The sequence below is a fragment of the Mytilus edulis genome, chromosome 8, assembly GCF_963676685.1.
Source record: "Mytilus edulis chromosome 8, xbMytEdul2.2, whole genome shotgun sequence".
Taxonomy (NCBI): Eukaryota; Metazoa; Mollusca; class Bivalvia; order Mytilida; family Mytilidae; genus Mytilus; species Mytilus edulis.
In genome coordinates, this window is record NC_092351.1 from 67,779,677 (window position 1) to 67,851,765 (window position 72,089).

Genomic DNA, 72,089 nt, shown 5'->3' on the forward strand with positions numbered 1-72,089 from the left:
ATTATTTGTACCGTTAACTTCTGTCAAACGCTAGATTTAAACTGTCAATATTCCTAAAATATCGCAAATAATAGGCTATTCGATATAGACATGCAAAAATTGTTCAAAATCTATTAAATTATTTCATTTCAATTTTTATAATTTCGAGCACTATTATCCTTCCCATAATTTAAGTTCGTTCTTTTCCGTATAGTCCGTTAATGACCCGTTATTGCACCGATGCGTCATTGTAGTCCAATCAGGAGTGTTAAAATGGTGTCACGTGGTTATTTTCGTCAAGAAAATTCTACTTCGGTTATGTTCGTTGTGCTCTGTGACAAGCGTAAAACTTTTCATCAACAGCCGCCATCTTAAGTTGGTGAAATTAGAATTTTCCGTCGAATTTTGGGACTCTTTATTAGTAATAGAGAACCAATTTTTCATCGTAGAAACTATGATTGGATTATCATTTTCTTCAAAATAGTATTTTTATTGGAATTTATCAGTTTGTTCTAGATTGTAAATATGTGAAGCGATAATCACCGGAATATATCGGCTTTGTGAAAAAACCAAAATGGAAAACTGGTAAATTCTGTGATGTAAAACGATTTACATTGACCCTTCAGACATCATGGCTTCATTTGCATTACATAAATTGAATTTATTTGCATTTTATCACATATTGGATTGTGGATCATAACATATTTTGAATATTTTTGCGTTGTCTGCACCAGGACCAAAGACTGAACAAGCAAATTACCATCATGGCCGACCAGTTCTCTTCCCTAGAAAATGTCGATGGGCCACCAGCAGCAAAGCGACAGAAAACAGCATTAAGCGCATCTTCAGATGGAGGTAGTATGTGTTCATTTGATTTGAAAGTTTGTTTTATTTTGAATATTGGTTAGCAATGGTCTAAGGTTAATGTAAAGAGTAATATTTAACATGGTGTTTCTGAAATGAAATATTGCACCTTGTGCTATGCTATGTTTCAGGTCAGGGAATGTTAAATATAGTGACTTTGATTATTTAAACAGTGACAGTTATTAGCAATTGAAAAGAAACAAACATATTTGTTAATTTTAAAGTGAAAGTAGAAATGTTTACAAAAGGGTCCATACAATTCTGAGTCTGATGTTGATATATGTTTTGAAATGGCAAACCTTGTACATTTAACTCTTCTGTTCTGCAAAAAGCGAATGAATAGATTAATTTGAATGTTGATTACTCTAATGAATGAGTTTGTTATATGTCTTGATAGCCTGCAACCGGTAAATTTTGATATTTTTATGTATTAATTATGTGGTTAGTCTAACCCATGGTAAATCAGCTTAAATCACAGATTGATAAATCAACTCTTGCTGCCATATAATGGTGAACATAACATTAGTAGATTGAAGGTGTATGCGATTGGAATGATGCACGTTCAATTTATATACTCCTTATTGCTAGTTGTCCGCAATTACTGGACATCATTTTGACGTCATAATACAACATGTCTGAAGCCACAAAGGAAAAGTGATTGTTGTATGATGTCAATAGTTCAAGCAGGACAGATTTTTCGGGTCGACCGGGTACAGCGATATTAAGGTGTATTTTATCCTTATGAAATGCATGCTAAGGTGAGTCCATGGGTCCTGGACTTGAAAGATTTTATATGAACTGAACAAATAATAGCAAAAGAAAGATTTTATATGAACTGAACAAATAATAGCAAAAGTATCATCAAAAAGTCATTTCATTGCTCTACATAACTGTATTAAGTCATGGAGAATAGAATGATATTTTATATTGCAACATCTTCTTACTGTTGGACTCGCCATGGTAAAAAAATATGAGTCCCTTGACTCGCCATGGCCAAAAATCCTTTGTGAGAACCCTGATGCTTTGAAGTGCATTCTCAGCTTAATGTATTTGTTATTGACATTTCGATTTCCGAAGTCAGCATCCTTTCAGTTTAAATTTAAAACCATTTCTAAATTGGTCCTTTATGAACAAATCATGCATGTATTTCAAACGGCTCCCTTTCCACATTCAGGGATCTCCATGGATGAAAAATGAACGATGGAGGAACTTTCACCATTACAAACCGTGTCTATGCTGTACAGTAGAGCGCGATCAGAAGTATTTTATCCCTCCATACAAGGAATGGTGAACATGCTCATTCATTGCTTATTTAAATTATATTAATTTGAATTTTCATTATAGAATTAGAAGTATCAATATTTTCATTTATTGCCGTTTTTAACCATTCAAATGCCAAGTCTTCATGGTTCCCCTTTAAGTTGAGAATGACCAAAAGCTGTCATGAAGGGTCCCATGTAGATTTCTTGTATTTTTGGTAATTGTTATGGGGGTTAAAAATCATATGATGTGGAGCTTATTTTTCATGGACACTGTCAAATTTAGAACACATTACCGGTATGGCTGATTTGCAGCAACAACAAAACAATTTGTACAGGTTATGTAAATCGTTAAAGAGATTTGTAAAGCAAATGTTGACAAATGAAAAGGTTTTTAATGACTTTATTTGGCAAAGTGATGCTGTGCAACATGCATCTTTCGAGTCTGAATAGAAACCGGAAACACGGATGTATCAATTTGATTGTAATATACGAAATGACAATTTAACGATGACGCGAGTCATTTGACGATGGCGCAAGACATTTGAATGATGGCGGGCGCCATTGTTAAACAGGCCATGGAGATCCCTGACATTTTATTTTCTAGATGTTGATTGAGAATCGACAGGATGCTGCTACTGCACATTTTAACTTGAATATAATGTAGCAGGAAGCTGAATTGATACGTTTCTACATACATTTGTGTAACTCATAGATTTGAGCATCAAAGTCTGCAGTAAAATCACCTCTGGTCTTTGATGTCAATTGTATTGTACTGTATTCATAGTAATGCAGCTTTCTCTGCCAATATTGAACATCACAGATATTCATGAGAAAAAAATGTTCCCTCGCCATAAAAGATAAGTTTTTGTATGGCTTCCTTGATGCCAGATTTATTGATAGTGGTCACACATCATTAGAAACAAAACAATAGATACTGTACTAGAACCTTGATTTATTTCCATTTATGTCAGAAATTCTAATTTGGTTCCATTTATTTCGGAATGCTGTCTATTAAAGAGTGGTGGGGTTTTGTATATTGTCATCCAGGAGTCGCTTGTTAGACGCGGGCAAGCTACCGCGGGTCTCTCAGCCAACTATACCCTTGGTAACATTGCAAACTGACAAAAATTGATGTTGGATCACCAAATCAAATTTTACCTACTATTAGGTTGCCATGTTTTAGTTGCATCTATCAGCAGTCTTTGAATATTTACAGTATTCCAAAGCTTAAGACCTGTAAAATTCTTACAGCCTGAAAATCTCAAATTATATGCACCTGTTAGGCCTGTCAAAATTTTATAGTAGTCACTCACTGTCACTGACTTAGAACTTTGGTAGGGATCAAGAAATGCATTTAGAAGTAGTCAGTGTTGAACCTGCATAAAGTTTAGTGTGTTTCTACTGTTGCACAATTGGGCCTCAAACATGTCAGGAGACCCCCGGGTTCATGTTGATAATATGAATGAAAAAAGCTGCCAGTGAAATCAGATTTATGGGCTTGTGCATTGAGTTGAATAAGCCAATCCAGAAACTCAAATTATTATGCTTAAACAGACAAAGCTCATTCATGACATTTCATGTCAAAAATGTCATTGGAATATAAATAAAGTATTTTTGTGTCACTCTTAAATTTTTTAGCATTGAATAGATAGATATATATACATGTATATAAAAAATCTTTACTTACCTTTTCGCTCTCCTCTTTTATTTTTTCTTTGGGATTTGTAGATCATGTGTTGTCGATTTATGACTATTGAACAGCAGTATACAATGTTCAATATATACAATACTATTGACCTTATTTATGTTTCATGTTTGTTTGTTTTCTTACTATTTTCAGATTTCAGTTACAATAGTCAGAGCTTATTTGATATGGTGAATGATCTCCCAGATGAACTTTTGGGACCTAGTGAAAGCTATCAGAACAGTGGAAATGACAATGATACTCAGAACCACATTGGTAAACAGGACTCGTCACAGAACAAACATGTTCAGCTTTCAGCTCTTTTACAGAATAATCCATCTCAGTCAAGTCCAGTTCCAAGCAGAAGTCCAAATGTGATGAATAATCCGGTTAATAGTATCAGAAGCCCATTATCGAATAGTTTGTCTTCACCTCCACACAATAGTATGATGGGTAAAGCTGTATCAGCAGGCAGTGAGTTAAACTTTGCTTCAAGTAGTGCTAGCTACATGATGTCAAACACCAACACAGTCAATAGTATGGGAACAATGGCAAGCAATAATGTCATGAGTTCTCTGGGATCTCACGCAAGTTCTATACCAAGTGGCATGACAGGTTATTCCATGGCTCAGAGAAACCCAATGATGCATAATGGGCCTCAGTATGCAGTAAGTGGTCAAGGACGTGGGACAGGGATAGGCCAGCAACTGACCAATTTACCACAGTCAGGGATGTTGAATAACATTAATAACCCGAATTTGCAAGCTCGTATGAACATGGTTCATCCTGGATTACAGCCAAATGCTTCAAATCAGTCACAGCTTATGAACGTAAGTGATGATATTTATTTATGTACAGTTGTAGTGATCTCCAAAGGACTCTGGAAAGGGCAGGGGGAAAATATGACAAACCCAGAGAGTAGAACTGTGAATTGACAAAAGGATTTAAATTGTGTTGGGTGCATGGTAAAGGCAGAGGTAGCTAAAAAAAGCTGAATGATAGTTCCTAGGGGAATTATTATGTTGACAGTACTTGACATCAAAGATATTTATAGAACTTAAGTATTGTCTATGTTATGGTACATGTAAAAGAAAGTTATTTTAAGTTTATTGTAGCACAAATAGTTATTTATATTGAGAATTTATTTTGTACATATATAGTTATATGTATATAAAAAAAAATCCTATGCAAATTACATGTAGATGTATTCTAAAATCTAATCATAATCATTTGTTTTTAGCAAAACGGTCCTGTTGGGAGTAGTCCTTTTGGTTTTACACAGAACAAAATGAACATGGGACAACCAGCATCAACTGGGAGTTTCAGTAGTCCATCAATGGCATCGATCATGACAACACATTCACCTATGCCAGGCAACAACTTAGTTTCAGTGAGTAGTTCAATCTTCATATGAAGGTCTCTGACATGTATAGGAGATACAAGTTCCACATAACTAATCAATGAATACCATACAAAAGAAAAGAAAACACACCAATATACAAATTTTGATTTGAAAAGGAGGATGCAAGACTTGATTCCCCATTAACCACAGCCAAAACTCTTGGTGATCTCAAGTTGCAAATATTTCAATGTAAAATGTACTACATATTTTTATCTGTTTCAAAAGTTTATTTCTGTGCAATGTTACCAGTAACAGTACTTTTTGTCTACTAAAGGAGTAGGTTTGATAAGGCCCCAAAATGGTTCCTAATTCTAGCTGCAATTTGACATTAGGATTTACTGACCACCATCACAAGGTAACTAGCTAATGTAATGACTAGATTGGAAAAAACTCTTTATGATGAAAATTTATGTGTTCTATTCATGACGTTACAAAAAACTCATTTTGCATATGTCAGACTTGAATATTACGTTAGCGGAATCCATGTTTCCTAGGTCTTGATTTGGTTGATATCTGAATGATTGTGTCCAATGTCACAATAATCTCCATTTTGACCTATTTGGGATGTAAAAATCAATGCTTGGAAATAAAATTTTGGCAAAAAATGTTTTATTAACTTTTCACATGTCTTTTCATCAACTCAAGACACTTTTTTAACCCAAAACATTGATCTGAATAATCAGGGCCAAATGTTGGCCCAAACCAAACTTTTTCATTTTTATAGTGCTTGAAAGGTTTGAGTTGTCTTGATGGAAAAACTATGTTATTCAGTTCTATTTCTTACTCTTACTTTTTGTTTATTTCAGCAAAATTCACCACAAGCTACACTTGGAGGAATTAGTGGACAATTAAGTGCTGGTTTAAATGCTGGATTACCAGGACCAACTGGTGGAGATCGTCAGCCTCCTACAGCAGACCCAGACAAGAGGAAACTTATTCAGCAACAATTAGTGCTCTTGTTACATGCTCACAAGTGCCAACGAAGACAACAGAATAATGGAGAAACATGTGGACTTCCACATTGTAAAACCATGAAAAATGTTCTTAATCACATGACAACTTGTAATGCTGGCAAATCATGCCAAGGTTTGTAATCTCACCTTTTTAGCTCACCTGGCCCAAAGGGCCAAGTGAGCTTTTCCCATCACTTTGCATCCGTCGTCCGTCGTCGTTAACTTTTACAAAAATCTTCTCCTCTGAAACTACTGGACCAAACTTAGCCACAATCATCATTGGGGTATCTAGTTTAAAAAATGTATCCGGTGACCCGGCCAACTAACCAAGATGGCTGCCACGTCTAAAAATAGAACATAGGGGTAAAATGCAGTTTTTGGCTTATAACTCAAAAACCAAAGCATTAAGACCAAATCTGACATGGGGTAAAATTGTTTATTAGGTCAAGATCTATCTGCCCTGAAATTTTCAGATGAATCGGACAACCTGTTGTTGGGTTGCTGCCCCTGAATTGGTAATTTTAAGGAAATTTTGCTGTTTTTGGTGATCTTGAACATTATTATAGATAGAGATAAACTGTAAACAGCAATAATGTTCAGCAAAGTAAGATTTACAAATAAGTCAACATGACCGATATGGTCAGTTGACCCCTTTAGGAGTTCTTGGCCTTTATAGTCAATTTTAACCATGTTTCGTAAATCTTAGTAATCTTTTACAAAAATCTTCTTCTCTGAAACTACTGGGCCAAATTAATTCAAACTTGGCCACAAGCATCTTTGGGGTATCTTGTTTAAAAAATGTGTCAGGTGATTCGGTCTTCCAACCAAGATGGCCGCCACGGCTAAAATAGAACGTAAAATGCAGTTTTTGGGTTATAACTCAAAAACCAAAGCATTTAGAGCAAATCTGACAGGTGTAAAATTGTTAATCAGGTCAAGATCTATCTGCCCTGAAATTTACAGATCAATTGGACAACCCTTTGTTGGGTTGCTGCCCCTGAATTGGTAATTTTAAGGACATTTTGCTGTTTTTGGTTATTATCTTGAATATTATTATAGATAGAGATAAACTGTAAACAGCAATAATGTACAGCAAAGTAAGACCTGAAAAGAAGTCAACATGACCAAAATGGTCAATTGACCCCCCAAGGAGTAATTGCCCTTTATATAGTCATTTTTTAACAATTTTCACATAATTTGTAAAATTTTACTAAGATTTTCCACTGTAACTACTGGGCCAAGTTCATTATAGATAGAGATGATTGTAAGCAGCAAGAATGTTCAGTAAAGTAAGATCTACAAACACATCACCATCACCAAACCACAATTTTGTCTTGAATCCATCTGTGTCCTTTGTTTAATATTCACATAGACCAAGGTGAGCAACACAGGCTCGTTAGAGCCTCTAGTTAAGATTGAAGATAATCATTTTATCATTTTGGTGTAAGAATCCAACACTTTTCTAGGAATACTCAGAAAATACCTGTATAATCTGTTAGACATGATGCAGTAGAACTTCATTGTTGTATTAGAGATTAATATTTTTATGGCTGTCCTAAGGAATTTCCTTCATTAAAACACTATAAGACATGGCTTATGAGTTATTGACACAATATTTGTGAACCTGAAGTCTGACTTTCATAAATAATTTTTTAGAGAATTATCTCAAGATTTTCTTTTTTCTGCTTACTAAAAAATGATCTTATATTTTTAGTTGCTCACTGTGCATCATCACGTCAGATAATTACACATTGGAAAAACTGTACAAGGAGTGATTGTCCAGTTTGTCTTCCACTGAAGAATGCCTCAGACCAGAAAAGACCAGGTGGGGCAGCAGGGGCTTCAAATGTCCGTAAGTATATAATTTTGTTATTAGGCAAGACCTAAGATCGCATGTTCACTCTTATTATTTTTTGGTCAGTTATGTCAACAAAATATAAAAGACTGAAATACAATAATGATAACATTTGATAATAGTCACGTTAAATTTTCCCTTTTGTTGTAGCGGGTAGTGTTTTAACAGCTCCACAAGGAAGTTCTACTGCTGCTGCTGCTGCTGTTGCTGCTTCCCCAAGTCAACCAGTTACCACCACACAGAGTCTTCCAAATGTATCAGACATTCAGATGCAGAGGGCATATGCTGCTCTTGGATTACCTTACACTGGGTCACCAAGTCAGCAACCTGGAGGCCAACAAAGTCTTAACATGAGGCCTGCTGGTTCACATTCACCAGGTAAATTTTGACAATTTATAGTTTAATGTATGATTTAGTTAAACAGTTTGTAATACATGCCTAAATATTTTATATGCTAACCTTTATGTAACAGTTATATTTAGTGTTTGCCTTATTGTACAGTGGAACCTTGGAAGACTTAAGTCTTATGTAACTGACATAACCATTATGCTCATCCAAGGTTTGAGTCAACTGAACTCTTCATTTCACCATTGTGTACCTTTTCAATATTGTAACTTTTTATATTGAACATATTTTATATGCCAATCCTTATGCTATGACATTCATTCAGCACATCACTTCATAAGAACAAGACAGTATAAATCAGTCTGATGTTAACTAAGAAAAAGAAATATAAGATTTGAAATGAAAGCAATCTTTACAGAACTTAGTATAATTTTGTTTACTCCCTACATGCTATCTGCTGATGTCAAATCTTAATCTTTTAGACAAATGATTAAAGTAACCATGGTAACATGCTATAAAAAAATTGTGTACAGCAAAATGCATTGAGAGTGTGGGTCAAGGTAATATCTTTGACTAGCTGATCCGGATGTCATTATTAGGTTAGGTATATGACCCTCCTTTAAGAGTAAACTAGTCAAGACAGATAACCAATCTATATATCAGTAGGACTAGACTACTCCAAAAGGAGGTTAGTATAGTTAATCTTTTAATGACTTCACAGTTGAGTTCGGCTAACGAGTAAGCTAGCCAAAGATATTACCTTTACCTACACACTCAATGCATTTTGCTGTAACTAATTAGGGAACTTATTTTGGTTAAATAGTTCTTATAGGATGTAGACACTCCTCAACTAAGGACCCAAAATAAATATTGTGTATGCTGCCTTTTTCCATTCTGTCAGCTCAAACAAACAAATGAATTTTAATTGTTGGCCTTTTCTAATGTAACTTACGACAAACTGGTAAGAATTGGCCATTGAAAGTTTATAATCACATTAACAGTTATCCCCTTATGTAATGTATTCACTTCCCTTAATGTGGAATGAAATAATCAAGTTATGATGAGCTGTATTTCACAAATGCTGTAAACTTTGGGAAAATGGTGTAAATGTACAGTAATTGATTCTGTGATTCCATTGACTTTCTATTCATTGGATTTGAAAGTAGTAGTGTTGTATCAATTATGCTAAAATGCTGTAAATTTGATGACTGATTTATGTACAACTGTTTTAGGACTCAACTCAATAGCTGTAGGAAACCAGTCAAACAGTTTATCAAGCATATCAAGTTCTAACAATCCGTTAGGAAATTTAGCAAGCATTGAAAGTTCAAGTCCTGCTCCAAATATGGCACAGGCAGCACGGGGAACAAAGGAATGGCACCAAAGTGTAACTCAAGACCTAAGAAATCATTTGGTTCACAAATTGTAAGTAACCAGCAACTCCTAATATAAGAACAGTGAAGAAAAATATTCCCCAAAAATACTTTTTACTTAGAACAATCTTTGTGAAAGAATAACAACTTTTACTAACATCCCTAAATGCTAAGCAGGCAACAATCGATAAAAAATACTAGCAAGATCAGAAGGGAGACAAATTGAAATGAATAGGTGCAGTCTTGTAGATCTTGTCAGTGTTTTTTTTTTTTGTAAAGTGCAGGAGTTCAAATTTGCTTTGAATAATGAAGATTTTAGGACTTTTTAAACACTGTCAAACTTTCTGTATAAATCATAAGGGTAAAGAATGGTCTGACATAAGAAAATTCACCAACCAGAGGGGGGGAACGGAATACAAATCTAATTCAGAGAATTCTAAGGTATGGCAAATAAGCAGTACTTATAGAATATAACCATGTCCTTCTCAATATCCATCTTGTATCATCAAGTAACTCCAATATGGAAAATGACATGTTATAATCTATCACTTATTAAACATATCATGCTTTAAAAAGAAGAATTTTGTGAATGTGCATCATTGTTGTTACATACCCTTATTGCATCATAATAGGGCACAATAATCATTTTTTTGTTCCAGGGAGGAATGTGCAAATCTATGGTTATTGCACTTGGAAAACATACACGAAAAAAGTTGTTGTCTCTTTGACACGTTTGGATGGATTCCCTTTTCGATTCTCAATGTTGTTCTCTCTTTGACATATTCGGATTGATTCCTGATTTCCATTTTCCATTTAATTTATAAAGTCTGACAATGATAAATAATACCAACACCCAGTGCAAAATTCCACGACTTTTACTGGTACTTTTAGATAGGATAGCCTTAATATTGTTTAAAAATGAGTATACTTAAGAAGAAGTTAGTTAGTTGCATTCAAGATCACCATAATCTTAACACTTAATTGAGTCATATTTTGAACAAAGAGATGTTAATTATGGATTAAATAAAAGAAAAAAGGTTGATGTCTGATAAATTTCTATGTAACAAAATTTTTCAAATATCTTTCTTTTGAGAGGATAATTTAAAAAAATTCTATCAAAAATTAAATGGTTTCTTTAAATATGGTGATCTAAGTGCTAACAAAGCTTCTGTTTATTTCATAAAGATTATCAACATTTGACAGGGTCCAAGCCATATTTCCAACACCAGATCCTGCCGCATTGAAGGACAGAAGAATGACCAATCTTGTTGCATATGCCAGGAAAGTCGAAGGTGACATGTATGATACTGCCAACAGTAGGGTATGTAGGAGTACAGTATGAAGTAATCACAATACATTGCTATACTCTCATTTGTAAGCAGGGTGTACTAAACAATGTCCTTCTGTTGGTCATTAATCCTCCTTAAATGCAAAACATCCCAATATATATCCTGATCATCTCTCTTACGGAATGATGTAACATATTGTACAAGAGGTGTACAATGTATTGAACCAATTCAAGTTTCCTATAAAGTCTGAAATTCTCGCATACCAATAAAATTGTTTCTTTTAACTTTCATGGTTTGCATGTTTGATATCGGCTACCTAATTATTGATTTGTTTTATGTCTTTGTCAATAGTTTGATATTTTAAAGTATCCATGTTCTAAATTTTGTTGTGTAAGAAGAAATAAATTTTTTGGATAGATGCAGGATATTTTTGAGCTGTAACAAATTTTATGGATACAGGATAATATTTTTTGGCTTATTATTTTAACTTGAAAACATTTTTGATGATTATTGATTAACCCTGCATTAAATTCCACTTGGTAAGGAGTTGTTAGACATGTTAGATAAAAGAACAGGAGTATGCGATATGATATTAATTGATAATACATATAGATAGTAAAAAGGGTCCCCAGAACTGAAGATTACCTTTGTAACATTATGAACTTTAGCCAAAGATACTAGATGAGTGATCCAGTTTGTTAAAAACAATTATGAGCCTTAATTTTCAAAATGTTTTTAATGTTAGAACAACTGTGAATATTGGATACGGCAGTTGATCGTGTGAACCTTTTGTGTAGTTTGACCATTTCCAGACAAACTTTCAGCTAATTATTTTCTAGTAACAATAATGATGCAGGTGAGATGTTAACTTTTATTGTAAACATTGATTTAAATTAAGTTGTGATTTCTTATTTACAGGAGGAGTATTACCACCTGTTGGCTGAAAAAATTTATAAAATTCAGAAGGAACTTGAAGAGAAAAGATTACAGAGAATGAAAACTGCACCTACAAGACCTCCTGGTCCAAGTTAGTATCTGTCATATTTTGTAATTTGTCTGTTTTCCCTCTTTGTTTGAAAATATTTTATACAAGGGTGGGTAACAGACAGTTATAATAAGATATAATGCAAATAATTAAATATTCAGTTTTCAACACTTTTGTTTGTCAGTCTTGAAGATATTGACTTGATATTTGTTATATAGTTTACACCATGGCAAATTATAGATCAAATTTTCGAATTTTGTTCCAATACAATTAATTTTTAACTGGTAGGGGACTATGTATTGCAATGCAATACTCACAGAATATTTGTTTACATTAAAAAGTCCATTCTTCTAAAATTTAAAAAATAATATACATGTGCTATTTCAAATCTGTGACTGTCAGCCAGTATGCTATGTGAAACACTTAGTTGTTTACAATTTGCAGCAGATTGCATTGAGTGTGTAGTTAAAGGTAATATATATTTGTTTAGCTTGCCTGCTAGCTGATCCATGGAGTCATTATTAGGTAAGGTATAGTAGCCTCTTTTTGAAGTAGCCTAGTCCTACAGAAAGATAGATTGTTTATGTGTCAGACTAGTCTACTCTCAAAGGAGAGGTAGTATACCTTACCTAATGATGACTTCTTGGTTCAGCTAACAAGCAAACTAACCAAGGATTCTACCTTTACCTACACACTCAATGCAATCTGCTGTAACTGATTTATCAGATGTTATGTTCTATTACTGTTGGTTGTATGAATTGTTGTTTTTTATTTATAGATGGACCTTTGATAAATGTACCACAACAAAATCAGCCTTTTGGAGCTCCTCGTGCAGCCTTAGGTTTGGATCAAAATACTCTAACCCAGGTAATATAGCATTTAAAGAGGATTTTCCTGATGTACTTTTTATATGACCGCAAATAAAATTTTTGCGTCGTATAATGGTATCATGTCGTCTGCGTCATCCAAAGACACATTTAGTTTCCAGACAATAAATTTAGTTTTAGTGAATGAATCTATAAATTTTTACCAGGAGGTTCAATGCCACTAAAGGAAGATTGAGATTGATTTTGGATGTTATGGTCCCAATAGTTTAGTAATTAGGGGCCTTAAATGAAAATCTTTGCAGTTTTCAAACAATAACTTGTGTTTAAGTGTATGGATCAGAATACCTCTTTTATATTTCCCGCTCAAAACATTGCAAACATGAGTCATCTTAGTTTGTAGAATACCTGGATGAAAGTGTAAACATGGCGCTTCCATTTGTTAAAAACCGTGTCAAAATCAGAGGAAATTTACAGAATTTACGAGAATTTGAAATGAGGGAACATTTTTTTTGAAAGAATATGGAAGAATTGAAGCCAAACAAGTATACTTTTTATACGACCGCAAAAATAATTTGCGGTTATATATTAGTATGACGTTGGCGTCGCCGTCATTGGTTTTCGCACTATAACTTTAGTTTAAACTCCAAATTTTTGAAAAGTTTGAAGAAGAAATCTTTTATTGCACAATATTGCTCAATAGATTTGTAAGATATTTACATTTGTTGTGTGTCAGAAACTCATATTATATCAAAAATCTAAATTCAGAGCAGTATCAAGCTTGAATTTTGTGTCCATACTTCTTGCCCCAATTGTTCCGGGTTTTACATCTGCGGTCGACGGTCATATAAAGCTGTGCCCTGCGGAGCACCTTTTTTTTTTTTTTTTTTATGGTCCCACCGCAGCATAAGGCATAATTTTTTTTAATTGAATTGATTAATTTTAACAACTTTCTTTTTCCTTTTTGATATAAAAAAATTGCCAGATATTTAATTGTTTTTCCTGACAAGAGGACTTATAGGATTGTGCAACTAGAATTGATAAAATTGACAAACTATGAATTTGTACTGCTGCCATTATTGTATACCTAGTTACAAATTAAACAAAATAAAAAGAAATAAGATACATATGGCCCTTTGTACTAAAGTAAAAACCAAATATTGTAGCGCCGCAAGCTAATGAGTACTCCTCTTTCAAATCTCACCACTTAAGGATGTACTTTGGTGAGGTTAGGTGAAAATTAATAAATTAAGAAGTTAAAATTGATACTTTAAGCTGATAGAGCATCAATTAAGGATAAAAATAAGCTAAAAATATTCATAGGTCATGGACCTCCTTTTCGAGATATTTGAGATTTAAAATATGGCGGGAAAAGGCTGACTTGGACTTTTACCTTACATTTGCATTGGTATTATTTGGTCTCAAAACAAAAGAAAGAAAATCAAGAATTTTCTAAAATTTGGTAAATGACCTTTCATGAGCTATTAAGTCTTACATGGAAAAATAAATGGGTGTTATGGGGCAAAATATTTTACATTGTATTGTATGGAAAAACACTGAGGAATCCGAACATTTGACACAATTTCCAAAACCTCACCTAAGTACATCCTTAACCCTCAGTTTCAAAAGGAATTTATCCTGTATTAAAAGAATAAAGAATATGGAGTATCCATTTATGACACAAAAGCAGTACATGCGCAACAAAAACAGACAGTCTTCATCTTCATCACAGAGAAAAATATACTCCATATCTTCCAAATATAGTTTATGTGAAAATAGACAAATTTGAAAGCGCCATCCAAAAACACAATGTAGGAGACCTGAAGTTATTTAAAAAAATTTCTTGATATTTCAGCAGTTGGGAACTTTAAATCAACAGCAACAGCTGCTTAAGGCTCAACAGATTGATAACATCAAAAACAGATTTCCACAACCACAACAACCTATTCCTCAAGTATGAATTTTACATCAATTTTAATTATTTCACTCGGTTTTGTTACATCACTCTTCATAGATCTTTTACCTACTAGGAATACAAAATAACAAAGATAGGGTCTTCCAATACCAATTTTTCGAATGCAGCTGGATTCCAATATCATATGATAGTGGATAAAGATTTATTCTTACTAGAATTTGAAAACAAATCATCATTTTGATGTCTGTCTTCTTCATTCCAAAATTATGCTATTTTCCTTAGAACATGGCAAAATTTGACCAAGGTGAAAACTTAAAGCAACCATTGTGACTTCCTAAATCATTACCTTTGCTAACAAATTTGCTGGACAATATATAAGTACATTTTTCCTTTTAACTGATAATATAAGGGTAATTGTCATCGTCTCAGGTAAGACAATTTTCTATCAAAAAAAAAGATCCAATGATGAGGTAGACCTTGTAGTACAGGTTAGACATAAATTACTCTCCTCTATTCATACTAATTTTATATGCCTGTAGTGGATGCATTATGGTATATTTTGTCCAACTGTGGTTATTTCAACACTTTGCGTAAATATTGGTGAATATTGTCCTGAGTAGATTTTATATTGCACAAAAATTGAGGTCCCCCCCAAAAAAAATGTAGAGGGGTTTAGAAGGTACTTCATATTAAAACTACAGGGATGATGATTATCAAAACTATTTTTCACACTTTTTCAATTAGAATTGTCTGGGTGGCAGGTGTTGAAACAAACTGCCCTCTCTCTTACATTTTTTTCCAGGAATAGCCTCATAACAAATCTTGAAAAACACTTAAAAACATTATACAAAGCCTCTGCATGTAACAAAAAGGGAAAATTAATCAATAATGTGTCATGGGATAGTTTACAAAAACATTAAAAAATATGTTTACATTGATCTTTTGATATAAGAATTGTTCTTTTCACGATAAATGAATGATAGACTTCTTTGGACCTCTTGTTAATATTTTAAATAAGTAATTGATTTTATGTTTTATGGAGATGATTAAGGGTTTTGTATTCTGGTCATGTTAATATATTGTATTATATGCCTTAATGTTACAGGCTCAAACATGCCCACATTCCAATGCTGGCTCTTAATAAGTATTTATATTCTGTTGTTTTCAGCCACGACCACAACTTCCCCCATCTCCAGCATCAGTTAGCCAGCTGACACAGAGAAGTCCTGCTCCAGCATCCAGTATTTTGTCACAGTTCTCACCACAGCCACTTTTGTCACAAAACCCTACATCAGTATCATCACAGTTGTCATCGTCTCAGGTAAGACAATTTTCTATAAAAAAAAAAAAGGCCAATGATGAGGTAGACCTTGTAGTACAGGTTAGACATAAATTACTTTCCTCGATTCATACTTATTTTATATGCCTGTAGGGGATGCATTATGGTATATTTTGTCCAACTGTGGTTATTTCAACACTTTGTATAATTACTCAAATTTCCTTTCAAACAAATCTCTTTAACCCTTTCACCGATTGCTGCCCAGACAGAAGCTACTCCGAGACGATGGCTTCCCTAGCTACTTTTACTCAAGTGGGAGATCTTCATAATAAATATCAATAAAAACCTGTTTGTAGGTATTTGTGTATTTATTTTATTCACTAACACCATGTTTACAGTTTTGTTTATGTTTTGATAATTTTTTCTTCATAAAATATTCAAATTTTCCAATTTTCGGCATTATATAGGTGAAATTCTCAAAATTCTGCTCTTTCACCCCTAATCGTAATTTTTTAACCCAAAACGGCAAAATTTTGAAAAAATTTATGAGGCTGTACAAATTCCTCACACTGAACGATGTCCATTCCAAGTGTTTTGTACAAAAAAACAACATTTTATGTCAAAAAAGTATACTAGTTTGGCTTCAATTCTTCCATATTCTTTCAAAAAATATGTTCCCTCATTTCAAATTCTCGTAAATTCCATAAATTTCCTCTGATTTTGACACGGTTTTCAACAAACGGAAGCGTCATGTTTACACTTTAATCCGGGTATTCATCAAAGAAAGATAACTCATGTTTGCACTGTTTTGAGCGGGAAATATAAAAGATGTATTCTGATCCCGGTAAAACGGGACTCATCGTCAGCTGTCTGAAGTGTAAATCCCGGTAAACCGGGACTCATCGGCGAAAGGGTTAATTTAAATAGTATTGAAGAAATGTATCTTTCTGTTTTGCCAATTTGTTGGTCCTTTTTCATAGTTTATTGGACTTGGCTATCATATAAGGGCAGTTATTCAAATATCTCTTCTATTTTTCAATGGAATAGTTTTTAGAGTATGTCTGATAGCATGGAGGAGCCTTTATCAGCAACAAACTGGTTATAAATTTGAAGATTGATAACTATTTTTATTATCTCTTTACAGTCATTAGAAAATTTACATAATGCATTACAAGCAGACAAGCTGATGTCCGCAGATATAAATACTAGTCTCAATCAAAATGGTGGTAGTCAGCCCCAAACATTAGTAGATGTTCTGACAGCTCCATGTACAACTGGTTCTACACAGCCAACCAGTACAGCACCTGCTACGTCTACAACAACAGTAACCACTAGTGCTAGTAACAGTCTCATTAACTCAGTAACACCAATTACTAACTCTATAGAGCAGGATGTTAAACCAGATATTAAACAAGAAATCAAGATGGAAATTAAAACAGAGCAGGACATCAAACAAGAACCTGGAATTCATTGTGGAAAAGAGATTTCACAGGTATTTGTATAGGCTCAAATAGTTTTTAACAACATAGGAGATGGTTATATAGAGATTAATTACAATTGAAGAATTGATGAAGTTGAGTATAACAACCAAAACAAGAGTAATAATTTTTTCATTGAATGATGCATTTAAAAAAAATATGCACCAAAATCAGGATTTACACATGCATTGAAATATGATTACTTACTTATCCTGCTTTACATTGTAATAAAAAAAAAATGGTACCCCATGAATAATATTTTTAAGAATAAAAATGTGAATAAACATAAAATTAGAAAGAACATATGAAAAAAAAACTGCAGAAAGCATTACTGATTTATTATTAAATAATGAGTTCTGGTATGTTAAGACCTTTACACAATGATGTAAATAACTTACTAATAGTTAAAGGCGTCAGTTTCCTACACTGTTGGCATCTCATTGATAGAAACATTACTCCTGGAAATTTTCAGTTTAAGCATAATTGATGTTATCCAAAAGTTGTAGGGAGATCACTGCTACATCATTTCATTTAAACCAGAATTAAAGAAAAATTAGTATGTAGAAGGAAAGTGACTGATAAAATGTATTATTTTAATGTTACATCTAAGATACTTGAGAATGTATAAATCATAATTTTTTTTACTTTTTCAGTCCTCTCAAATAAAAACAGAAAATGATACAAGTGACATAAAACCTATGATATCTCCAAAGACTGAGCTTACAACCAATGATACTGAAAATAGTGAAACCAAACCAAGTCCAATGGAAACACCATCCATGTCACCAAGCATTCCTGTTTCCACACCATCATCAACTCCCAACAACGTAGTTGTACCTGGCTCATCCAAACCTAGATGCAAAAAAAGTAGGTAGCTCCTCAATCAGGAGTGTTTACAAATATCTCTTTTATCTTGCAACTTCTTTTATATTGGCCATCTGACAGTGTATGGTTTAACTGCCAAAATATTATATCATTTAAAGATATTAAATATCCTTAAAATACATATTTTGAGCAATGCCAAGCCATCACAAACTTAACCCTTCAAATTTTTAGTTTGTCAGTGAAATGTTTCCCGATGATTCAGGATGATTGAAAAAATAGTTCTTCAAGTTGGAGCGAATGCTTTCCTTGACATGACCTCTGAACTATAATTTAAATTACAACCATCATAATATTGATTTCTACTTTTTCAGTATTTAAACCTGATGAATTAAGACAATCTTTGATGCCGGTGCTAGAGAAGTTATACAAGCAAGATCCAGAATCTATGCCATTCAGACAACCAGTTGACCCAGTCTTATTGGGAATACCAGTAAGTGTGCAGATAAGATATTTTGAAAATAAAGCAATAATAATTGTTAGTATGGTTTGGTAGGATTAATTTTCTTTTCACAGCAATATATATATAGCCCCTTTAAATTTTTATCCCCCTCCCTCCTTGTATCAAAGGGGGCATTAAGTTTTACCCTTGTCCATATTATTTTATTTAATATGCAAGTGGGAGCATCATCTGTATTTCTTATAGTCCAATATGTTTAAGACTTAATTCAATATAATAAAGGAAAAGCATATGCACTTGGACCCATAAGTGATTGGTGTATGAAGTTTGCTGTTTGTGTTCTTTTCATTAGTACCATTTATTATCTTAAACAGGATTACTTTGACATAGTAAAGACTCCAATGGACCTGTCATTAATACGAAGAAAGTTAGATACAGGGCAATATGCTGATCCATGGCAGTTCTGTGATGATGTTTGGATGATGATGGACAATGCATGGCTGTATAATAGGAAAACTTCAAGAGTTTACAAATTTGCTTTAAAGGTAAAGATATAATTCACAAAGAGATCTGTCTGTCTGTCGGGACAGTAGATTCTTTGATTGAATAAAAGAAAGATTTTATATTTCATGTGCAGTTTGATCATGTTGATTTGTAGGCTGTAAGTTATTTTATATCTACCATGGACACACTTCCTGGTTGCTTATTATTTGAAAATTTACAACACTCATTGGTACAAGGAAAAGAGATATTCAAACATGTTCCTCCTCTACAATTACATAATATAAGCATTTTATTTAAGTCAAATGAGCATAGAAACCATATTTTTCAGTTGTGATTCTGTACATGTGACTTCGATCAATAGTATTGGAATCCTATGATCGTGCTTCATGGCTGATATGAAGCTGATTCTTTTTAAAGAAATTGTAATAAATATTTTAGATCTTTGATTAATTTGAATTTATGCACATAGCAGTACATTATTTCAAAATTTTAAAGGTAAAATTAAACAAATGGATTGTTAACATGGGACTGAGTGAAAAATGGATACAGAAAAATGAGACTTGTCTAAGTTGAAAGGATACAGGTGGAATCACCCCTGACTACCCATTTTCTGATTCATGAGCACACTACTTTATTAACTTTATCTTTGTAGAAAAACATTGGTATTTCATATTACAGGTTATAGTATGAAACTTATTATTGTGATTCAAACCTTTCTTTCCTTTTATTTTAGCTTGCCGAAGTATTTGAGGGTGAAATTGATGCTGTAATGCAATCCTTAGGTTACTGTTGTGGAAGAAAGCATGTTTTCAGTCCACAAGTGCTATGCTGTTACGGCAAACAACTTTGTACCATATCAAGAGATGCTGTTTACTATAGTTTTCAAAATAGGCAAGTGTGTTAGATTACTGAAGCATAATCAATAGTTTTAATACTTATTAAATGTAACCAAAAAAAAACAAATGAAAAAGAATAAACACGTAATTTTTTTTTTTACTGATGTATGAGAAGAAAAGCAGATATCTTCATGTATAAACATCTTTAATACCATAAAGTCTTTACTATAACTACAGAGGGAATAGTCCTGTAGAATACCTTGACTTGATAGTAAAAATCTTCCAAAATAGAAACAAGTATTTTCGTGGAAGCTATTGCCAATGAGTTGTTACAGTTCTATTAATTGAAATTATTAATTTCTGCTTTGTATACATGTAGTATATGCTCAAATAATTGTACAATGTGTTGACTATGGATTCATTTATTTTGGTGGATTAAGGAAAACTTACTTGGTTATGGATATTAAAATTTTTGGTTTTGCTGAAGACTGCATACAAGCCTATATGAAATTTGTCCTTTGTTGAACATTTAATTTTGTGGTTGACCTGTTCCCACAAAATCAACAAAATGAGTATCCCACAAATAATAATGAATCCACAGTATGTGTATGGCTATTTCACTTGAATGAATGTTAGGATGGGGGAGGGAAAGAAAGGACTTCTTTAATCCAAATCAACATACAATGTACTTTCAGCAATCATTAATGGCGCACAAATTTTGTCCAAACAAATTCTCCCTACCTACCCTATCGCATTCATTCAACAGAATAGCCATTAGTTATTTTCAATATTTCATGGTAGATTTTGTACATTATGATATAACAGTGGATCAGTATTTAAATGTACTCCATTGATTTCAATATCATCATTTCTCATCACCATCATTGCTTGCTTGCACATTATTTTTGTGCCTGATGCTGTTCAGTTATTAAATCACATTGAAAAGAAAGAAAAAAGCATATGAAAAATGTATCTAGAGTTGTTTCAGAATTAAACGCATGGAAGGCCCTGTTTAAAACCTCACTTCCTAAAATATAGAATCTTCATTTTTCTTGTCATTCTTACAAAATTCTAAAGGAAAATGTAACAACCCACAGTTGATAAATTTGAGTGACTCCCATGTCCACAGTCAAATTGGGATCACATATGCAACTATCAATGAAATTAGACAAAAGTACACACTCCTGATATAAATTGCTTTCAGGGTATCTAGTTAATAATTTGTACATTTTATAAAGTCTCTGAAACCTGAGCAGCTGAAGGTTCTTTCTTATATTGCTTTATAAAGAATATGGAGAGGCTTCAGACAAGAATTTTTATTCTGTGGTTTCCCTCAAACTAAAACATTGTTTCTACATGTTAATTTTTGTTTTGTTTAGCAGATATTCTTCCAATTACTACCAACTGTCCTTTTTTTTATATTTAGTACTTTCTAGTCAACAATTTTCTAACTTTTTTTTTTATTATTTTAAGTTTTAACCAAATCAAGTTGGATATATTCACACATTTTGTTCATGTTTTTTTAATTCTGATGAATTTTGCAAGGGAAAAAAATGTCTTTAATTAGTTGGGTGACAGTACATTGTTACTGATTAATGACACACCAATGTCTTAAATATGAAGGATGATATTTAATAGGATTTATATACTGTTGAAATACAAGGCGACTAAAAAGTTACATTATCATTATTTCTCCCTAAAATTTATTAAAAGGGTGTGCTTATATGTAAAATCATACTGAAGAAAAATAGTATCATGTTGGAACATTTTCATTGAAAATATTTCTGTTCTGAAAAAACATGCTTTATTTTCTACAAGTTAGCTTTTGTGACATCTTCCTGATGGTACTTAAAAATAAGATTGTTCATTTGGTTAATTTGTGGAATATCTGTTGATTGTACCAAAATATTTTTCCTTGTTGATATTAGTTTTAAATTGTTGTAGTAGTGTTATAGTTATCATTTGTGTATTTTTTTCTTTTTCCCCAATTATTTTCTGCTTGTGCTGTGATGCTGTTGTATATTGCATTTTCATCATCCTCATCATCACCTTCAAAAATAACAGAAAACGGACAAATGGGCTTTTTTCTGACAGATACATATACTGTGAAAAGTGCTTCAATGAAATCCAGGGAGAAGAAGTGGAACTTGCAGATGACCCCACACAACCTGCTACGTAAGTATAGAATTGTAATGATAAACATTAAAAGTAGTATACATTTTTTACCCATTCCCACAACCTGCACAGTGAAAGGGATATTGACTTAATAAAATACTCGTTTGGTTCATCACACTTCATAGTTAATGCAAATATTTGATATCCATATGATTGATATCTTTTCAAAGATTTCTAACTGATCTATGCACATATGAAAAGATGATTCTTCTAAAAAAAAAATGGGGGGGGGGGGGAGTGGAAAATGTGAGTTTTCGATCCTGAAAGTGGCTTTAAACACCAATAAATTGATCAGAATCTCAATTTGGAAGAGGGAAAATTCTTAAATGACTTTTATATTCATTTATCCCATTTATAATGTACCTTCCCTGGGTACGATGTTTGTTTTAAGACCCATGTCTTATGTCAAATTGTTTTTTTGTTAAATTTTTAATGACTTTATAAATTATTTTACAACTATTGGTGAGATGAGGTACATGTATAAGAAATTTCAACACAAAATATAATACAAGATATATTTGCTTAAACAATATGTAAAAAAATCTTTTTCTTTGTCCTTTACTTGAGGACAATTATGATACAAAAACTCAACAAATATTTGCCATGGTATGAATTCCTACAATGATTGTTGCTTGTTTATTATTTGGTGGCAATTTTCCTTCATATGCTGGGCAATGAACAAATAAATTCAATATTAAAGAAAATGTTGTGTGAACAATATTAAGATTTCACAAGTTATATTTGTATATATGATATATATGCATAAATGAAAGAACTCTTAAATTTCCAATGTTATGATTTCAGGAGAATTAAGAAAAATCAGTTTGACAGAATGAAAAATGACCAGTTGGACTATGAACCGTAAGTCTCAGAACTATTTTTTAATACCATTGCTTTATGCCTCTTTAGAAATGGTAAAAAATCCCTGTTTTTTGTTTCTGTTCTCAAACTTTAGCTTAACTCAACCAAATATTATGAAACATATACACAATGATTATTACCATTAAAAACAGATCATGTTTAAATTTTTAAATGTTCTAGAGTTATTCTTCTTTACATATAGAAAAATTACTGAATTTTTTGTGATGCCCTATTTATGGGCATTATGTTTTCTGGTCTGTGCGTCTGTCTGTTTATTCATTCATTCGTCTCTTTGTCCCGCTTCAGGTTAAAGTTTTTGTTTGAGGTAGTTTTTGATGAAGTTGAAGTCCAATCAACTTGAAACTTAGTAAACATGTTCCCTATGATATGATCTTTCTAATTAAAATGACAAATTAGAGATCTTATCCCATTTTCACGGTCCACTGAACATAGAAAGTGATGGTGTGGATGAAGCATCCATGTACTTGTTTTCATTATCTTAGGTTTGCCTGAACTAAATGATATGAAACTTTAACATAATAATTATAACCAAAAAACTAAGGGCTGTTCCAGAAAATACTATGTCCCCCCCAGGGACGGCACTTTTTTTTACCCCCACCACCCACAGAAATAAAATTTAATTAGAACAGCTCTCCCTTTGCATTTTGGTATTTCAAATACAACCACCCACATTATATTTAAAAAAATTGCCTTCCCTGGGGGGGACATAGTATTTTCTGGAACAGCCCTAAGTTCAAGTTCATGTTTTGGTAGTGTCACTTTTACTGTTCTTCAGTTATGTCCCTTTATAACTTAATATTTTGGAAGTCCCTTCCTACCCTCCCATATCCATTTTAATGGAGTAAGCTTAAATGCAAATATAAAACCTCACCCCTTTACCTGATCAACATAGATGCATGCAGATTTTTGAAATTGCAATAATTAATCTCACATTTTAGTCCATTCTTCAAAATTCACAATAATAAATGCAAGCAATTATTTCTGAATTTACAGAAGATATGTATTTCAGAAGTTAGAACAACTAGAATTCAATTTTGTTTCAAACATTTGTAGGAAAGTTAATTTATAGTTAACTAGTGTACATGAAAGAAATATAATACAGCTGTGTTTCATTATTATTTTCTTTGTTATTACAGATTTGTTGAGTGTGAAGAATGTGGAAGAAAGCTGCATCAAATTTGTGTGCTTCATTTTGAACAGATATGGCCTAATGGGTACGATATTGCTTCATTATGTTGTTTGATAGACTGTAGAATGAAAGTAACAAGAAGTCACTTACTGACTAAACACAAATTAATGATTGAAGCATAAATATTATGACATAACCTTTCTTCATATTATTGACTTAATATTGCAAATGCCAGAGTATAAACATATCTTGGCTGTATGTTTGGTCCAACTTTTTGGAGCCAGAGCAGCCAGCCCCTGGAAGACATTAAGTTTCCAGATGATAATTTGAGTATAAGTGTAAGGATCTCTATGAAATAGTACCTAAAAAGGAAGGTTGGGATTGATATTTGGGGGTATGACCCACAATGCTTAGTTATAAGGACTTTTCTTATACTTTGTATAGATTGCTTATTTTTGACCAATTTCAATGGGGGTATAGTTCAAAGTTTTGAATTCTTGGTGTTCTTTAATAAACTGAATCTAACCATGTATATGGATATTAAGTAAATGTCCAATTGAAAAGTTCTTAAACCGCATTCATGCAATTTAAGAAATTATGCTGTGTCAAATATTTAATCACTATCCTAATTCAGATCTGTATCGGCAATTTGCAGAACATTTTATTCCTCTTGTTTTAACTTATCTTTTATTCAGTTAGGGAACAACGGTAATTCAGATGTAACTGTTTTAATATGCCAAAAATACTTTATAAATATAGGAAATGTCTTGTATTTTGCAGATTTACCTGTGATAATTGTTATAAAGCCAGAGGATCAAAAAGAAAAGAAAACCGGTATACTGCCAGAAGTAAGTAACATTTTTACTTCTTTTAAGTCTTCTACAAAGTCCAATGTGATTATAGCTTGTCTGTCCTATCCATCTGTCAGTCCCACAAATCATTTTTCCACACTTTTTTTTTCCTAAGATATCGATTTGATATTTGGTATTTAGCTTTATCATCACACATTACAGATCAAGTTCGAATTTTGTTTCTGTCTGATGATTTAGTGCAGAGTTATAGTTCTTGGACTTTGAAAATTTATACAAGAAATCAGTTTTCCACTTTTTTTATGCCCATACATAGCGTAGGGGCATTACATCAACATCTCTAGAGTAAAATATAAAGTTAAACAGTGACTGTTAACATTCATAAACAGTAGACATGTTTGACATGTTGACTTTGTGTGTTGCTGATGTCCTATATTATGCCGCTCTGGTGAGAAATAATTCCAACAAATTTCTTTAGTTTCTCTTTTATTATACGACCGCAAAAATTGAAAATTTTTTGGTCGTATATTGGTATCATTTTTTATGTTGTTAGGCTATGATTGGGCAATTATTAAAAGCCATTGAAAAATAAATTTAATTATCAGGGGCTGTTCCATAAAAAATACATGGGACCCAGGGAAGGCAACTTAAATTTGCCACTATGGGTGGATGTGAACTGGTTAAAAATTATGCAGGACTCTAAATCGATTCTATGGGTGTTCATTCTGTTTTCAAAGTGCCTTCCCTGGGTACCAGGTATATTTTAATGGACCAGCCCTCAACATATTTCATAACTCTATGGATTAGTGTTCAGTGTATTTATGATTTGATGCCAACTCTTCACCAGAAATTTTCATATTGGCTGATACAGAAATATTACTGAGATGTTTAAATTCATTTTGTTTTGTATTGCTTTGCTTTTGCAGATATACATATGTCAGGACTACTACCTACAAAATTAGGAACATACTTAGAAAATAGAGTGAATAATTTTTTACGGAAAAAGGATGCAGGTGCTGGAGAAGTTTTTATCAAAGTTATATCTTGTACAGACAAAGTTGTGGAGGTTAAACCTGGGATGAAAGCAAGGTAAATATACTCATTATCATCTCTATTTCTATTACTGTAAATAGGGTTATTTTGGTGGATTTTTTGCCTTCATTGAAAGTGCTAAAATAAACTATACATTTAAAAAAAAAAAGGACACAACATGAATTTTTCTGTACACATGTCATAAATATGCCAGGCTATTGCTGATTAAACGCTGTTATTGGTAATTAGAATATCAAACTTCTTGTAATCCTTTACCTTCAACTAATTAACATGTACTACCAGAGGCATAAGGATTAAAATTTAGAATAACTGACTTCTTTCACCTCAAAACTATATAACAAAACAAAAAATATGTCATTACCTTGCAATGTTTCTATATCTTGAAATTTTCACTAACTTAGTGTATGAAAGATGGCTGCCATTCTTGCTTTGGATTTTAATGTTGTATGTTTTTATCAATTGATTGATTCAGGGTCCTAGTATCTTTTAGTGATGAACATAATTATTGACAAATTAAGCTTTGTTTATTTTAAACAAGAAATTGGCTGTGTAGTGAAGGGTTTGAGCACTTGGAAAATGATTTAAGGATGTTTGCTTGTCATTTTTTGGATTTTTTGTCAGATTTTCGAAATCCTCTTGTTTTATTGATTTGAATGCCTTAAAACATTTTGCCCATGGACCCCCATTTTTCTTTTTATAAATCTGTTACATGTATAATTATAAGCCATTTGTAAAAGTCTTATAAAATCTTATTTATTTTTTGATAGTTTTTGAGAACTTGTCAATGATAAAGCTATGAAAAATCAAGAGAGAACATTTTCCCGCCAAAATTCAAATGGCTAATATTTCTAAAACAAGCACATTGACCCCTATATTTTTGGGCCAATTTTTATTCCTCAATTAATACCCTATCAATATATACTAGTTTTTTGAAAAGTTATTTATTTTGAAACTGAGCAGCAAACTTCCTTTAACAGCAATTAGACAGGTTATTAAAAATAATTGAAAAACAGTTAATATAATATCTAAAAAGTAACGTAAGTATGAGCCATTATCTTTTCTTTTGTTTGACAATTGATTGTTTTTATCTTTGTTCTTTTGTAGATTTGTTGATAATGGTGAGATGGTACCAGATTTTCCATACAGAGCAAAAGCAATGTTTGCCTTTGAGGAAATAGATGGTGTTGATGTCTGTTTTTTTGGAATGCATGTTCAGGAGTATGATTCCAATTGTTATGCACCAAATAATAGGTTAGTACTTCCCTGTTGATCAAAGGACATATAGGCATGGCATATGAAATTGCCATAGCTTAAGAAAATATCTGCTCAGCCTACCTGTTTGAGACTCTGATCCATTCTTTGCATCAAGCTTTGCAAATTTTAAGACAGCCCTTCAATGGTGTAAAAGAAAATTGATTCAACAAGTTATTGGTGATATGCTGTTTTAAGGACTGCTTTCAGATATATACATTTGTACTAAACCCAGCCCATGAAATTTTAACTGCCAATCTTTGGCCCATTTGAGAATTATCTTATAACACTACACCAGGCCACCAAGAATATTGGATAAGCTACCACTGGAAAATTGCAATCTCAACTCCTGGTTTAATCCAGATCAATAGATCACATTACATTTAATATATTCAGGTTGCACTTTACATAGAATGTCATTTCACCATGTGTATATATTAATGTACTTTTAAGTCGTTGCATAGGTGTTGTGCATTATTTACTAAAGACTTTTCATTCTTGTAGGAGATGTTACATATGTTGTGCATTATTTACTAAAGACTTTTTATTCTTGTAGGAGATGTTACATATCATATTTAGACAGTGTACATTTTTTCCAACCAAGACAACTCAGGACAGCAGTTTATCATGAAATCCTTATTGGTTATTTAGAATATGCCAAACAAATGGGATTCACATGGGCACATATTTGGGCTTGTCCACCAAGTGAAGGAGATGATTACATATTTCATTGTCATCCACCAGAACAAAAAATTCCAAAACCCAAACGTCTACAAGAATGGTATAAAAAGATGTTAGATAAAGCTATTATTGAAAGATGTGTGATTGATTATAAGGTTTGTATTTTTGAACACTGTTGATTTATTATTATTTGTTAGATACCAATTTTCATAGTTTTCTTTGGCACAGGTGATCCATGAATTAAATTGTTAATTGATTTACACATTTTCTACAGGCTTTGTATACAGAGATCCATTAAGGGCTATTCCTTGTTTTGAAAATTTGCTGTATTTTTATGAATATGTGCAATTGTGCTTTAAAAAATTATGGTTTTTAATACTAGATGGATAGTTTCTCATTAGGGGACCTATAACATTCAACAATGAAAGTCAAATCCTCTTTTAGAATGTTTAGTTTATGTGTACAGAAAAGAAAAAATCACCATCTTTTTATTCTCCTACCGACAAGGTTGTTCCTTGTTTCTGAATCCTAATTGTGATTGTGTTTATAAAATATACTTGTATTATTCATAATAAAATATTGTTTACTTAAAAAAGTCGAGTACTTTAGGTTTGCACTCTGTCCGTCTGTCCATCTGTCAGTCGACAAATCTGTTTTCCACCCTTTTTTTCTTCATTCTTGATAATCTTGAAGATATTAATTTGATATTTGGTTTGTTGTTTTATCATGACAAGTAAAAGATCAAGTTTAAATTTTGTTCCAGTCTGATGATTAAGTGCAGAATTATGATCCTTTGACTTCAAAAATTCAATAAAATAATCAGTTTTCTGGACTTTTTTTCATCATGCATGAAGATGTTAATTTGAAAATTGGTATGATCGAATTTTGAATTTTATTCCAGTCTGATGATTTTGTGCAGAGTTGGACTTACAAAATTCACTTATATATCAGTTTTCATTATATATATATAGTGAACAACATGACAAGTTATATTTATTCCAATGCAATACAATGAGTGTTTAACCAGTAGGGGACTATGTATCACCATGCAATGCTTGTTATCAGTGCTGTTAAAAGGCTGAAAATATCCCTAAAAATTCAAAATTAACAGATTTTTAACAATTAAATCAAGATGCACAAAGTTTTAAGTATTGGTCAGAATTTAGGGTTCTTTTGTACTTTAACAATATCACAATAACAATAAAATGACCTAAATTTTGGACAAGGTAAGGGACGACATCAAAAGTTCAATGTAGGATAAAAAACTTAATTCACATAGTTTTTCCACTGACCCCCCACCCCCCTCTTAACTTAATTTGGGAAAAATTGATTTACCAATAGGGATATATGTAAAAATTGATTTTGGATATACAAAACTTGCAGAATTTTAACCCCCAAACCCCCCAACCCCAAAACTATTTGATTTAAGTTTTTTATCCTACATCGATCTTTTGATGTCGTCCCTAAATGGCATGAAGCCAAATTTATCGACTTCTGTTGTATGAATGGGATAAACTGACTTTTCAATTCTCAAGGCTAAATAAGTATTTTATAGGCTAAACACAAACTTACCTGTCAAGGTAGAATTGTAATCTGAGTGATAGTCACCATAAAGGTTTTTTTTTGTGTTTGGGTATGAACAATGACAAAGTTTGTGATAAGGTCAGTTTGAGGGGACCTATCCATGGTAAGTCAATGATATTTGGTAAAGAGGTGTATACGCCCTGCCGTATCACATTTTCATGAGGATTATTGGTCACTAGACTTTCAGTCATGATACATTGACATGAATGTTTTGCATACTTTATGTGTTAAGTATTCTTAATTTCAACATTTGCATTTTACTTTACAAATTTCATAGAGGAGGGACACATCTATTTTTCAATTGCTTGATACCTTTGTGCTTATTGGAACATTTTATTAGTTGTACATATTACATATTTTACATTTAATTTCAGGATATTTTAAAAGATGCAATCGAAAACAATATAAAATGTGCCACACAAATACCCTATTTTGAGGGAGATTTCTGGCCCAATGTTTTAGAAGAAAGCATCAAAGAATTGGACCAGGAAGAGGAAGAAAAGAAGAAACGTGAAGAAGCTGAAGCTGCAGCAGCAGAACAAGCAAGTGTTGAGGAGGTTGTTGAAGGAGAAGCTGACAATCCTGTAAGTGTTACTAGACATAGATATTCCTTATTTATTCTTTGCTTCTCTGTATGTCTGTCAGTCTTTTGTTAGTATCTTCTAAGGGTAACCTCTTGTAAAAGTTTTTATACCCCATGCAGCGAAGTTGCGGAGGGTATAATGTTTTTGACCCGTCCGTCCGTCAGTCCTGTTTCTTGTCATCGCAACTCCTCTCAAACCACACAACAGAATTTCACGAAACCTTTTCAGATAATAAGGACATACTATGTAGTTGTGCATATCGACGGGAAATTGCGATTCAATTTTTTTTCTGGGAGTAACGCCCCTTTGAACTTATTTACTTTAATGTACTACTGCAACAGTTTGTCATCGCAACTCCTCTCAAACCACACAACAGAATTTCACGAAACCTTTTCAGATAATAAGGACATACTATGTAGTTGTGCATATCGACGGGAAATTATGATTCAATTTTTTTTCTAGGAGTTACGCCCCTTTGAACTTATTTACTTTAATGTACTACTTCAACAGTTTGTCATCGCAACTCCTCTCAAACCACACAACAGAATTTCACGAAACTTTTTCAGATAATAAGGACATACTATGTAGATGTGCATATCGACAGGAAATCACGATTCAATTTTTTTTCTAGGAGTTACACCTCTTTGAACTTATTTGCTTTAAGGTACTACTTCAACAGTTTGTCATCGCAACTCCTCTGAAACTACATAACAGAATTTCATGAAACCTTTTCAGATAATAAGAACATACTATGTAGATGTGCATATCGACAGGAAATCACGATTCAATTTTTTTTCTAGGAGTTACACCTCTTTGAACTTATTTGCTTTAAGGTACTACTTCAACAGTTTGTCATCTCAACTCCTCTGAAACCACACAACAGAATTTCATGAAACTTTGTAGATAATAAGGTCATACTATGTAAATGTGTATATTGACAGGAAATTATTATTCAGTATTTTTTCTTATACAATTTTTTTTTCTTATACTTATTTAATTTCTCCAATGACAATGTGGGGACGTGGGGTATGTGAGCATGCTCACTAAGGTTCTTTTTTTTCCTCAATAAATAGTTAATGAAATAAAGCCTTCTCAAACTAGTGTTTCTGTGAGTTTATGTTTAGTTAACACAATCAAATTGAATTCCATCAAATCTATCTATATAAAATACAGTTTCCAAAGGGATTGATATTCTAGTATCAGAATTCATTTGTATGAAAGAAATTTAGATGATCCTTCGTTGCAACAGAATAACACTTCTGTCGAATATATGTATTAGCAAATAATTTGCCATCATTAAATTGTCAAAAACAGGTTTTATACAGTTGTACGCATTGAGGATGCTGATGAAATCGAAATTTATGAAAGTGTATGCAATATACATGTATTTAGATGAAAATGCTAGAATGACTTCTTGTTTGTATTTAAAATTTGTCTTACCTTGTTTCATTAGATTTGAGTGATACTGACGAGGCAATGCAGATTTAGCTTATGTTCAAACTTACAAGTTTTGTATATTGGATGAAATAAACAACGTCATTAGGTTAATTAAAAACATTGGTCATTTAAGAGGATGGATTTGTGTACAGACACAGTAGTTGATGTTTTGCTATGAATCTAGGTATCTGTAGACTACATTATTATTGCAGTTATATTTATTTATTTACATATTTATTTTCGTAGAATGGTGCTGGAAAGAAGAAAGGAAAGGGTGGTAGAAAACAAAAGCAAAGCAAAAATAAAAACAATCAGCGGAAAAATACCAAAAAGACCAATATGCCTCATGGTGGAAATGATCTCACACAAAAAATATTCAGTACTATGGAAAAACACAAAGAGGTAGGAAATAACTTGTAACTTTAAGTCTGTAATTCCTATGGTTACACTGCACTATATAGTGTAACCATGGGATTTATAGACCTATCAGGAAAAAGGTATCATGTCAATGTAAAGAAATAAAACAAATGGAAACGTTCTGAGTGTTTAGAATTAGTTTATTTTAGGAAAGTTCAGGTGGTTAGAAGACATATTGTGATACATTGGATGATAGGATTAGAACATTCTTCACCTTAAAAACGCTATTTATACTATTTTATAGATGAAAACAAATAAAAACAACAAAATTCTTTCTTTTGTAAGATTTTTTTCCCGTGGTTGCTATTTCACAATATAAAAAGATTGTCTTGTAATTAACATCGGTGTTGTATAGTTTCTAAAAGAATCCTCAATGTTTTCTATCATTGTAAGATATCATAAGCATTAAATTATCATTCACGTAACATATAAACATTTATAATGTACAGTGTTTTTTTAACAGAATAAAAGATGTTTACTATTTGATATATGTTGAATATGTTAAATGGATGATTTGCTCTATTGACAGGTATTCTTTGTGATTCGTTTACACAGTCAACAGGTAGCTTCAACACTTCCTCATATTCATGATCCAGATCCTTATATTTCTTGTGATTTAATGGATGGAAGAGATGCATTTCTCACAATGGCAAGAGACAAACATCAGGAATTTTCATCTTTACGTCGTGCAAAATATTCAACAATGGCTTTATTGTATGAGCTTCATAATCAAGGAAAAGACAATTTTGTTTACACATGTAATACTTGTAAAGCACATGTGGAAACTAGATGGCATTGTACTGTTTGTGAAGTAAGTAATGTGACTTTACATTTGGTGTCTGTGTGGGTTTTTTTTCATCTAAACTAATGATTTTACATGAATTTTTTGTTCTATTATTTCAATGATCCCTGTTAATTTACATTTAATGACAATGTTAATGAGCACTAAAAGAATCATTAAAGTTGTTGGTATTTTGAACCAACTATGAAATATTTTTAAATACTATCTGAGAAGTAATAACCTGTATTGTAATTAAGAACCAGTTGTTTTGTATCTACAAGGTGCCAAATTTTCAGTAAAACTATTAAAAACTTTTGTGATATGAAGTGAAAATATTTAAACTTGTCACACATGCTAAGCAAGAAGTGGAAGATACCTAAGGGACAATCAAAAACAAGATAATGAAAAAAAGACTAATAAAACCATTGCAATAAATGAAAAAATGATGAAAGGTAAAAGGATCAAGTCTACAAAAGACTTGTCAAAATTATGGCTCTGTCATTCTAGGTTAAATTTATAAACATTTAAAAAAAAAAAAAAAATATCGCTGATATTCTGAAGATTTTATTGTTTATTTAATCAAAGTCCTTTCCTATTTTATTTCAAAAACAAGTTTTATATTGAGTCAAGATTAACACTATACTAGAATTGCGCAACAAAATCAGAAACAAACATCCACCTCAAAAATACACTTCTCTTGAGTTCGTTCTGCGTTGAATTCTTAAATTCATGGTTTGCTGACACCCATGAAGACTACAAAATTTGGTATATTAAGATTAGAAATGAATCCACAGTATATAATTTGGAATATCTGACTGTAGTCAAGGTATCTTTTGCTTCAACTAAATATTTTTTGTATTTTTACAGGATTTTGATCTGTGTTGTGTTTGTTATGAAAAAGAAGGACATTGTCATAAAATGGACAAACTTGGTTTGGATCTTGATGACGGTTCATCCCCCAATGATAAACAGGATGATCCTCAACAATCACGCCGTCAATCTATTCAACGTTGTATTCAATCATTAGTGCATGCATGTCAGTGCAGGGACGCAAATTGCAGACTCCCAAGTTGTCAGAAGATGAAACGTGTTGTATCTCATACAAAGTGTTGTAGAAAAAAGGCTAACGGAGTTTGTCCAATTTGCAAACAACTTATAGCATTGTGTCTGTATCATGCAAAACATTGCACAGAAAATAAGTGTCAAGTGCCATTCTGTTTACAGATTAAACATAAGTTAAGGCAGCAACAGTTACAGCATAGACTTCAACAAGCGCAAATGTTGCGGAGGCGAATGGCCTCAATGCAACGGACTATTACACCTAGTGCTCAAAACACAACACAACAATCTCCTGCCGCAACAGGAATCCAACAACAACCAGTTTCATCAAATTTCAATTCTGGTAAACCTGTGGCTGGACCTCCAGCAGCTGCTTTACAAGCTGCAATGGCTGCTCAAGAGGAGGCTTCTCGTCAAGCTAGTCTTCAGTCTGGTGCAGCAAGTGTGGCTACTATGCCCCCACCACAAGTGCAAGCACCAGCTCAAAAAGTACCAGTGAACACTGCAATGAATAACTCTAAAGTGGTCTGGCCACCAAATTCAACCTACCAAACAATGCCTCAAAATCCCATGAATCCACCACAAATGAGACCGCCAATGCAGCCAAATCCTATGAATTCTGGAATACAAATGCAGCAACAAACACAGCAACCGGTTGCTGGAGTACGACCAGGAATGCCAAATGCTGGTCCTCAAAGACCGCAGCAGCATGCTTTAGAACAATTATTAAGAACTTTAAAATCACCCAACTCGCCGCAGCAGCAGCAACAAGTGTTACAAATTCTTAAGTCAAACCCCCATCTTATGGCAGCTTTTATCAAACAGAGAACTCAGCAGCAACAAGGTCAACCTGGTCAACACAATATGAACCAGTCAAATCCAAACAATATAGCACAGTCACAGCAGCAGCAGCAACAACAACAACAACAGCAGCAGCTGTGGCAACTTCAACAACAGAGATTAAGAATGCAACAACAACAACAACAAAATCAACAGCATCCGGGTATGCCAATGAATCAACAATTTCAGCAACAACAACAGTTTCAACAGCAACGACCTAGAATGCCTTACAATCCTCAATATACAGATAGCAACATTCAACAATTTCAACCGCAAATGCAGAATGCACAAATGATGCAACAGCATCAATTAAGACAACATATGGCTGGAGGAAATAATCCTCAGCTTTCATCTCAACAAAATGTGGCATCACCCAACTTCATGCAATCAGTGCGATCACCTAATTCATTACCACAGACTGTGCGATCACCACAACCTAACCAATTATCTCGGCAGCAACTTAACCCATCACCTCGCCAACCTCAAATGTCACCACATGTCAGTCAATCACATCCAAATATGATGGGTACAGATCCAAATCAATTACATTCTGATCCTAATTTATTATTAGGATCTTTGCAAGGCCAAGGGCCAGACCCTGGTCTTTTGCTACCCAATGACAATGAAGTGCAACCTTTGACCCCACAAGACCAGTTGACTCGATTTGTTGATACATTGTAGCATTAGATGTCAAATTAGTTCATTATTTTATACATTGGCAACATGTCAGGATGCAAAAATTATTATTTATCAAGAAAACATTTGTTTTCAATTCAGAGATTTATGAATATATTCGTTTGTTAACAAACAAGAAAATAACATGGTGTTAAAATATTTGAATGTTTTAATATATTTAATTTTATAAGTATTCAAATGTTATATGTGTGCATGAATTGACTGAAAGTGTAGTGTTGTATGCAAGTTGTTAATTTGGTATGTGTATATGTGTGGTGACTTTAAATGCAGCACTCCAGCTGGCAAACATTAAAATAGAATAAATTTTTACGCCATTAGATGTAAGGGGTAAGAGATTTGTTTGTCACTTTTTTTTAGGTTCTTTTTTTTAATTTTAAGACCAAGTCATTAATTCATCAGATCATGCATTCAGTTCATTGCATCAAAAATGTACAGTTGTAAAAAGGAAATTAAATTTATATAAATTTCTCTCCACAAAGAGGAAGTTGTTTGTAAATAATTATCCACAGTCAGACAGTGTATACATTTTCATTGTTGATAATTTTAAGAGTAGATTGAAGTTTGTACATTTTTTGTATTTTTGTCATCATCAAAATGAGATGTTCACTGGGAAAGCTTTCAGTGCTGTGCTGGAGAACACAAAATTGTGTATAAATACAGTCATAAAATTGATTAATAGTGTTGTTTTATTATTTGTGGTGAATCATGCTACACATTGTAATGGAGACAATTTGCTCTTCTGTCATTTTTAGATTATCTGGCCCACACACTTGACATCCGTTGTAAGTTAACTTTGATAAAAATCTATTTCTCTGAAACTACCAGGTCATAATTTGATTTAACTTGGCCACAAGCATCATTTTTATACGACCGCAAATTTTGAAAAAATTTTCGTCGTATATTGCTATCACGTTGGCGTCTGCGTCGTCGTCGTCCGGCGTCCGAATACTTTTAGTTTTCGCACTCTAACTTTAGTAAAAGTGAATAGAAATCTATGAAATTTTAACACAAGGTTTATGACCATAAAAGGAAGGTTGGTATTGATTTTGGGAGTTTTGGTCCCAACATTTTAGGAATAAGGGGCCAAAAAGGGCCCAAATAAGCATTTTCTTGGTTTTCGCACCATAACTTTAGTTTAAGTTAATAGAAATCTATGAAATTTTGACACAAGGTTTATGACCACAAAAGAAAGATTGGGATTGATTTTGGGAGTTTTGGTTTCAATAGTTTAGGAATAAGGGGCCAATAAAGGGCCCAAATAAGCATTTTTCTTGGTTTTTGCACAATAACCTTAGGTTAAGTAAATGGAAATCTATGAAATTTAAACATAATGTTTATGACCACAAAAGGAAGGTTGGTATTTATTTTGGGAGTTTAGGACCCAACAGATTAGGAATTAGGGGCCAAAAAGGGACCCAAATAAGCATTTTTCTTGGTTTTCGCACTATAATGTTAGTATAAGTAAATACAAATCTATGAAATTTAAACACAAGGCTTATGACCATAAAAGGAAGGTTGGTATTGATTTTGGGAGTTTTGGTCCCAACAGTTTAGGAAAAAGGGGCCCAAAGGGTCCAAAATTAAACTTTGTTTGATTTCATAATTGGGGTTCTTTGATATGCCGAATCTAACTGTATATGTAGATTCTCAACTTTTGGTCCCGTTTTCAAATTGGTCTACATTAAGGTCCAACGGGTCCAAAATTAAACTTAGTTTGATTTTGACAAAAAATGAATCGGTTGGGTTCTTTGATATGTTGAATCTAAAAATGTACTTAGATTCTTGATTATTGAAGTTTTTTTGGTCCAGTTTTCAAATTGGTCTACATTAAGGTCCAAAGGGTCCAAAATTAAACTTTGTTTGATTTCATCAAAAATTGAATCCTTGGGGTTCTTTGATATGCCAAATCTAACTGTGTATGTAGATTCTTCATTTTTGGTCCTGTTTTCAAATTTCAAATTCTACATTAAAGTCCAAAGGGTCCAAAATTAAACTAAGTTTGATTTTAACAAAAATTGAATTCTTGGGCCTCTTTGATATGCTGAATCTAAACATGTACTTAGATTTTTGATTATGGGCCCAGTTTTCAAGTTGGTCCAAATCAGGATCTAAAATTATTATATTAAGTATTGTGCAATAGCAAGTCTTTTCAATTGCACAGTATTGTGCAATGGCAAGAAATATCTAATTGCACAATATTGTGAAATAGCAAAAAAAAATTTAATTAGAGTTATCTTTCTTTGTCCAGAATAGGAAGCAAGAAATATCCTATTTGTGCAATAGCAAGAATTTTTTTTAATTGGAGTTATCTTTCTTTGTCCAGAATCAACTTAAATCTTTGTTATATACAATATACAATGTATATACACTTTTTACTACCAACTGATAAATTTAAATAATCTTTACCATTCAGTGATAACAAGCAGTTTTTTTACATCTTAATATTTTATGATGTATTTAAATGAGTAGTTATTGTTGCAAACTCCATTAGAAATTTGAATTGATATCAGTTTTGAAAAAGGGAAACAGGGATGTGAAAAAAAAGGGGGGGGGGGGTTAAATTTTTCTCATTTCAGATTTCATAAATAAAAAGAAAATTTCTTCAAACATTTTTTTGAGAGGATTAATATTCAACAGCATAGTGATTTGCTCAAAGGCAAAAAAAACCTTTTAAGTTCATTAGACCACATTCATTCTGTGTCAGAAACCTATGCTGTGTCAACTATTTAATTTTAGATTTAAAAAGTTTGAAGAAGAAATCTTTAATTGATTTGTAAAATCTTGGCATTTGTTTTGTGTAAAAAAAAACCATGTAATGTCAAAAATTTGATCACAATCCAAATTCAGAGCTGTATCATGCTTGAATGTTTTGTCCATACTTGCCCCAACTGTTCAGGGTTCGACCTCTGCGGTCGTATAAAGCTGCGCCCTGCGGAGCACCTGGTTGTATCTAGTTCTGATGACCAACATTGCCAACATGGCTAAAAACAGAACATAATGGTAAAATGCAGTTTTGGTCTATTACCTTAAAAAATTACCATTGACAGAGAAAATCTAACAGGGGCTGAAATGTTCAGAATGATTGAGATCTTCATTTTGTTCATTTACATCAAAACTGTTAAAATATTTCTCAGATGAGTTATTCCCTTTAACCCTTTCCTCAATGGAATTTTATTTTTTACATACTTGATTCGCATAGGATTTTTTCAATGAAAAATAATCATCGGGTTTAAAGTATTAATGCATTTCGAAATTATTTTTTTCATCAATGAAATTCCAGTCAGATGTTCTCATGAATATCCTTTTTGTATTAGATAAAATTGAGAAAGGAAATGGTGAATATGTCAAAGCGACAACCACCCGACCATAGAGCAAACAACAGCCGAAGGCAACCAATGGGTCTTCAATGTAGCGAGAATTCCCGCACCCGTAGGTGTCCTTCAGCTGGCCCCTAAAATGTGCATAATAGTACAGTGATAATGGACGTCATACTAAACTCCGAATTATACACAAGAAACTAAAATTTAAAATCATACAAGACTAACAAAGGCCAGAGGCTCCTGACTTGGGACAGGCGCAAAATTGTGGCAGGGTTAAACATGTTTATGAGATCTCAACCCTCCCCCTATACCTCTAGCCAATGTAGAAAAGTAAAACAATAACAATACGCACATTAAAATTCAGTTCAAGAGAAGTCCGAGTCTGATGTCAAAAGATGTAACAAAAGAAAATAAATAAAATGACAATAATACATAAATAACAACAGACTACTAGCAGTTAACTGACATGCCAGCTCCAGACCTCAATTAAACTGATTGAAAGATTATGTCTTCATCATATGAATATCAGGTACAATCCCTCCCGTTAGGGGTTTAGTATCGTACTATCATAAAATATATGAGAAGAACATAACCGTGTCATGCCAACAACTGTTTTTTTAGAAATAAATGTGTTTAGATACATTTTTTTTTAAGTCTGATGAAGTTTTATCCTAGGTAATACATTTCAACTGAGGCACTACACAGGCGTCGAAAGGCGTCATTATGGAGTAAAAGGGTGGCGTCAAAAGGTGTCATTATGGAGGAAAGGGTATGAATAATGTTGCTTTTCCCTTTTTTGCCTATAATCTTGAAAACTATAGATAGATATGACACTTTGATAGCAAAAATGTCTAGCAAGACAATTTTTACAAGTATGTGTGATTGCCTTTAAATTTTGTTTATCTTATTTTTTGTGTTTTGAGCAAAAGGCAAGGAAGATAAACTAAACAAAAAAATGATCAGGAATACAAGATCAACAGGACAGATTTTTGTTATGAATTCTATTCTAGTCTACAATATTATTGTCCATTGTAAAAATTGTTGACCATAGACCTAGGTGACCCACACTCTTTAGGGCCTCTAGTTTGTATTATATTGATTTCATAACTTTAATAGATGAAGAGAAAATTATCACCAGACTGAGATCTTCTTATAGGTCAACAAAGCCAAAATTTTCAGTCTGCTTCTAGTTGTTTCCCTTGAATAAGATTTCTACCTAAATTTATTACTGCTATTTCAACATGGCAGATCAAAATATGAACAATTATTGTGATAATGAGGAAAAGCTGCATACTAACATGCGTTTGATTTCATAATGCGAATTCTTACTACAATACTTTCCCTGAACATTGCATTATTCACAATTCAAAAAAACAATTTCTGAATTTACAGTAGAAAAATTGAAGTAAATGAAACCAAATAAAGAATCAACAAAGTAGAGATTTGATTTAGATTTGAATTTTAATTCAGTCTCTAATTTTGGAAGGAGTCAATTGTTGAAGATGCACATAGATTCAGGTTAGGAATGGAGCATTAAGCCTACCATTTGATTTGATATTCTTGGGCTCGTGATTGCTACTAGGATTGTATTCCCTGCAGGGAAGCTACAGAACAAATCAGAGCTGTCTGCATTGCATGAATAAATCCCCACCACCTGTAAATGCATTTTAGTTTCTTCTGTGAAATTAAGTATTAAGGCAATATGTTTTTTAGATTTCCAGCTATTCACTTTATATGATCATTGCCTCTGTATTGCGCGTTGGTTAATCTAAGTTTAACTGTTGGGTCACTGTCAGAGTTATCCGATTTTGGTAAATGACAACCTAAGCCAATGATGCACCTGTATACCACGTTGGGTTAACTTAAGTTTTACTGTTGGGTCATGGTCAGAGTTATCCGATTTTGGTAAATGACAACCGAAGCCAATGATGCACCTGTATACCAAGTTGGGTTAACTTAAGTTTTACTGTCATGTCAGAGTTATCCGATTTTGGTAAATGACAACCTAAGTATAACTGTAAGGTCAGAGTTATCCGATTTTGGTAAATGACAACCTAAGCCAATGATCCACCTGTATACCAAGTTAGGTTAACTGAAGTTTTACTGTAAGGTCAGAGTTATCCGATTTTGGTAAATGACAACCCAACGCAAATGATGCACCTGTATACCACGCTTGGTTAATCTAAGTTTTACTGTTGGGTCACGGTCAGAGTTATCCGATTTGGGTAAATGACAACCTAAGTCAATGATGCACCTGTATACCACGTTTGGTTAATCTAAGTTTTACTGTAAGGTCAGTTATCAAGTTTAGGTAAATGACAACCCAAAGCCAATGATGCACCTATATGGGTCATTAAAAAAAAAACCATGCAAAACTATGTTATTGGGTCTTTTTAAGTCACAGACATGAAAATATATCAAAATAACACTTGCATATGTAAGATGATCTTAGAATGTGTTGTGATACACAATATACTGTTTACAGATAAGATAAGATAAATTTTATTTTCCAAATTAGGTCCCCAGGGGGGCATATACACATAACATATATGATTGATACAACATACAGTATTTTACATATAACATTGTAAAATAAACTATTGAAATAGTCATACAGGTATTATTTGTTAAATAACTGTTGTCATTTACCCAAATCGAATAACTCTGACCGTGACACAACAGTAAAACTTAGATTAACCATAGATGTAATACATCTATGGATTAACCAAGCGTGGTATACAGGTGCATCATTTGCGTTGGGTTGTCATTTACCAAAATCGGATAACTCTGACCTTACAGTAAAACTTCAGTTAACCTAACTTGGTATACAGGTGGATCATTGGCTTAGGTTGTCATTTACCCAAATCGGATAACTCTGACCGTGACCCAACAGTAAAACTTAGATTAACCAAACGTGGTATACAGGTGCATCATTTACCAAAATCGGATAACTCTGACCGTGACCCAACAGTAAAACTTAGATTAACAAACTTGGTATACAGGTGCATCATTTACCAAAATCGGATAACTCTGACCGTGACCCAACAGTAAAACTTAGATTAACCAAACGTGGTATACAGGTGCATCATTTACCAAAATCGGATAACTCTGACATGACAGTAAAACTTAAGTTAACCCAACTTGGTATACAGGTGCATAAAATGTTATAAAAACATCCTTAATGTTTTCTTAAACCCTGGAAGATAGCCAGAATTAACTGTTATTTATTACTATAAATCCTTTCAGACTTGAAATAGGACTATCATTCATATCATTTGTTATTATGATTTATCACTTTTTATTGAATTTTGATACATACAAACATTTTTTAATGATTTTGGGAGGTGTATGTTGGTTTTATAATAAAAAAAATTCACCAAAAGGAAATGTAACATTTTTTAAGTCAATGGTGTTACCAAAGGACAAATTAGTAGATAAGAGTTATCTTTCGCAAAAGTTGGGCATGTACAACAGTTTCTCCCTTAGCAATGTTACCTGTAAGCATGTTATGCAAAAGAAAACAAACAATTATGTTGAAGATTTAGTGAAAAAATCGTAAAAGTAAGTAAAGGTTATATCGTAATTGGAAATAGCGTCCATGGTGTACCCTTTATAAAATCATTTTTTGGAAACATTTCCTTAACTTTGAATAATGAAACATTAATTATAGAAACATGCACCAGTAAAAACATATAGAATAGGGGAATGGAGCACTTATTTGGTAACTGAAGCTTAAAATACACCTTCAATCATTGGTGTTACTGTCAATGGCGAGACCATTTTGATAAAATAACACCATTAACCAGTTTAGTAACACCACTGAATATATCATGACAATCAGCATTGTTTTGTGATTCTTTCATGTTTAACAAGCTAAACATCATTTTATTTATGAAAAACAATACTTATTACGCCCCACCTACGATAGTAGAGGGGCATTATGTTTTCTGGTCTGTGCCTTCGTTCGTCCGTCCGTCTGTGCTTCCGTTCGCTTCAGGTTAAAGTTTTTGGTCAAGGTAGTTTTTGAAGAAGTTGAAGTCCAATCAACTTGAAACTTAGTACACATGTTCCCCATGATATGATCTTTCTAATTTTAATGCCAAATTATAGTTTTGACCCCAATTTCGTGGTCCACTGAACATAGAAAATGATAGTGCGAAGTTCAGGTTAAAGTTTTTGGTCAAGGTAGTTTTTGATGAAGTTAAAGTTACATCAACTTGAAACTTAGTACACATGTTCCCTATGATATGATTTTTCTAATTTTAATTCCAAATTAAAGGTTTAACCCCAATTTTCACGGTCCACTGAACATAGAAAATGATAGTGCGAGTGGGGCATCCGTGTACTATGGACACATTCTTGTTTAACAATGTTTTAACAATATCATGTATTACATATACACAGTTTTCACAAACTGATGTATTCTGGTAACACCAATGACACTATTTAGTAACACTATTGACATTTTTAGTAATGGGTGTTATGTTATATAATTTGAGATTTTTTAGCCTAAGAATTATTTTTTCATCTTTTTCTTTTGGTCGGTGATCTTGGCTTTGTGTTTAGTACTTGATAACGGTAAAATTTGAAATGTAATGTCATTGGTGATACTTTTGTGTCATTGGAGTTACTGAAGGGACAGTGGTGTTACTATATAAAAATGCGACATTTTTTTTTTTTTATCTTTATTCATAAATGAAAGTGTATTTTTAGGTCGTGTACGAAGGATTAGGTATATTATAATCATTTAATCTAATACAATTCACATATACTCAGTTTAAGTGTATTTTTTGCCAATTTATTTACGACAATGTATTCTGAAATTTATGTTGAAATAGAATGCACATGAATAATGTCAATAAGTCGTAATTTAAACCTAAACAACAAATTGGAACAGTTGTTTGATGTTAAACAATAATATTTAGTACCTAAATGTATGGTTTAAATTAGTAACACCATTGACACGATTCAAAGGGTGACCTAAAATTGTTAAAAATGAAGAAACTCTTCATTTTTCCCATTGCATATTTCTGAATATCGTTGCTACCATACTATAGAATAGCGGTACACATTTAAAAGTTTTAAACAATGACATCATTTTTCAAAATATTACCTCGTCGAAATTTGCACTTTTTTTTTATAATGACCCATATATCAAATTTAGTTAAACTTAGTTTTACTGTAATAATTTTTTGGTTATCTCTATAGTTATATGGGAGAGAATCTTACAACAGTAAAAATGTTCAGCCAAATCTACATACAAGTCAAATTAACAAAGCATCAATTGACCCTTTAAGGGGTTTTGCCCTTGGCCGATTGATTTTTAAATTTTTTTTTACAGGAAGTATAAGAGAGAGAAAATGTGAATAGCAAAGATGGTAAGGAAAAATAAGATCTTCAAATCAGTCAACTTGTTCAAATCGTCAAGTGACTGCTTATAGAGTTTTGCACTTGAAAGATGTTCATCCTTTTTTACCCTTTTTTATGCCCCCTTCGTGGCGGAGGTGGCATTAAGTTTTACCCTTGTCAGTCTGTCCGTACGTCTCAAAGTTTGTTTCCGTTCTTTAACGTTAGTTTGCATCAACCAAATGTTATGAAACTTATACACAATGCATGTGTATTACCACATAGTACAAAAAAAGTTCGAAATTGGGTTGCGTCACTTTTACCGTCGTTCTTGAGTTATGCCCCTTTTATAAACATAAAAGGTGCTAAATTTTTGATTTCCATTCTCTAACTTTACTTAACCTCATTCAACCGACTGTTATGAAACTTATCCGCAATGCTTATTACCATATAATACAGAACAGGCTCGAAATTGGGTGGCGTCAATTTTACCGTTCTTATTTTATGCCCCTTTATAAGCATAAAAGTTGCTGAATTTTGTTTCCGTTCTCTAACTTTATTTTTCCTCAACCAATTGTTATGAAACTTATATACAATGCCTATTGTCTTGAGGTGATTAGCTGTCAATTTAGAAGTTACTATTTTTAACATACTGATTAAGGAATATTAATTTTAGTCATGATTATGTATGTCATTTTCTATTTTAAGACTTTTATGATGTATTTAAATGGGTAATTATGGTTGCAAACTCCATTGGGAATTTGAATTGAGATAATGACCATAACTTGAGGGAAAGAATTGGTGTTTTTTTTTGGAAAAGGGGGGGGGGTTGAAAAAGAAATTATGGGGGACAATTTTTTCTCATTACAGATTTCAGAAATTAAAAAGAAAATTTCTTTATTTTTTTTTGGGGGGGAGGGGTTTAACAGCATAGTGTATTGCATAAAAGTTTAAAAAAAAGGGGGGTATATTTTTGTTGGGATCAATTCGCAACAGCATAGTGTATTGCAATAAAGCAAAAAATTGAATAACCAATTCGAAGTTATTTGACTATAGTTATTCTGTGTCAGAAACCTATTATGTGTATTTAATCACAATCCAAATTCAGACCTGTATCAATCACGAATATTGAGTCCATTTTTGCCCCAACTGTTTAGGGTTGTACTTCTGCGGTAGTATCCAGCTGCGGAAGCAATTTATTAAGAGTAGTTGACTCTTTTTCCCCCCTAAAACAAAACAAAATAAGATCTGAAAGAGAAATTCTACATGGCCAAATTATCACACTAGTTAAGTGACATTTTATTTTTTTCAAATGAATAAACTGTAAGTAGTAGAAATGATCATCAGTACAAGTCCTACAAAAAAAATACAAAATCAGATCTATGAATAAGAAACCATAACTTGGTTATAAAAAAAAGGAAATAATATCAAAATGGCACATGTTATACCAGGTGAGCGACTCAGGCTTTTGTCAGTCTCTTGTTCAGTTAGCAACATATACGTGTACCAAGGCGATTACTTTTCATTTATTAACACATATTTGCTGTTAAAAAAAAGTTAAACAAATAATGTATTGTCATCAATTATACACATATTTGTGATATAATGAACATAAAAATATAATACACCTATTGACTGGGTGTGAGGGTAGTGGGAAGTTTGCTGTCCCTGAAATACCAACTATTGCTCGAGGCGAAGCCAAGGGCAATAGTTTGTATGCGAAGGGACAACAAACTTGCTAATACCCGCACACCCAGTCATTAGGTGTTTTATTATACTGAAAAACACAATCATTAAGTGTTTATTATACCAAGCTTACTACTTTCTAAAAGTGTACAGTGGCGGATCCAGAACTTTTCCTAAGGGGGCCCACTCCAGTCATGCATCAGTAATTCCCTATATAATCAACCAAATTTTTCCCACAAAAGGGGGGGGGGGCGGGCCCCCCAGACACCCCCCCCCCCTGGATCCGCCTATGGTGTACATATATTCATCTGAAAGAAAAGAAAAATGTCATATAACTTGACATGCACAAGATGAACTATACGTTTGTTTTTTATAGTCCGTGTTGTATTTGTAATATTTCATTAATTGCAATCAAGACTAGAAATGCTTGCGTTAAAACTTTCCGTGCATATAATGAATTCTAGCTAAAGTACACCAAACGCAAATACAGGTATAGAAGATGACAACAGAACCATATTATAAATTAACTCCTATATTTTAGATCATTAAAAATGTATGACAAAGATTTTCTTTCTCTTTTATAATTGCGTCTTGTAAGTATTATTACGATCGACACAAACATATTATTAGGTGTTTTATTAGGTGTTTTAATATTATACCGTTTACAATATTAGAGTTTGACGTTGCCAAGCACACAAAATCAAAAACCAAGTTTTACAGGAAAACATATCGCTAGTATATTTTTTTTAAATTCATTTGGTAAATTATAACGATACGTATATTGTATTTTTTTTATTGGCATGCACGAACATATTTTTAATTTTTTTTATTGGCATGCACGAACATATTTTTAATAACCTTGATGAAAGGACATCCATGCTAAGTTATATAAGTTATGGGTCCAGTAGAGATTATGCTTCACCCGAGATTATAAACATCCTCGTGATCATTGCTTGAACACAGTGATTATAACTTCAATGTGCGTGTTTAGATCTTTATGTATTTATCAAGATTATACGAGTTTTGAACATTTAAAAGATGGAGTGCTTTCTTCTTTTCCAGTAATAAGAAACTGCTATCAATTTTTTAAAATGTCATAATGACATTACTTTCACATAGCTGTCTAATTCATGTTCACCAAATTGACTCAACAAATTCTCATTATCGACTTATCATATATTAAAACGAAAATCCAAATAAAAAAGTCTAAAATAAACATTAATCAATATACTTCCTGAAATAATGTCCTTCTATAGTAAAATTGCTCTATTTTTGCATAGTTTTTAAAAGAAATATATAGCGTTAACTACACTATGCGAAAATAGTATGCCTTGCTGTTGTAACAGACTACATTGAGCATACATTGAAAACCCATTGGTGGCATTCGGCTGTTGTCTGCTCTATGGTCGGGTTGTTGTCGCTTTGACACATTCCCCATTTCCATTCTCAATTTTATTGATTTGAATTTCAGGTCAATCATTTTCAATTGCACGTGCAAAGGCGGAGCTTGGTTGTTTTGACAGACAAATGTGTTGGATTTATTAGCCTGACAATTAATTAACTATTAAAATTGAACAATAAGGGGAAAAATATTATTTAAATTTTGCTGACATTTTAAGAGACTTTAAAATGCTGTAGTTTCTGTTAGAAAGTTTTTTTTCTTTGTTTACTACCGTTGAAGCCAAAATTGTTTGAAAACTTTTGAAGTCATTTATTACAGATATAAACAGTTATGACCACATCACTGTTATTTAGAACTATGGAAAATGTTAATGAGAATGAAATGAAAGGGGTATAGAGTAAACCTTATTTAGACAAAATCAAAAACAATACCGAGCAATCACAGTTATGACACGATGCCTTTTTGATACTTCTTCATCTTGAAGTCACCATGAGTGTATGCCTTCAACAATGAGAAAACTATAGGTACATCATAGCAAGTTCAACACAACCTCTAGCACCATGTTAAGCAAAACTCTTCTTGTTTAACTAGTCAATAATGTTTTATATTCAGATAGAGTTAACTTAAAATCAATCATTTCACCTCAAAACACACACTTTTGAATCTATTTATTTGTAACTCTTTCTAACATTCAAGTAGACAAAATCAACTCTTTGAAATCACCATTTATTTATATGCAGAGTTACACAAAGGGCTTCTTTTCATACTATAACGCATTTGTATACATAGAAATACACAATTAGCGCTATTTGAAATAGCAAACAGTCAGTATTATAATGATATTAATGTTGTGTTTAACATTGCCTATGGAAAATAGTAGCCAGGGTGAGAGACAATGTTGCACTCCCCGTCGGGTCGTGCACTATTGTCTCTCACCCTGGCTCCTATTTTCGCATAGTCAATGTTAAACACAACATTATTATATAAATGTTCGAAGTATAAACTCGAAATTATGTATCGGCATTTCGTGTGAATTTAAGACGCAACCTAATTAACCATCGAGGTGACATTTCCAAAGACTTCCGATGGTCATATAACCCGATATAAACATAGACATAAATAGGTAGCGAACTCGTGCAATTGGACTTTTCTAGGTCTGCATGTTTGATTTTAAATTTATAGGTTAAACAATATGTTAATAATCGTTTTTACCTGTATAAGAAATCGTTTTTGTAAATCGCATCGGTCAACCAATTGGTTTACCCTTGTTTCACTTTGAGTGTTGAAATTATTTTCCTTTTACAAGCTGAACACGCCTTGTTCATGCGTCACTCATCTCCAGTTAGAGGTTCAATTGAATTTCACATGAATACTAGGCCGAATTATTCACTTGCAAGAGATCAGTTTATTAGCCAGGTTAATTTGCTTAATACCAAACTGGCTGCTAAAAGCGAAATTTTATTTCACTATTTCACTTTCATTATGATTGAACCAAAAACAAATCATATTTTATTTTTTATCTTTATAGCTACAGTGCCCCTGTAAAATTGTGCAATTTAATGGCTATTTAATGAGATGCAATAATGTCAATGTCAGAAAACAGCTAGTATTTTTATATTCAGCCTAATGTCGAAGTGTTCGGAAACCCATCGACTTTAAGGTGGCTCGGGACTATTCGACTGCGCATAATTACAAAGTTGACATTTTCTTACATTTACAATATTATGTGTTTTGTTATATTTGTCACAAAGTTATTTATTTAATAAACTGACAGAGATATGTCTCGCTTTTATGTAATTTTGATAATGCAAATGTTGAAATTAAAATAGCAACAATTTAACATGTAAGTTTTGAAAATATTAAAAGTCAATGAACCATGACTGAAGGTACATGGCTAAAAAATCTCCATGGAAATGAGATGTGCCAATGCTAATACAACTGCATACTAAATACCATTGAATTATCATAAGTTGTTCCCTTTAAACAAACTAAACACAAACTCATAAATGTAAATTAAGCAAAAAGTTTTAAGCAAAAACAGAAATGAGATGTGCCAATGCTAATACAACTGTATACCAAATATCCTTGACCTACCACTAGTGATTCCCCATAATTCGACATAATAACAAACTAATACATGAAAACTAAATAAAAGTTTCAAAGTCAATAGACCATGACTGAGGGGGGGGGGGGTGAAATAATCTCCAAGGAAATGAGATATACCAATGCTTATGCAACTGCATACAAATTATAAATACCTTACCACTAGTGGTTCCCCATAACATTTACCTAATCACAAACTAATACATGAAAACTAAGCAAAAATTTCAAAGTCAATAAACCGTGACTGAGGAGGCGGGGCCAAATAATCTTCATGGAAATGAGATATGCAAATGCTTATACAACTGCATACCAAATATCTTTGACCTACCACTAGTGGTTCACCATGAACAAGACCTAATATACAAAGTACATTGTTGACGCCGACGCCGGAACTGACAGCATACCTATATATCAGTATGTCTCGCTTTTTGACCGTCAAGCGAGACAAAAACTGATTATTCTAGGTAGAAAGGTACGAAATTTTCTAAACATACTTATCCATTTGTGACCATGATTACATATTGATACTGCATTTTTTATGTATATCCTTACATGATATATGTCTATGTTTCAAAGTTTTTCGTGGATTCCTCATTGTTAGATTCAATCGAAAGCGCGATAATAATGCTAAAATTTTGACAGGAGTCCCTATAGCTTCTGTTAAATTGTAGTTAAATAAAGTTGGAATCTGCAGTCAATATACCATTCATAGATTTGATATTAGTATTACAACAGCTCGATAGTTACCTGGTAAAGAGAAAATTTAAACCTACAACATAAAGCTTAAATTACTTAAATCAACCTTCACAATAAAAAATTATTCGACATCAATTTATAACAGAAATTTCCATTTATTTTTAACCTTGCAAACATGTTTGTTGTATGGGTATACTTTTCAGACAATACAAACAAAATTGATTTATTTAAACTTGTTTGGTAGACATGATCTACGTTTTCTAATTTTATTGATATAAGTAAATCTTGTGAATGGATATTAAACTCCATACCGGATCTTTTTTGTGAAAAGGGTGGAATAATTGTAAATAGACCTAGTAAATTTGTAATAAGATTGTTTTTCATATTATATTTGTGGAGCATTTTTTCCTTTTGAGTGGATTGTAAATAAAAGATATACCACTACATCGATATTGGAATAAATGCGAGTGACGGCTTAGTTACTGTTCACTGTGACACACGAGGGCGCTCTACCACTGGCAACCACAACAACCAGCAAAAGAAAAACGTGAGACGCTGGATTAATAATTGAAGAGGGTAAGTGGTTGGTTTATTTTTCATTGTTATATTTTACAGAAAAAGAGAAGTTTTTCAGCTACACGTGTAGTGTACGTAATTACAAAACCGTACGTTCGTTTTAAAACACGCATAGTAAATGAGTTAACAAACCGTGGACAACAAAGTCTTCTATTTTATACACTCGTTATTTAAGTTTTATACTGAGACATAAAATAGAATACCTTCATGTTAGGTAGGCGAACCTATTAAACACCTGAAATTAGTTGCATGCACAGGTGTGTTTACTGGTAACGTTCAATTATATGCCATCTTTTCACTTCATTTAGTTTGTTGGATAAATTTTGTATACACAGTATGTAGGAAGACGAGTCTGCATGAGCTTTTTGTAAACATGGTAAAGGTGTTATATCTAATATAAAGTTAACATCGATTACTTGTTATCACATCTAAGGTTATTTATTTCATCTAGAATGTTTTAGAAGGATTTATGTAAATTAAAAATTGATTTCATTTGAAATTTTGTATGTAATCTTTTAAGAAGGTTGACTTTTATACGTGTAGCGAAGGCTTTAAAATCTACCTACTTTATTTGCACGTTAAAATATGAATACTTTTAAAAGCTACTTTTATTATGTATTAATGAAAGGTAAAATTTTAATCTCATATTCTAAAATTCAAAGAATTAAATGTTACTCGTTCAACTACACAAAAAGTTATACGTAACATTTCAGTTTCATGTGGATTTAAGGGACAATTTTACCGTTTAATGGAGCGGCTAAAGTGTACATAATATATTTAAAAAACAAGAATGTGTCCTCAGTACACGAATGCCCCACTCGCACTATCATTTTCTATGTTCAGTGGACCGTGAAATTGGGGTAAAATCTCTAATTTGGCATTAAAATTAGAAAGATCATATCATAGGGAACATTTGTACCAAGTTTGAAGTCGATTGGACTTCAACTTCATCAAAAACTACCTCGACCAAAAACTTTAACCTGAAGCGGGACAGACGGACGGACGGACGGACGCACAGACCAGAAAACATAATGCCCCTCTACTATCGTAGGTGGGGCATAAAAATATAAATATTAGTACTATATACAGGAGAAATATATGTTAGTACTACATACAGAGGTAAGATACATTATTACTACATATAAAAGAAAGGTACATAATGTGTTTCTTTATTATAATGAGGCTGACTTCATACAGGAACTTCTTATGAAGAAAGATAAGAAATTAGCAATATCCTTTAACTTTACTTTCCGCTATATAGATGATGTTCTCTCACTAAATAATACAAAATTTGGTGAACATGTTGAACGAATCTATCCCATCGAACTAGAGATAAAGGATACTACAGATACAGCTAAGTCTGCCTCATATCTTGACTAACATCTAGAAATTGACAATGAGGGTCGGTTGAAAAACAAAACTTTACGACAAAGGAGATGATTTCAGCTTCCCAATTGTGAACTTTCCATTTCTATGTAGCAACATTCCAGCAGCGCCTGCATATGGAGTTTATATCTCCAAATTGATACGATATGCCCGGGCTTGTATTTCCTATCATGATTTCCTTGATAGAGGATTGCTACTCACAAGGAAGCTATTAAACCAAGAGTTCCAAATGGTCAGAAGTTGAAATCACCCCTTCGTAAATTTTACGGACGCCATCACGAGTTTTCTATGTCGTGTCTTCTGTACTATTATTTGTCTGTTTTTTTTAAAATTTTTAGCCATGGCGTTGTCAGTTTATTTTCTATCTATGAGTTTGACTCTACCTCTGGTATCTTTCGTCCCTCTTTTATTACTATTGCTACATATAGAAGGTAGATACATTATTACAACATGTAGATGAAAGATAAATTATTACTATTACTACGTGTAGAAGGTATAGATACATTATTACTACATGCAGAAGTAAGAAACATTATTACTACATAGAGAAGTCAAATATAGTATTACTACATAGAGAAGTCAGATACATTATTACAATACATATGATGGGCTGACATGACATTCTTTATTTTTTTAGTTAAAAAATCCATCGGTCTTTAACAGAAAAAAAAAACGGACCAGAAAACCGGTCGTTAGCGAACTTTTACATGTTAATGACCGATGGGACGTGGTTTCTCTGTTTAGAGCGATGTCAATTTTTTATTGAAGTTGTTGAATTGTTTACTATATGTTTTTGTTGATAATAGAATTAGGAAAACTTTATTTTGTATTCAAATACTAGAATTTGCATTTAAATGAATGGCAGTGACTTAAAATTATCACTATGACTAGTCTTTCCTCTTTCCTATGGAAATCGTACCATAAATAACTCGACTTAACTTGATCAATTTGAATTAAGAAGATTTAAAAAAAAACATGGTTCCTCAATGAAACAAACATAATAGTTTAAGAAAAACTGGTCATTATCGTGATACATGAACAGCCCGTAGGACAGTGGTCACTGACTGCGAAGTACGCCAGTCGCCATGATACTCCTTTGGGTTTCTCGGTTCTAGTTTTGTGTGTAATATGATTTTTGAATAATGATATATGCCAGTCGCCAGTATTTTGCAAATAAAGTCCCAAGTACCAAGTCACGAATATGTCAGTAGTTTTTCACTAATAGCGTTTGAATTTGTCAGTTTTTGTGGATTTCCTCTTTTTGAATTTGCCTTACATTTCAGTAAAAAAATATATTTATTGACGTAAATTAATTAATATGATTGTAAAAGTGAAAAGATGTTTTTTTTTTTTTATTATATTTAAAATGCGCTAAATTTTCATTAATAAAAATGGATAAGAGCAGAAGATTGAATGTGTAAACTTCCATATCCTGTTAAAATTTTGTTCTTTTTTTTAACTGTATTTCAATGTCGTATACAAAATAATAACTTGTAACTCGTAATCTGTAAAGTTTCACCTTGATTATGAAATGTATTTACACTCTCCACAAATTTTGACAAGTTAACTTTCTCAAGTAGATAAATATTAAAATTAACCGAGTGTTAATAAAGTCGTATGTGGACACAAGCGGTACACAAAAAAGGAGTAATATCTTCATCGTTAGTTATACGAATTGTTCACTATTTGACCACTTAAGTTTATTCAAAGTGAATGCGTTTGTTTTGACTACAGATTATTAAGCTTTTAGATAAACGTGTAAAGATTTGACATTTTATTCAAGTCTTTAAATATAAATATGGTTGTGAATATATATGTGAGCGAAGGAGATACATATCATCAATATACGGTACAGTGATTTGTATATTTTTTTTAAATCGCTTATTTATAAATTCTAAATATAAATTCTTTAGAATTTTACAAAACGCACTAACCAAAAATACAGTTTTGTGATTCATTTAACTTGTGATTTATGTTTAACTTTTATATAAAGACAAACTTGATAGTATTATTTAGTTTTTTTCTTATCATTATCATGTTCTGTATGAACAACTATGAGTGGTTGTTTATTGTTGGATGTCTGCTGGCCATACTCCCTTTCCGTCTACAGATTCTTGTTAATGGTGAAGGGGTCATGATAACTGGTTTCACGTGTGACGATTGAATTGGTTTCCGACATAGACACGGACAAGGATAAAAATGGTCTGAAACAGTGTTTTTAATGAATTTATTCATCATGACATTCATTGTATATTTAGCTTTATATTGGTAGCCCACAATCCATATCTGCACATTTCTTTATAAGACAATTCTTTCTTACACTTGTTTAAAGTAACAATTGTACAAATACTAGTATAACATGCTGCGGTCGTTTAATGCTACCCTTAATTGTAAACCTGTTTCATATAATAGTAGTTAAACATACGTTCTCATTTCAGAGAAAAATGATTACAGAATGCAGATAGAACAGACGAGAGTGGATTGTCAATTTCTAGGAAAGTTAGTTATTGATATTAGTTTGAAAATTGTTGGTTTTGTGTTTGTGTGAATGTGTGTATGTGTGATTTTGGTTTTCTTTTTTTGGTGGGGTGGGGGGGGGGGGGGGGGGCAGGGTAGGTAGGGAGGGATAGTTACGACATCTCAAATGTGTATGATTTATATACAGAGACGGATTTAAAGGGACGGCCTCCTATGCAGCAACATATACTGTTAATGCATAAAATTATTACAAAATCCACTCACCACGTTGTCATGATGGGATCGCTTTTTAAAACTCCTGGATCCCAAGCTGATATATATATATATATGTTTGTTTTTAATTATATTCTATAACGTATCATATGCATGGCGGACAAATCTCTGAGGAGTTGTTCTAGGACGGTATTGTCAATTCTGTCAGTAGCGGACCAATAATATTGTGTTCAGGGGAGTGAAAAATATGCGGTATGTGGGTCTCAAGCAAGTTCATGGTAATGAGGATGAAGCCCACAAAGAAGCTCATGATATTTCAGGATTGAATAATATACTCCGTACTAATATTATGACTATCCACCCGTGACCAAAGGACGAAATTGTAAACAATTCTATGTTTCCAAACGGCTTTCAACAATGAGCAAATCACTAAAACCGTATAGCAACCCATATGAAGTTCCTGCATGACAAAATGTGAACAATTCGTGCAACAATTTTAACCTTAACAATAAAAATGAAACAAATATGACAGATATAATACAACGAGAACATCTGAATTCCAGGCGCCTGACTGGCGGGATTGCGCATGTTTGTGAGCGTTTAATTATATCCCTATCTTGTAACAGTAGTGTATCAGCACAAAATGAGAACAAATTGTAAAACATTTTTTGGAAAGAGATAGACTCATCAGATTTGGTACGAAGAACAAGAAAAAGTAAAGTAAAAAATATACCGAAACACAAAGTACCCGAAAAATAAAAAAACCTTTAAAAACGTAATTATAAAGTAAAAGAAACAACAGATCGATACGAAACACTATAGAGGCAATTAACAAATAATAAGACAAGAAATACAAAATACCACAACACAAACTTGCAAGTCAATAATTCGACCTCATTGAATCCGTATTCCGGCATGTGGACTTCAATTTAACCCCTTAGCTAGAGATAGATACCGCATGCATTGTGCGTGTTCAATTATTTAGTGTGAAACAAAAGAAAATCATTTGATATACTGATTAGATTCACAAAAAAATATTGTGTAGGTAAAAACGATGATTAGCATATATTTTTAATCAATAATATGAAACTAAACAGACATAGATAAATCCAAATGCACGAGTCTGATATCTATGTATATCTTTATTTATGTTTATATCGCTTATATGGCAATCGGGGTTCTTCGGGGTCAACTCGACCTGTGATAATATATTACAAGGAGATATTTGGTACGAATGCAAGTGAGACAACTATCCAAAGTAACGGATTTAAACAAATATATGTCCGTGTGGCCGTCAACAATGAGCAAAAACCATTCAGTAAGTTCAGATATAAAAGGCCCGGACATGAAAAATTGTGAAAATATTCGAACGAAAAAGAAAACGGCCTGATTGATGACGAAAACATTAACGAGAAACAAATATAACACACAGCAACAAACTACTACTAATGTCAGTTGCAGCTATTTATTTAGGATTTGCATATATAGCATGTCACTGGTTTAATCATGTCCATGATTGCTCGACTCTACCCAAAAGCCGCTTTTGCTTTTTCGTACAACCCAACCGGAAAGGAGATGGTATACATCAATTCAACAGTGCCACCGGCCCGAAGACACAAAAACATAAGATATCTTAAAATCAACCTCAATCTTCAACAATTAAAATGCATCAATATGTCATTCTTCAAGTCGCAAAAAATACGATTATATTTACCAAAAATCCACCAACAACTAATGATGACTTACAGCAAACACATTTTATGTGACATGTGTTTTGATCTCAGCCCCCTTCTTTTCATATACGATTACAAAAAGAAAATAAAGGTACAACAAAGAACTCTACTATATATCTGTATGAATACACTCATCATAGATTCCAGGATTTCAATTCTGTATTTGCGCTAGATGTGCGTTTCGTCTACTAAACACTCATCGGTATCACTCGAATAAAAAAAAGTTAAAAAGACCAAAACTACAAGTATAGAAAATTTATACTATATCAAAGAATGCTAACATTTTTCTGCAGGTGAACATAAACCAGTAACCATGGCAATGTAAATAATGGAAACTATGGAGCTGACATACAGAGATTATCAGTAAGTGTTAACTGGTATACCTTAGACAGTAAAGTATGAGAAGGGCTGTATTGTATACTGCCACATTTCCCGAAAGATAAACCACCAAGGAAAGTTTATATGGCACAAAGATTCGATGAACTACCGTATAAAATAAAACCCTAATATTTGAATTACAGTACATACATATATGAAATATAAAAATAAGAAGGTATACCACCTTCTTATTTTTTTTATTGACAATGAGACAACTCTCCACAAGAGACCAAGAGTCACAGAAAGTACCAACTATAGGTCCATATACGGTCTTCAACAATAAGTTAAACCCATGCATTTGTACCACATAGTCAACTATTTAAAAGGCCCTAGACTGAAAAATAACAGCCTGATGAAAGTTTATTTACGCACAATTGTTTTTCTGTTAGCTTTACAGAGGCGGATTTAGCCCCCCCCCCTTTTTGGGAAAAAATTTGGTTGCTTATATAGGAAATCACTGAAGCGTGACTGGAGCGGGCCCCCTCTTAGGCAGTTAGTGGGACCACACTTATGAAAATTTCTGGATCCGCCACTGAGCTTAAGACAGAGTTGATATATTCAAAACGGCAGATTATTCCAGTAGCAAATTCAGGTTGCCATTTTATTGTAGTTTTTCATCACAAAGTCACCGCGAAACCCTTCAACACAGTGCAAAAACGTCATACACCGCAAGATTAGAGACACTCTTGCCAGTGGGCAGCAATAACGCTAATACAATTTTGAAGACTGACACAAAAGAAGGATGATAACAATAAAGACCACGGTCTATCAAAAAAATCATAGTTTACCCAGCAATGGTACTTTTATGTGTGTATAGCACCAAATCATCACTTTGAATACTGTAAATCGTAAAAACGAAGTCGGTGACCTTATTATTTTTTAACATCATTAAAACAGAAATGTATATATCAACATGTAGGTTTTTTTTACAAATTTTGGACCATGTTTCGTCGAATTCATGTGCTTTCTATACAAATATTTACTTTTTTGATATATTGCAGATAATAAAAGTCATAAATGCATAATTTTGTTTGATTTATAGTTATAGTTCAACGATCGAAAGTTGTATGCAAAATTTACACAAATCTTTGAGGAAAGCCAATTTACTGCAACTTGACCTTAAATGAAAGAAAATTTAAACTTTATATTTTTGTCCCCTCTCCCCGCCTCCACGGTATCCAATTTCCTGTGGCGGTGATACACATAAAGTAACAGTTAATCTGACCAAAACAAATTACATTTATTCATCTTTTTACAAATTACATTCTATCCCAAAAATAATAATTAATTGCTTGTTTGCGATAAAAATCCACATCTATTTAATAATAATAGCTTAACAAAGGTGTAACATGACTGCATTTTTATAACAAGAAAATTAAGGTTTAGAAGTACACATTTGTACACCCCAATAATTCATTGATTTATTTCAACTACAGCAACAAGGTATTCAGTCCTCTGGATCTGAAGGAAATGGAACTTGACGTCCTCAAACGAGATGCTAATAGACATTTGGGAAGATTAAATGGTCTAAAGATGCGATACATAGACTGGTTTTCAAGGAGACAAAACTCATTTCTTGATTCATTAAAGTTGATTCATTTACTGGCTGCGCAGCTATTACCTAGAGAAGTAAATACAATCAGTCACTACAGAAAAGTTATCAACATAGCCAACAAATTTCCAAGGAACGGAACACCGCGAGATGGTAGTTCATCAAAAATGGAAGAATTTCTTATGTTTTGGGACGAGTGGTACATGTTGAAATTGGAAAATGACTCTTTATATGCCAGAGTTTGTGAATTCTGCAAAAGTGTCAGACGGTTAAGACAGCAAGTATTAAAAGACGAGATAGACAGATTACACCATCGACTGAATCTAACATGTTCTGAAGACTTTGACTTTACTCACATCGGTAATGACAGAAATAATTTATTCACGTATAAAGTAGCGTTACATGACCATAAATATCACGGACTTGTCAGCTTTATTCCATACCTGATCAGCTATGCCACAAAGTTATGTTATTGGACCAGCAAACTCCATATAGAAGTATTATAATATAAACTTGTTATAAATGAATATTACAATTGAATTAGTTTGAACCTTGTAGAACCAGTGTCATATATTTCACTGATATGTTTCATTGTAACATTTTTTGCCAATAGTCTTCATTTTATCCATTTTTAAATCCAGTGTAGAGTTGTCACAATACAGCATTAATTACAACACTCAATCTGGTGTTGTAGACTTTTCTATCATTATCTAGTCTAGCAATAACATCGATGCGTTAGTTTTAGCAAAGACCAAAATAATTCTTCGATCGGGAATCGAATATCCAGGATGTCAGACCATCTGCATATATTTTTTCTTCACTTTCCTGATGTAATTTTATAACTAATTCAAGTCAATACAATATTAAACACACCAATATACGTAACAAACCAGAATTAACCATTGTTTAGTTATTATTTCAAGATGACTGAAACTAATATCGTTGGAACGTAAAGCGAAGCAAAACCGGTCATCTTCGCCAAGCAGCAAAGACTGGTCAGCTTGGAAATAATGTATCTACCGGCTGACGAACAATGTAAATTACTAATTGTCATTTTCTTTTTAAGCCATGGTGTAGTTAGTTTATTTTCGATTTATGAGTATCGTTCGCCCCTCTTCTACATAACATGCAAAATATCCCAAAGATACAATGAACAAAAAAAGTATTAACAACAAGAAAGAATTGTGACAGGATGTAGGGTTCTATAGTTAACTCTTCCCTTTTGTAGGCCCCTCAAAAGACTCCAATTTTTGGAGAACTGCTGCGGATAATTTCAAGTTAAAATAAATGGAGAATGTGTCGATGGGCTACACATGCCTTACTTGCCTAGCTGCACGAGTTAAAAATCCACTTACGGATGCATGATACACGTAGTTAAGATAGTACAATGTATTGTGATAATAATCATAAGTTTCGTATCATTTAGACTAGTTGGGACAAACTAAAGTTAAAACACGAAAAAGACAGACTTAGCATTATTTCTGGGCATAACTCAAGAACGGAAAAAGTAACGCCACCAATTTCATACTTCTTCTGTGTATAAGCTTCATAATTTTTCAATTTGGTTAAGTCAAACTAAAGTTAGGGACGTACTGACGGACGGTAGGACTGGATTGACAATGGTAATACTTGATGCCCATGCCGAAGCAAACACGATGGAAGAGGAACAATAACTGAGTAAAGGAACATTCATAGCATGTTTGATTTCATTCCGTTCAGTGGTTCTCTAAAAGAAGACATTCGTTTGTATTTCCCTTACAGTGTAGGGTTCTATGTTACTGTGGATTCATTTATTTTCATGGGTACCAATTTTAGTGGTTTAAAGAAAACTTGCTCACTCAAGTGGTTTTGTCAAAATCTGAAAACATTCCTTTAGAAAATTTGTAAATCGTTAAACGTTTAAATTCGTAGTTTCCCTGTACCATCGAAATCCAAGAAAATGGTATCCAACTAATACAACGAATATTAATGAATCCACAGCAAGGTAAGTCCCCCGCTGGCAGCCATCTTGAATGATGGATCGACTTCAAAGTAACAACACTTTATCAGCACCTCATAAGGAACATTCATGCCATGTTAGGTTTCATTCCATTCAGTGGTTCTCTAAAGGAAGACATGTGTATTTATTTCCCATAGGGTCCTATGTTAAACGAAGTCCTATGCTGGTGGCCATCTTGGATGATGGGTCGGCTTTTAAGAAACAGCACTTGGTAAGCACCTCATGAGGAACATTCCTGCCATGTTTGGTTCTCTAAAAGCAGACATTTGTTTGTATATAGGGGTCTTATGTTTACTCTATACCCCCGCTGGCGGCTATCTTAGATGACGGATCGGATTCAAAGTAAAAACAGTTAACCAGCACATCATAAGGAAAATTCTTACTATGTTTGGTTCTATTCCATTACGTGGCTCTTCTAAGTGTTTAAAATGAAAAAGTTACCGACAATGACTACAACGGACGACGATGACGGACGACAAGTGATTATAAGGGCACACTTGGCCTTTCATGCAGCTGAGCTAAAAAGGGAGAAGTCCATAATTTGACAAAATCATATGTTAGATTAATCTTATCAACAAAAGAAACGAATCCAACTGTCATATTCCTGACACTGTACATGTATTTTTCAAAGAAAATGGTGGATTAATCCTGGTTTGATAGCAAGCTAATAAACTGTCTTGTATGACAGTTGTTTATAGTTCTGCTTGTATTGACAACCTTTTCCCCTCACATTTGGTTAGCAATCTAAAATTGGTTAATGACATGTACCCTTTAAAATCATTCCATACACCACATATCAGTTTTCAACCTATTAAAGTAATTGGCATCTTTTTGTTCAAAATCAGTGCTCTAAGCACACGTTTATTCTATATAGTTGACCCACTGCTTATAGTATCTGAGTAACGAACTTGATCATGTAATTTTAACTTATATCACTGAGCAATGAAATGAGGTGGAGGTCTGACAGGTGAACCTGTCTGACAGACATATAGATGTTGATACATATTATCTAGCCCATGCATTGCAAATTATTTATTTCAGACTTTTTAGCTCACCGTTGCCGGAAGGGCCCCATGTGAGATTATGCCATCACTTGGGGTCCATCGTTGTCGTAAACTATTTAAAAAAAAATCTACTCTAAAACTACAGGGCCAAATACCTTCAAACTTTAACGAAATGTTTCTAAGGGTATCTAATTTATTAATTGTATCCATTGAAAAACATGGCCACCATGGCTAAAATAGAACATAGGGATCAAATGCAGTTTTTGGCTTAAATCTCAAAAACTAAAACTTTTAGAGTAAATCTGACATGGGGGGGGGGGGGGGGGATTGTTCATTTGGTCAAGATATATCAGCCATGAAATTTTCAGACGAATCAAACAACCCATTGATGGGTTGCTGCCACTAAATTGGTAGTTTTAAGGAAATTTTGTAGTATTTTGTTATTATCTTGAATATTATTATAGGTAGATATAAACTGTAAATAGCAATAATGTTCAGCAAAGTAAGATCTACAAAAAAGTTAACATGACCAAAATTGTCAATTTAACTTGAGACAATTTTACACAATTTGTTCATCAAGTTTGCTAACATTTAAAAATCTCCTCTGAAACTATTGTGCCTAATACTTCTTAACTTTAAAGGAGTGAACATGAATTTGACAGCTAATACCCTTTAAAGACGATGAACCATGATGAGGGTTGGGTCAATATTATGCATGGAATTATAAGTTCAAATACTTGTACAAATGCATATCAAATATCATTGACAAACCATAAAAGACCTCATCTCAAAATTGTGTTTGTAAACTACCGGTATACAAAAGTTTCAAATTCAATAGACCATGACTGAGGAGGGCCATATAATCTTCATGGAAATGCTATATGCCAATACTGATACAATTGTATACAAAGGGCAATTGATTTACTATCAGTGGTTCCCATTAAACTGCACCAATCACAAACTTTAACAAATGTCAACAGTGATGCAGGAAACAGCTCTTGTTGATGCCATACTTTCTACAAGTCATTTACAAATGATTTTATCAGACCAGCCTTACAAATTTCTGTTGTTGGCTGTTGCGTACCATGCCTTGTAGGGTTAGGTTGGTAAGTAGCGAATTTTTATTTGGCTAACAAAATAAGCTTATGTGACGGTACCCAAATTCACCAAATTGCACCTATTTTGACAGTTTTTTCATCTACGTTTTGTTATGTTAAAGAAAAAAAAGTCCATTCTGTGTTTATTTTGTAGCCGTATCCTTCTTTATTATAAAGGTACACCATTTTGATTTTTATTCCATATAGAATCATAGAAAAATTGGACTAAACTGACCTCCAAACCATCAATGATTCTGAAATGAGGAGTACCCAAATTGCATCCATGCTTAAATTCACATCGTCAAAAGTCTAATAACAGAGCTTTTGTTTAATTTCTTCAAATATTTTAAACAATTGGATATTAGTCCATGCTTACTCTTCATTATTTCTTAAATCGATACTTGTAACATTTTGTATTTGCTCATTTTAAAAAAATGACGTTTTGATGACGTCGCATGGCGACGTTTCAGTACATTTTGCTTTTTCAGTAAATACTTTGTCTGTTGATAAATACTGTGAACGTTTTGTGCATATCTAAATAGTTTTACCTATGTTGAAAGATGTGCTTAGTATCAAATCATAAAAATACAAATTGTTTAGTCTCTAGGAAATCTTATAAGATTTTCGCTGCTAGTTTTGCTAAATAGGTGCAATTTGGGTACCGTTACGTTACAGTTTTTAGACACGGAAACAATGTAAGAGCAGAAAAAATCTTTAAAAAAAAATTTGAGCTAATTTTTGTCAAATTCTTTTGCTTTTTAGATGGATAGGTAGGCAAATCGAACAATCTTAATTTTATTGATCATTTTTGAGTCATTAAAATTATTTCATTTTTATACTGGTTCCCTTAACTGCTCTTGAACGATTTTAGGAAAATTGGTAAGAAAATTTGTAAAGTAAATGCGATGCAACAGTTAAAACAAGTTCGTTGATGCTATGAGTGAGATAAATAAGCTGGTAATGTGATATTTATAAACTTTTTTGGAAAAAGGGCACCAACTTTAAAATTATCACAAAATGACCGACATTATGTGAAAAAATTTCCAGATCCTTGATTTGCTCCTTCTAAAAATCCAGAGTTCTGACATAAGAGCAAGCTACGACAAAAAATCTCAAACAATATTGTTATATTGCACAATGTCAACTTTTTAGGAGCCCCTTTTATAATTACAGGAAGAGTAAACTAATGGGCATGGGGAGTCATATAGTATCTTGTAGATTGCAATGTGAGATTATGATGACTTTATGATCAACTGTTTTGTTGTATTATTTCTCATTGACTTTAACCACATTTTCTTTTCTTCTGAAGAACGTCACTGATGTATTTTAAATAAAAATAAAGCAAAAAATTCTTGTTTTTTTTCGTAAAAGACAATAACAATCAAAACCAATGTTTTACTTAAATTGTTCCATAAATCCAATTAATTCATGTTTATTTTTTTAAACAAAAATGTTATGTCTGTCCAAAAGATAGACAATTGCAAGAAACACAAATATGAGCAATTGTCTAACATTTTAATTTCAATCCCAATTATCTCTAAAAGGATTTTTTTTTTTATGACCTAGCGGTATTTTAATTGACTAGGCAAAAAAATGTGTGTGTGCAAATAGTAATGAAAAAATCATATAGGGGTCAACACTGAATCATTTGCTCTTAAAATATTGTGATGCTTCAAAAAGAAAAATAAATATTTAAAAGGATTTTCAAAATGGCATTAGCAAAGGCAATCAATGCAAAAATTTATAGAATTCAATAAAATTCTTTATGGATCTTTTTGTAAAAGCGATTCACACACCATCAAAAATCCTCTCTCAAATTCACCTTCACTGAATCTTTCTACAGATAGTCTAGCATTTTGTCTAATGACCAGACTTTCCTCATCTTTTAAATTAAATATTGTTTCCATGGCTGCAGAATAAGAATCTACATCCTCTGCCAGATATCCTGTCTTTTGATGATTATAGTCTGTGACAATGTCAAGCTTTGGGCCACCAGAATTATGGGCTAATATAATAGTTCCTGCTGCCATTAACTCCACAACTCCTGAAATAGTAATTAAAGGTACAAATTTGATAATCCAATGGTCTTTTTGTGTACATAAGACTTATCAGTGACGCGCATATAAAAAATAGTCAAAATCTCACATACACCGGTACTGTTTTATAATCTTAACTACTAACAAACATGTTTTTTTTTCTGTAAGACCATTATAAGTTATATGGTTCGCTACTGACCCCCTACGGATCCATAGAGGGTTAGTAAAATCCATAGGGGGTGAGGCTGGAGGCTGAATCCCCTATGATTTTATTCACCCTCTATGGATCCGTAGGGGGCTAGTAGTTAACCATATAACGAATTTATTGCACGCTGGACTTTTTCTCCTGCGTTTTGTTGAAAAATAAAGGATGAAACAGAACAACGTTAATAGATGACGACACCATTAACGTGTCACCATGTGAGAGCGTTAAACCAATCACAACATGATAATTTACCCACTGCGATAAAAATAATTAGCAGCTGTATCAAGAGCACATTGTACACCCTTAATATTATGGCACCCTAAACGGAGTTTGGGTGACATATTGTTATTCTACGTTTCTTTTTTTTTTTTTTTTTTTTTTTATTATTATTTTTCTTCCACACATTTTTGTCCAGTCTGGAACTCTAATGTGAATGGACCCAAGAAGATGGAACTATACCATAATGTTAACCACCAGATGAAGATTTGCTTTTTGGGGTTGGCACTTTCAAGATGGCTGCCGTTACCATGGAAACGGAACAAATGTGAAAAAATCCAGTTTTTTCGTTTTGGTGAACTGTTTGGATATGCTTTTACTCAGAATCATTATATTTTAACACAATGTAGGTGCCCACTATATACAGGTGTTGGATGATTTTGGTACTCATTGGAACTACTATGTTGCCATGGAAACAACACCAAAAATTTCAAAAATATCAACATGCTCCAAACTTAATGAAACTTGACAGTAACAATGAGCAACATTGGCAGATGAAACTTTTGGTGTTGGAATTTCCAAAATGGCTTTTGTTACCATGGAAACAATGCAAAAAAATTCAAAAAAGTAAAAATGCTGCAAACTGGATGAAACTTCACAGAAATGGTCACTCGCATAAGTAGAGTTGACTTTTGAAGTTGGAATTTTTAAAATGGCCGCCGTTACCATGGAAACAGCAAAAATGTCAAAAAATTCAAAATGCTCCAAACTTAATGAAACTTAATAAAAATGATAATTGGAATGTGTAGATGCACTCTTTGACTTTGTAATCTTCTAAATGGCTGCCGCTCGCCTGGCAATAGGGGAAGGGTGCCATCCGCTATGGCAAATCTAGTTGTACATATTGTTGAAAGAATAAAATGAAATAATATTTAGAAGGAATTAAATAAGAAGCAAATAAAATGAAACATGAAAGGATGGGGATACCCTTTTATCTTACCTCCTATACATTTCTAAGAATGTGATTGGTTGAAAGCGCCCTCATGGAGACTGTGTATATTTAATATTAGGTAGGGAGGCGGGGCTTATCTCATACACGGTTAGTAGTGGTGTTACGTCCCTTTATTTTCCATATAAGGTATTGGGGAGGTGGGCCTTATTTCATACATGGTTAGTAGTGGTGTTACGTTCCTTTATAAAAACAAAACTGCATTTAGAAAAAAATCGTACAGGTTTCAACAGACAAAGAAATTGATGATTAAGATTGAAATAAATTCATAAAACACATTTAAGCCTAACTAGTTGTCATTGTTGGTATCTGTTTTTGTAGAATCAATGGAAGTAGTTTCTTAATGCTAAAAGTATTGAAGACTTGCTCATTTTGATAGGTCACTAGTCTAAATTTCACACGTTAGATAGTCGGTAAGATCAATTCGTTACATAGTGTGCTAGTGACCTAATACGGTATATATGGGGTCAGTAAACTCCATATGGGGATTCGACCTCCGCTCTCACCCCATATGTAATTTGCTGACCCCATATATACCGTATACATTTATTTTATATTCGCTCTCACCCCATAAATGTAATTTACTGACCCCATATATACCGTATTAGGTCACTAGCACACTATGTAACTAATAAGACCCTTAGGCATATAAATATTGCTTAAAATATGACTGTGAAAAGTCACAAAACTCTAGAATAATATAAAAAAACATATGAAACTGCTTATGGTGATTACAGTGGATGTATTATTATTCCTTGGATACCAAATTTCATGAATTTCGTGGGTACAGGAAAACCACAAAATTAAATGTTCAACAAAGGACAAATTTTCTATAGGGTTGTATGCAGACCTCAGCAAAACCACGAAATTAAATATCCAGGAACATACAAGTTTTCCTTTATTCTCGCAGTTGAAAATAAATAAATCAACAGTAACTACAATGTATGATTTTTTTTTGTTTACAGTGACTTGACTGTAAGGCAGCAACCATTTGATTTTCTGGGGGGGGGGGGGGGGCTAAAAAAAAAGTTTGTTTCCAGTTTTTGGAGAAAAAAATAATTTGTTTTTGATTCTGAGAAAAAAAAATTGTTTGTTTCACCCTCAGCTGCCACTATATGTAATGCTAAAATAGAAAGAAAAAAATTGTTTTCGACTTGTCTTGAAAAAAATAGATTGTTTTTCGCTGCAGGCGAAAAATAAAATTTGTCCAGAAAAAAAACCCATAGGCCCCCCCCCCAGAAAATCAAATGGTTGCTGCCTAAGTGTTGCTATCCACCAATTGCAATTCATTCAAAATTTTGACCAAATTGCAATTTATTTTATTAAACCAAATTGTTCAACTGGTCAGAAATTTGAACCAACTGCTGTAGAAAACCACAGTCAAGTCGTGAAAGTGCAAGGTGATAAAATAAAACATACTTACAATCCTATAAGACTTTATAAACTCCACTTTATTGATGGTATTACTAAATCAGTCAATCAATCTGTATAGTTATATTATAGCCATTACTATATTAAAGCTTAGTTTGGACTTTTTTATAGCAATTCAAAATAAAACATTTTACCTTTAGTATGGTAATGGCTATAATATAACTATACAGATTGATAGACAAATTTAGTAATAACATCATTAAAGTGGAGTTAAAGTCTTATAGGATTGTAAGTATATTTTATTTTATCACCTTGCACTTTTACATTTTGGCTGAACAATTTGTTCAATATTCTGACCAGTTGAACAATTTGATTTTATAAAACAAATTGCAATTTGGTCAAAATTTTGAATGAGTTGCAATTGGTGGATAGAAACACTAACAGTCAAGTCACTGTATGATAATTTGATTAAAAAAATATAAATAAAAATAAGTTTTGCTTTTAACAAAATGTGTGAATATGTGAAATGAATCATTTTTGCCAAATTCAGTTTGGTCAATATAATTCAAGTAATTCAAGTATTTACCTATGCCAAAATGTTCATTCCACATAGTATGAATTCCAATGACAGAAGTCGACATCAAATCTTTAAGCTCTTCAAAACTAACATTTAATTTAAATTCTACATTATCTTCAATGTTTAACATGGTACATAAATCTCTTAGTTCTTTCACTCTTGTTGAGTCTCCTTCATTGCGACAACTTCCAACTAAAAGTAGCTTGTAAATCTGTTTATCTTTTGAATGACTTTTAAGGAATTTAGAAAATGATCGTATCTGCAAACCATGGTCCTTTTCTGGTCTAAACTGTGCAATAGACACTATTGTTTTCTGCACATGACAGTTTGTTAGAGGAATTTTGGTAAACTCTGAAATATCACATGGAGGATAGATAATGTATGTTCTGTCAGCAACTTTCCATAGCTTTTGGATGTGATTAAATGTCCATGTAGAATTTACCATAACTTTGTCTGACCGCCTACCCATTATTCCATACAAGTATGCAAACATTTTATAATATTGAGTTTTAGCCCAGCTAAGTGTTGGACTTTGTGAGATGAATGAAGCGTTATTGTGTGATTGGGTTCTATCTGATACACGTTGTAACATGTCCGTACTGATGGTAGGATAATGAACATAACTCACTGTCTGACATCCTCCTAAATACTTAAACAATGGCAAGGTAAAGGCATAACCCATACTATCAATGTAAATATCAGGAACATACTTCATCAAAGCTTCCCATCCTAACACCATAGACCCTAAACTCTGTCCTAGCAATGTAAAGTACGGATACTTCTCAGCTTCTACCAAATATCTTTTTGTTAGAAACACAAACTCTACTGTAGATGGGATACTGATGTTAAACCTCTGTTTGGCTCTCTGTAATATGTCGGATCCAGTAGCTTCTGTATCTCCTGTGTAAACAATACATTGAATTCTGGAATATCTGGAAAGACAAGAAAACACAGTTCACAGTAAAAAAAAGTATTTCACAATACATGTACATTGTATAAAAGAAAGTTTAAAGCCTCATTGCTAACAGAAGAAGAAGCTAACAGGAACAATGACTAATTTCAGTACTTGAGTCAAACCAATATAGAAGATATTTGATATCAAGAAGACTTTTGAATGAATACTATATTACAGACAAATAAATGTATCCTGATTTAGAGTAATTTCTCGCAATTTGATTGGCTGATATTGTCCTAATAAATTTCAGTACAATTTTTTATCACGTCAATTGGAATTATCTCCCTTATACCATTGACCTAATAAAAAAAATGAGTTGCTTTATAATCATAATATTTTTATTTTTTCACAGTTTTAGATTAAATATCTATAATATATTATTGATATTGTCCTAAAATAGAATTTGAATATAATAATATGTAATATAACAAAATCAGGATAAATTCGTTACACAGTGTTCAGTTGTCCTAATACGGAATTTATCGGGTCAATTAAATTCAAAAGAGAACCCAAAGACACAAAGGGGATATTCAAACTAATACGTCCAAGTTAAAGTGACAACTCCATGGAAAATGAACACAAGAGTGCACAGGCTGAAATGTCTCGCCTTCTTTAATAATCATTGATATTATGTTGATAATCTCAAATGTAAAGCTTTATTACAAACGTCACATTAACCAAGAAAACTAAACATTGACCATTGAACCATGAAAATGAGGTGAAGGTCAGATACACCATGCCAGGCAGACATGAACAGCTAACAATTCATCCATATAACAAATATAGTTTACCTATTACTTATAGTTTAAGAAAAACAGACCAAAACACAAAAATTTAACACTGAGCAATGAATTGTGACAATAAGGTCAAGGAAAAATAAAACCTGCACCACTGACATATATTTGGTGTATGACATAAGATATTTCCATACACCAAATATAGTTGATCTATTGCATATAGTATTAGAAAAAAAAGAAGACCAAAACTTAAAAACTTAACTTTGACCACTGAACCATGAAAATGAGGTCAAGGTCAGATGACACCTGCTGTGCACCTTACAATCATTCCATACATCAAATATAGTAATCCTATTGCATACAGTATAAGACTAGAGGCTCTAAAGAGCCTGTGTTTTAGAGCCTGTGTCGCTCACCTTGGTCTATGTGAATATTAAACAAAGGAAGCAGATGGATTCATGACAAAATTGTGTTTTGGTGATGGTGATGTTTTTGTACATCTTACTTTACTAAACAGTCTTGCTGCTTACAATTATCTCTATCTATAATGAACTTGGCCCAGTAGTTTCAGTGGAAAATGTTAATAAAAATTTACAAAATTTTATGAAAAAATTGACTATAAAGGACAATAACTCCTTCGGTGGTGAATTGACCATTTCGGTCATGTTGACTTATTTGTAAATCTTACTTTGCTGACTGAACATTATTGCTGTTTACAGTTTATCTCTATCTATAATAATATTCAAGATAATAACCAAAAACAGCAAAATTTCCTTAAAATTACCGATTCAGGGGCAGCAACCCAACAACAGGTTGTCTGATTCATCTGAAAATTTCAGGGCAGATAGATCTTAAACAGTTTTAACCCATGTCAGATTTGCTCTAAATGCTTTGGTTTTTGAGTTATAAGCCAAAAACTGCATTTTACCCCTATGTTCTATTTTAGCTGTGGCGGCCATCTTGATTTGATGGACGGGTCACTGGACACATTTTTGAAACTAAATACCCCAAAGATGATTGTGGCTAAGTTTGGATTAATTTGACCCAGTAGTTTCAGAGGAGAAGATTTTTGTAAAAGATTTATGGAAAATGGTTTAAAATCGACTATAAAGGGCAATTACTCCTAAAGGGGTCAACTGACCATTTCAATCACATTGACTTACTTGTAAATCTTACTTTGCTGAACATTATTGCTGTTTACAGTTTATCTCTATCTATAATAATATTCAAGATAATAACCAACAAGAGGCTGTCACAACGACAGCACACCGGATTTATTAACATTTATTTGTGCCCTGGCAATATCACAAGAACCATTACTGATGAATGGTGAAAGTGAAAATCGTCAATATCAAATTTGACCTCCATTTTGTCATCAGATGTATCAACATATTAAAATTTGAAAAGCTTAGATTGAAAGGTTCATGAGTAAATACAACAACGTGAATGGAAACACCATTTTACGATCTTTCAAGAACCATAACTCCTGAACGGTAAAAGTCTGGAAACACCATTTTACGATCTTTCAAGAACCATAACTCCTGAACGGTAAAAGTCTGGAAACACCATTTTACGATCTTTCAAGAACCATAACTCCTGAACGGTAAAAGTCAAAATCGTCATTATTGAACTTGACCTCTATTTTGTCATCAGTAACATCATATTAAAATTTCAAAAGCTTTGGTTGAATGGTTCATGAGAAAATGCACGGACACGACGGGAAACACCATTTTTCAATCTTTCAAGAACCATAACTCCTGAATGGTAAAAGTCAAAATCGTCATTATTAAACTTGACCTCCATTTTGTCATCAGTAACAGCATATTAAAATTTCGGAAGCTTTGGTAGAACAGTTCATGCATAAATGCACGGACACGACTGGAAACTCCATTTTTCAATCTTTCAAGAACCATAACTCCTGAACGGTAAAAGTCAAAATCGTCATTATTGTCCTTGACCTCTATTTTGTCATCAGTAACATCATATTAAAATTTCAAAAGCTTTGGTTGAATGGTTCATGAGAAAATGCACGGACACGACGGGAAACACCATTTTTCAATCTTTCAAGAACCATAACTCCTGAATGGTAAAAGTCAAAATCGTCATTATTGAACTTGACTTCCATTTTGTCATCAGTAACAGCATATTAAAATTTCAGAAGCTTTGGTAGAACAGTTCATGCATAAATGCACGGACACGACTGGAAACTCCATTTTTCAATCTTTCAAGAACCATAACTCCTGAACGGTAAAAGTCAAAATCGCCATTATTGAACTTGACCTCCATTCTGTCATCAGTAACAACATATTAAAATTTGGGAAGCTTTGGTAGAACAGTTCATGCGTAAATGCACAAACACGACTGGAAACTCCTTTTTTCAATCTTTCAAGAACCATAACTCCTGAACGGTAAAAGTCAAAATCGCCATTATTGATCTTGACCTTCGTATAGTTGTCAGTAATAACATATTAAAATTTTAAAAGCTTTGGTTGAACCGTTCAAAAGTAAATGCACGGACAACATTTGA

At 32.9% G+C, this 72,089-nt stretch overlaps 3 protein-coding genes across 27 annotated transcripts in view; 2 read left to right on the forward strand and 1 right to left on the reverse strand.

The window, feature by feature from the left end:
* The first annotated feature begins 268 nt into the window (after positions 1–268).
* LOC139486840 (CREB-binding protein-like) lies at positions 269–36,159 on the forward strand. 24 transcript variants are annotated; one of them, XM_071271869.1, is made up of 28 exons: positions 269–834; positions 3,946–4,619; positions 5,030–5,179; positions 5,998–6,277; positions 7,859–7,996; positions 8,150–8,377; positions 9,577–9,769; positions 10,921–11,038; positions 11,925–12,033; positions 12,770–12,858; positions 14,671–14,769; positions 15,899–16,051; positions 17,154–17,501; positions 18,141–18,354; positions 18,684–18,802; positions 19,144–19,314; positions 20,007–20,164; positions 22,174–22,284; positions 23,089–23,145; positions 24,303–24,380; positions 25,076–25,143; positions 26,031–26,193; positions 27,262–27,408; positions 27,965–28,244; positions 30,048–30,257; positions 31,941–32,096; positions 32,641–32,922; positions 33,760–36,159. In XM_071271869.1, the coding sequence occupies exons 1-28, from the start codon at positions 744–746 to the stop codon at positions 35,470–35,472; spliced, it is 6,597 nt and encodes a 2,198-aa protein (XP_071127970.1). In that variant the 5' UTR covers positions 269–743; the 3' UTR covers positions 35,473–36,159. The 24 variants fall into 24 exon arrangements, with proteins under 24 accessions (XP_071127970.1, XP_071127985.1, XP_071127989.1 ...); XM_071271877.1 differs by having other exon boundaries at positions 288–834; positions 22,204–22,284; XM_071271864.1 differs by having other exon boundaries at positions 289–834; positions 10,903–11,038.
* Positions 36,160–49,620: 13,461 nt separating this feature from the next.
* LOC139486121 (uncharacterized) lies at positions 49,621–59,251 on the forward strand. Of its 2 annotated transcripts, XM_071270833.1 has the most exons (5): positions 49,621–49,816; positions 50,457–50,616; positions 54,441–54,501; positions 56,720–56,789; positions 58,241–59,251. In XM_071270833.1, the coding sequence occupies exons 4-5, from the start codon at positions 56,755–56,757 to the stop codon at positions 58,860–58,862; spliced, it is 657 nt and encodes a 218-aa protein (XP_071126934.1). In that variant the 5' UTR covers positions 49,621–49,816; positions 50,457–50,616; positions 54,441–54,501; positions 56,720–56,754; the 3' UTR covers positions 58,863–59,251. The 2 variants fall into 2 exon arrangements, with proteins under 2 accessions (XP_071126934.1, XP_071126935.1); XM_071270834.1 differs by lacking the exons at positions 49,621–49,816; positions 50,457–50,616 and adding an exon at positions 51,714–51,735.
* A 4,549-nt stretch (positions 59,252–63,800) lies between these two features.
* LOC139486120 (GDP-Man:Man(3)GlcNAc(2)-PP-Dol alpha-1,2-mannosyltransferase-like) overlaps positions 63,801–72,089 on the reverse strand; it is a 14,600-nt gene continuing 6,311 nt past the window's right edge. Inside the window, exons 3-4 of the mRNA XM_071270832.1 lie at positions 67,880–68,802; positions 63,801–64,500 (exon numbers count right to left, since the gene is read on the reverse strand). Of these exons, the coding sequence (XP_071126933.1) occupies positions 64,220–64,500; positions 67,880–68,802 (1,204 nt within the window). The 3' untranslated portion in view covers positions 63,801–64,219. The remainder of the gene's footprint in view (positions 64,501–67,879; positions 68,803–72,089) is intronic.

Bases quoted from the DNA above. Each gene is read 5' to 3' on its own strand.
- LOC139486840 (XM_071271863.1), top strand. From the start codon at position 744: ATGGCCGACCAGTTCTCTTCCCTAGAAAATGTCGATGGGCCACCAGCA. The intron at 6,278-7,858 runs GTTTGTAATCTC...TTATATTTTTAG, and splicing joins TGCTGGCAAATCATGCCAAG to TTGCTCACTGTGCATCATCA. The intron at 18,803-19,143 runs GTAAGTGTGCAG...TATCTTAAACAG, and splicing joins CAGTCTTATTGGGAATACCA to GATTACTTTGACATAGTAAA.
- LOC139486121 (XM_071270833.1), top strand. From the start codon at position 56,755: ATGGAAACTATGGAGCTGACATACAGAGATTATCA. The intron at 56,790-58,240 runs GTAAGTGTTAAC...TTTCAACTACAG, and splicing joins CTGACATACAGAGATTATCA to CAACAAGGTATTCAGTCCTC.